At 36.0% G+C, this 72,089-nt stretch overlaps 1 protein-coding gene and 1 long non-coding RNA gene across 5 annotated transcripts; one reads left to right on the top strand and one right to left on the bottom strand.

Annotated features, from left to right (window-relative positions):
• Positions 1 to 54,076: 54,076 nt before the first annotated feature.
• LOC132605976 (uncharacterized) lies at positions 54,077 to 55,211 on the bottom strand. Its single transcript, XR_009569524.1, has 2 exons — positions 54,991 to 55,211; positions 54,077 to 54,301 (listed from the first exon to the last, which is right to left on the bottom strand). It is a non-coding gene; the product is annotated as an uncharacterized LOC132605976 (long non-coding RNA).
• A 4,500-nt stretch (positions 55,212 to 59,711) lies between these two features.
• On the top strand, positions 59,712 to 66,673 carry LOC132605973 (protein CNGC15b-like). 4 transcript variants are annotated; one of them, XM_060319272.1, is made up of 10 exons: positions 59,712 to 59,860; positions 60,411 to 60,514; positions 60,714 to 60,800; positions 61,499 to 62,024; positions 62,594 to 62,668; positions 63,367 to 63,659; positions 63,864 to 63,975; positions 64,820 to 65,056; positions 65,595 to 65,799; positions 65,984 to 66,673. In XM_060319272.1, the coding sequence occupies exons 3-10, from the start codon at positions 60,772 to 60,774 to the stop codon at positions 66,469 to 66,471; spliced, it is 1,965 nt and encodes a 654-aa protein (XP_060175255.1). In that variant the 5' UTR covers positions 59,712 to 59,860; positions 60,411 to 60,514; positions 60,714 to 60,771; the 3' UTR covers positions 66,472 to 66,673. The 4 variants fall into 4 exon arrangements, with proteins under 4 accessions (XP_060175255.1, XP_060175252.1, XP_060175254.1 ...); XM_060319269.1 differs by having other exon boundaries at positions 59,713 to 59,860; positions 62,456 to 62,668; XM_060319270.1 differs by lacking the exon at positions 59,712 to 59,860 and adding an exon at positions 60,145 to 60,166 and having other exon boundaries at positions 62,456 to 62,668.
• Positions 66,674 to 72,089: the final 5,416 nt, after the last annotated feature.

Below are 72,089 nucleotides of genomic sequence, written 5' to 3'. Positions count from 1 at the left end.
TCAAACCCTCAAATGCCTTCAAACAAGCATCATCAAACACAAACTTCGACTCCTTCTCCAACAATTTGCATAGAGGGTTGGCTATTTTCGAGAAATCCTTGATGAATCTTCTATAAAACCCAGCATGCCCGAGGAAGATACGAACGCCTTTAACGGAGATTGGGGGAGGAAGCTTAACAATAACCTCAATTTTAGCTTGATCAACCTCAAGCCCCTTTTTCGAAATCTTGTGTCCTAAGACAATGCCTTATCTAACCATGAAGAGACACTTCTCCCAATTTAGAACCAAATTTGTCTCTTCACATCGTTTCAATACTTGGGCAAGATTCTCCAAGCATTCATCAAAGGAATCCCCAACCACGAAAAAGTCATCCATGAAGATTTTAATGGACTCTTCAACCATGTCGGAGAAAATAGACATCATGCAATGTTGAAATGTTGCGGGTGCATTACATAACCCAAAGGGCATTCTTTTGAAAGCAAAGGTCCCATAAGGACAAGTGAAAGTGGTTTTCTCTTGATCCTCAGGGGTAATGGTGATTTGGTTGTACCCGGAATACCCATCAAGGAAACAATAATAATCCCTTCCCGCAAGCCTATCAAGCATTTGATCCATAAATGGCATTGGGAAGTGTTCCTTTTTGGTCCATTTATTCAACTTCTGATAATCCATGCAGACTCGCCATTTGGTGACCTTGCGAGTGGGGATCAACTCATTTTTAGCATTTGTGAAAACGGTGATTCCACCCCTTTTTGGGCACGCATTGAACCGGACTCACCCAAGAGCTATCCGATATCGGGTACACTACACCGGCGTCTAACCACTTGATGATCTCAATCTTCACAACTTCTGGCATAAGAGGATTTAACCTCCTTTGATGTTTAACGCTTGGCCCACATTTTTCATCAAGTTGAATTTTATGAGTACACACACCGGGCGGAATCCCTTGGATATCCGTAATACACCACCCAATAGCTTTTTTGTATCTTCTCAAGATCACCATCAACCACTCTCTTTGCTCATCCGTCAACTGGGCGGATATAACCACGGGAAATGTGTTGTTGGGTCCAAGAAACCCATACCTCAAATGTGAAGGAAGAGGTTTGAGTTCCAAAGTAGGAGGCTCAATAATTGAAGGCTTTGCAGGAAGAGTGTCTCGATTTTCCAAGTCAAGATGGAGCAACTGTACCTGACTGGGAATCATATGAAAAGTAATGCATGCTGACTTACTTTTATGCTTATCATCATCTCATGTATGCATATCATATGTATATATATATCTAAACTGCCCGACCATATAGGTGCGGTGTGATAATCAGTAACATTAGCCCGCGTCCGGGGTACCATCTCATGCCGCCCACTAGTGGTCTCTGCCCATGCCAACTGGCCATGGTGTATCGTATAGCTGCCCGCTTTCGCGGTGACTGCCCAGCCAACTAGGCCCGGTGTGATGCAATCATGACATGCTCATCATAAAATATTTATAATGATATGATTATCAAAATATACTTATCATCATACATGCATAAGGACTCTAGAACAACTGCATTCTATCGAGGTGACGTAAGGTCGTGAACCCTCGATTCCATTATGAGCATTTATGAACATTCTTCCTCACCTTGACGGGATTAGGATATAAGGTGAGTGTATACAAGTAACAACATCATTTACTTTATAAGAACGTCACATCATATATCTTGACTCATGTAGCTATGCATGATCTTAGGCTCTTGGCTTTCCGGGATATAGGAGAATCATGAAAAGGGAGAAGAATCATGTCATGGGATTCATGCCATCGAAAGGAAAGGACTAGCCTCACACACCTTTGTCGTTTAGCTAAGCTATCGTTCACTTGTTCTCCTTCAATATCACGTTGTTACCTTCACGAGAGAATACGTATTACAGTTAGTCAATCGACCATAAGAACGCATCGTTATTTCTAGAGAAAATTGGGCAGCGTTTCCTTTGTTTCTACTACTTTTCTCATGTTCTATTTCAACTCCCAACATTTACAACAACACTCACAATATCGTATCAACATTCATCACTTATCTATATTTAGCAAAATCCACCATTTTTCTCCAATTTCTCCACATTTAATGGTTTTAGCTCATCATCATAATTTTGCTTACTTCACACCTATTCCATGGTCTATACGCCATTTATAATGTATTCATCATCAGAACATATCAACGTTCATGATTCCATTCAACTATCATTGAATTGTGACACTATTCCCTCAGTAATGGCCCATTTTCTATGTTCTTCTACATTTCAAGCATCTTAGCTTTCCAATACCTTAAATAACATGATAAAGTCATGAAACATACCTTAGATGATGGTGGAACAAGCCTAGAGTGGAATCACTTCTTTAGCACCAAAACCCTTCTTCACCTCTTTTGGAATTTCTTGAAGAAGATGACTTCCAAATAGGTTTCATACACTTTGTTTCATAGATTTGGTGTTGATGATCATTGATTTCTTTGGTATTCTTGTGGTTGAAGTGTTTGGAGTGTTCTAGAGATTTCTTGAAGGTTATAGATGAAGTATGAATGAAATGAATGAGAAAGTCACTTATAATAATCACAAAATCTGATTTTTAATGAACAGTCGTCGGGGTGTACAGTGGTCGTAAACCACAGTTTATGGACCGTATACTAGTTTACGGGCCGTATAAGGTGGTGGTATTTAAGCATATCAAAACAGAAAGGTTTGCTGGAGGTCATGATGGTTTACGGCCACAGTTTACGGGCCGTATTTCAGTTTACGGTCCATAAACTGGGTCGTATTTTACCATTTAAACTTTGGACAGAAAGTTGAAATTTTGGAACATTGGAGGACGATGGAAGTATACGGTCCGTAAATCAATTTACGGGTCGTATCCTGTTTTATGACCACTGGCTGAATTGAAATTCTACAACTTTCTTATTTCCAAAAAAAAATCATGAATCGCCATTCCCTACTTAGTAAAATGTCGCACACTCATACCCTTCGTTGGTCTATTCATTGTACATGTACAGGGACTTTTCCGAGGTGTAACATTCCTCCCCCCTTTTTGGAACATTCGTCCTCGAATGTTAAACACTCGGAATTCTACGAAAATTTTGCCAGAGTTTCCCCTGTAATTTGACACTACCAGCCTGTCATAACAACCTATAATATCATCGCCTCACTGGGCTACATCACAATATCAACATATCCATGGCCACACACGACCAAAAGCATAAAAATGAAGCGTACATACCTCATATCGTCGGTGTTTCGTCTTGGATCTCTCCCGGGGGTTGGAATAAGTGTGGGTACTTGGACTTCATGCTCTCTTCTTCTTCCCAAGTCATTTCTTCCCGATTGCTACTCCGCCATAAGACTTTAACCGAAGATACCTCTTTATTTCGAAGTCTCCGCACCTGTCTATCTAAAATAGCAATAGGTACTTCTTCATAGGTCAACTTCTCTGTCACCTGCACATCATCAATCGTAACTATTCTTCTTGGGTCTCCAATACATTTGCAGAGCATCGAAACATGAAAGACTGGGTGAACTGCTTCAAGCTCCGAAGGAAAATCCAATTCATAGGCTACCTGACCCACCTTGCGGATGATTTTGTAGGGTCCAATGTATCGGGGACTCAATTTCCCTTTCTTACCAAATCTCATCACCCCTTTCATGGGCGACACTTTTAAAAATACCCAATCATCAACCTGAAATTCCAAGTTTCGTCGGCGATTGTCCGCATAAGACTTTTGGCGACTTTGGGCTGTCAACAACCGATCTTGGATCACCTTGACTTTTTCTATTGCTTGTTGGATCAATTCAGGGCCCATTAGTTGTGCTTCTCCTATTTCGAACCATCCGATTGGAGATCTACATTTCCTTCCATATAAAGCTTCATATGGAGCCATTTGTATACTGGAATGATAGTTGTTGTTATATGCAAATTCAATTAGCGGCAAATGATCGTCCCAACTTCCACCAAAATCCAGCACAGATGCTCGTAACATATCCTCCAAGGTCTGAATAGTACGCTCGGCTTGTCCGTCAGTCTGTGGATGAAATGTCGTGCTGAGCTTAACTTGAGTACCCAAACCTTCTTGGAAGGACTTCCAAAACTTGGCTATAAATTGTTCCCCTCTGTCTGTAATAATGGCCAAAGGAATTCCATGAAGTCGCACAATTTCTTTTAGATACAACCTTGCATAGTCTTCTGCTGAGTACGTGGTCTTGACTGGAATAAAATGGGCTGCTTTCGTCAGCCTATCCACGATCACCCATATAGAGTCATACCTGCCACGGGAACGGGGTAATCCCACGATGAAATCCATGTTAATTACTTCTCATTTCCACGTAGGAATTTCCATTGCTTGCAACAAGCCCCCTGGCTTCTGATGTTCGGCTTTTACCCATTGGCAATTCGGACATTGTGCTACAAAATCTGCGATGTCCCTCTTCATGCCATCCCACCAGTATATCAATTTAAGGTCATGATACATTTTAGTTGCACCGGGATGAATAGAATACCGAGAATAGTGTGCTTCCTCTAAAATTCGTTGGCGCAATTCTGCCACATCTGGTACACATAGCCTGCCTCGATATCTAAGGATCCCGTCTATGGAAACTTCAAATGGAGACTTTTCCTTTTCACGAGATAGGTCTCGGTATCGGCTTAATTGAGGATCTTCATATTGTCGTTCCTTCACTTCTAGATTCACGGATGAAACTATGGGGTCATTAATGCCAGTGCCTGTACTACCTGAATCAATTGCACGTATTCCAAGACTTGTTAATCGATGGAGCTCCCGAACCATCTCCTTCTTTTCTAAAGGAACTTCACGTAAGCCACCCATTGATCGACGGCTAAGCGCATCGGCTACTACGTTAGCTTTTCCGGGGTGGTACAAAATGTCCACATCATAGTCTTTCAACAATTCTAACCACCGCCTCTGCCGCAGGTTCAACTCCTTCTGTTTGAAGATATGCTGGAGACTCTTATGATCTGTATAGATATCAACATGCACACCATACAAATAATGTCTCTATATCTTTAAGGCATGAATAACCGCGGCCAATTCGAGATTATGAGTTGGATAATTCTTCTCATGTTTCCGTAACTGTCTTGAAGCGTATGCAATCACCTTCCCATGCTGCATCAATACACATCCTAGTCCCACACCAGAAGCATCACAATACACAACATAGCCATCTGGCCCTTCTGGAAGTGTTAGTACTGGAGCTGAGGTTAACCTGTCTTTCAACTCTTGGAAACTACGCTCGCATGCATCGTTCCACTGAAATTTCACCGACTTCTGGGTTAGCTTCGTCACTGGAGCTGAAATAGATGAAAAGCCCTCTACAAACCTTCTATAATAACCTGCCAAACCCAGAAAACTACGAACTTCCGTAGGCGTTGTAGGCCTTGGCCAAGTCTTCACAGCTTCTATTTTCTGAGTGTCAACTCGGATGCCATCATCTGAAATAACATGACCTAGGAATGTCACAGAATTTAGCCAAAACTCGCACTTTGAGAATTTTGCATATAATTCGCGAGCTCGAAGAATGCCAAGAACAATTCTTAGATGATCTGCATGTTCCGTTTCTAGGTGAGAATACACTAGAATATCATCAATAAATACTATCACGAAGAGATCCAAAAATGGCCTGAACACATTATTCATTAGATTCATGAACATTGCCGGGGCATTTGTCAACCCAAACGACATCACTCGGAACTCATAGTGGCCATACCTCGTTCTGAAGGCTGTTTTGGGAATATCTTCTTCTCTAATTCTCACTTGTGATAACCAGATCTCAGATCTATCTTGGAGAACCACTTAGCACCCTGTAATTGGTCAAACAAATCGTCAATTGTGGGGAGGGGATACTTGTTCTTTATTGTTACCTTGTTCAGCTGTCTATAATCGATGCACATCCATAGATATCCATCCTTCTTTCTCACTAACAAGACCGATGCTCCCCACGGCGATGAACTCGGCCTTATAAACCCCTTTTCGAGCAAGTCCTTCAATTTTGCCTTCAGCTCTTTCAATTCTGTCGGAGCCATTCGATAAGGAGGGATAGAAATGGGCTCAGTGTCCGGCAATACATCAATAGTGAAGTCAATTTCCCTCTCAGGAGGAAGACCTGGTAGTTCGTCTGGAAATACATCTGGGAATTCATTCACTACCGGAACAGATTGGAAAGCTGCCGACTTTGCCTCGGTGTCATGAACCCGAACTAGATGGTAAATATAGCCTTTAGCTATCATCTTTCTTGCCTTAAGGTAGGAAATAAACCTACCCTTTGAGGATGCCGTATTACCCTTCCATTCAAGTACGGGCTCTCCCGGAAATTGAAATCGAACCATTTTCGTTCGGCAATCGACATTAGCATAACATGAGGCCAACCAATCCATACCCATAATTACATCGAAATTTATCATTTCAAGCTCAATCAAATCGGCTTTAGTCTGGCGATCACATATCACAATGACACAATTTTTGTATACTTTTCTCGCTATTACCGGATCACCAACCGGAGTGAATACCTCAAAAGGTTTAATGGGCTTGGATTTAACCCCAATACAATCCGCGACATACGGAGTAACGTAAGCGAAAGCAGAACCCGGATCGATCAAAGCATATACATCACGGGAAAATATAGTCAATATACCTGTGATAACATCTGGGGAAGACTCAAGATCCTGTCACCCAGCTAAAGCATATACGCGGGGCTGAACGGCACCTGAGGTAGATGCTCCCCCTCTGCCTCTGCCTCTACCTGTTGTAGTCTGAGGAGTCTGTGCTATCGGGCGTACTGAAGAAGACCCAGCTGCTGATCCCGTAGGCTGAGTCCCAACTGTACCCCTTGTTGAAGGGCAATCTCTCTTCATATGACCAACCTGCCCGCAGGCGTAGCAAGCATCCGAACCCTGACGGCACTGTCCGGAATGCAGTCTACCGCACTGGCTGCACCGCGGTACTGAGGGTCTCCTCTGACTAGAATCTCCCCTAAACTGAGAATCTGAGGCCCTCGAACTCTGGCTCCATCCTGTCTGAAAAGAACGATCAAACCTCCTATCTGAGAATCTGGGAGAAGCACTAGTCGCTGACTGACCCCCTCTATATTCACTGCTTGCTCCCATAGATCTAGCTCTCTTACCTTGCCTTCTGTCATTATCACGATCACTTCTCTGCAGCTGTTGTCATTCCTCAAGATTCTGAGCATGTTCCTGTATTCGGTAAATATCCATTCCGTCTTGCAAAGAGGCCGCCAGACAATCTCTAAACAAATGTGGCCCCAAACCACTCATAAATCTGTGTACATGATCGCCCATATCGGCCACCATAGTCGGGGCATACCTGGCTAGAGAATTAAATTGCATGCTATACTCCCGAGCACTCATGCTTCCTTGCTTCTGATTCAAGAACCTGTCCTCTCTAGCTCGGTGGACCTCAGGCGGCAAATAATAGCGAATGAAAGCATCAACAAACTCTTGCCAAACGGGGGGAGGTGCATTTTCTGTCCTCGATGCTATCCAGTTGTTGTACCACAATACCGCCACATCGCGGAGCCTATAAGAAGCCAACTCTACCGATTCGGTCTCAGAAGCATGCATAAGTTTCAACGTCCTCAACATCTCTTCAATGAAGCCTTGTAGGTCCTCATCTGGCTTCGACCCGAAAAATTTCGGAGGATTTAAAGTCAGAAAATCACGGGCTCTCGTACTGGCGGAACGGTCACTCGGGATCGCACTCTGCCGCTGTGCCTGGGCGGCAACCAATTGCGTCAATAGATGAATAGCTTCGTTCACTTGTTGACCCGATGCAACTAGTGGAGGAACTGGGACTGAGGCTCCTCCTTGCTCTACTACATTGGGCGAGGCCTCATTTTGTGATTCGCCCTCCTCTACATTCGTCAGAGGCTCTCTTTCTGCCTGTCTTTTCGTCTTAGTTTTGCCCTTCTGGGCGGCTGTGGCCTTTCCCTTTGGCGGCATTCTGAAATCATAACACACTTTTAGGAGGGATATAATCTTAGGCATGGCTCTATCGCACGATCTCATAAGAAGAAAGACGGTCGTTTTCCTAAATGCCCTGTAGCCTCTTGTTTATTAGCGTGGCGCGCAACACACCATAAACAAGACTCTACTACACACGGCTCGTAGACACTTCCTAGGACTGAACCGCTCTGAGACCATTTCTGTCACGACCCAGCTAGGGGCTGCGACGGGTACCCGAGGCTGACCACCGAGCACCCCTTATTTCCTCACTTGTCATAGTCATTTACGCTTCTTTATCGTTCATAATTGTATGAAAATCATTTCTCGGTGGAAAACACAATCAGTCTATATATATATATACAAATGCCTCATTAGGCCATCAAAATAATATATATAATATATACATGCATGCTGTAATAAACTTGTGAGACCATCTAACCCACACTACGCATCTACGAGCCTCTACTGACATACTATACATGTAGACGGAACAAGACTCCGTCATGCCCCAAAATATACATATGTACCAAAAGGATAATCATAAGCACCTCCGGACAATGGAGTGCCTTCAATCAGCTGACAGCTCCAAAGAATCCAGATCGAGCTCGCCTCCCTGTCTACCTGTGGGCATGAACACAGCGTCCAAAGAAAACGGACGTCAGTACGAATGTTGTACTGAGTATGAGAGGCATGAGCAAAAACAACACATCAAGAAAGTAAAGGAGGCATCAAGTATGGAGCAACTGTACCTGACTGGGAATCATATGAAAAGTAATGCATGCTGACTTACTTTTATGCTTATCATCATCTCATGTATGCATATCATATATATATATATATATATATATATATATATATATATATATATATATATATATATATATATATATATATCTAAACTGCCCGACCATATAGGTGCGGTGTGATAATCAGTAACATTAGCCCGCGTCCAGGCCTCCCGCGTCCGGGGTACCATCTCATGCCGCCCACTAGTGGTGTCTGCCCATGCCAACTGGCCATGGTGTATCGTATAGCTGCCCGCTTTCGCGGTGACTGCCCGGCCAACTAGGCCCGGTGTGATGCAATCATGACATGTTCATAATAAAATATGTATAATGATATGACTATCAAAATATACTTATCATCATACATGCACAAAGACTCTAGAACAACTGCATTCTATCGAGGTGACGTAAGGTCGTGAACCCTCGATTCCATTATGAGCATTTATGAACATTTTGCCTCACCTTGACGGGATTAGGATATAAGGTGAGTGTATACAAGGAACAACATCATTTACTTTATAAGAACGTCACATCATATATCTTGACTCATGTAGCTATGCATGATCTTAGGCTCTTGGCTTTCCGGGATATAGGAGAATCATGAAAAGGGAGAAGAATCATGTCATGGGATTTATGCCATCGAAAGGAAAGGACTAGCCTCACACACCTTAGTCGTTTAGCTAAGCTATCGTTCACTTGTTCTCCTTCAATATCACGTTGTTACCTTCACGAGAGAATACATATTACAGTTAGTCAATCGACCATAAGAATGCATCGTTATTTCTAGAGAAAATTGGGCAGCGTTTCCTTTGTTTCTACTACTTTTCTCATGTTCTATTTCAACTCCCAACATTTACAACAACACTCACAATATCGTATCAACATTCATCACTTATCTATATTTAGCAAAATCCACCATTTTTCTCCAATTTCTCCACATTTAATGGTTTTAGCTCATCATCATAATTTTGCTTACTTCACACCTATTCCATGGTCTATACGCCATTTATAATGTATTCATCATCACAACATATCAACGTTCATGATTCCATTCAACTATCATTGAATTGTGACACTATTCCCTCAGTAATGGCCCATTTTCTATGTTCTTCTACATTTCAAGCATCTTAGCTTTCCAATACCTTAAATAACATGATAAATCCATGAAACATACCTTAGATGATGGTGGAACAAGCCTAGAGTGGAATCACTTCTTTAGCACCAAAACCCCTCTTCACCTCTTTTGGAATTTCTTGAAGGAGATGACTTCCAATTAGGTTTCATAGATTTGGTGTTGATGATCATTGATTTCCTTGGTATACTTTTGGTTGAAGTGTTTGGAGTGTTCTAGAGATTTCTTGAAGGTTATAGATGAAGTATGAATGAAATGAATGAGAAAGTCACTTATAATAATCACAAAATTTGATTTTTAATGAACAATCGTCGGGGTGTACAGTGGTCGTAAACCACAGTTTACGGACCGTATACTAGTTTACGGGCCGTATAACGTGGTCGTATTTAAGCATATCAAAACAGAAAGGTTTGTTGGAGGTCATGATGGTTTACGGCCACAGTTTACGGGCCGTATTTCAGTTTACGGTCCGTAAACTGGGTCGTATTTTACCATTTAAACTTTGGACAGAAAGTTGAAATTTTGGAACATTGGAGGACGATGGCAGTATACAGTACGTAAATCAATTTATGGGCCGTATCCTGTTTTACGACCACTGGCTGAATTGAAATTCTACAACTTTCTTATTTCCAAAAAAAAATCATGAATCGCCATTCCCTACTTAGTAAAACGTCGCACACTCATACCCTTCGTTGGTCTATTCATTGTACATGTACGGGGACTTTTCCGAGGTGTAACATTCTTTTTCATTGTCCCCTTCATAGTTCATTATCACCGCCACCAACATATCACCTATATGCTCATGTTCTATGGTTGTCTCCATTGCTTCATCAATTGTATCAATAACCGACACAACACTCATATCCGCCGGTTGTTTCATTGACTTGCAAATATGGAAAATGATCTCTTCATCATTCATCCTAAATTTTAGATCACCTCCCTCCACATCTACGAGGGCACGCCCCGTAGCTAAGAATGGTCTTCCAAAGATTATGGCAACTTCGAAGTCAACTTCACAATCCAAGATCACAAAATCGGCCGGAAAAATAAATCGATCCACTCTCACAAGCACATCATAAAGAATACCAATAGTCCTCTTTACGGTCCTATCTGCGATAAGTAATCTCATCGTGGTGGGACGAGGAGTGCCCAATCCCAACTTGTTGAATATAGATAGCGGCATCAAATTGATGCTTGCTCCAAGATCACATAAAGCTTTTGCAAACTTGTATTTACCGATGGTGCATGGAATTGTGAACGCTCCGGGGTCTTCTTTTTTGTGCACCAAAGCTTTGGTAACGATTGCACTACAATGATGAGTGCCCCCCCAATGTTTCAATGCCAGGACTCCTTCTTTTGGTCACAAGATCTTTCATGAACTTCGCATAACCGGGAATTTTCTCAAGTGCCTCAACCAATGGAATATTTATTGAGAGCCCCTTTAATCGTTCGATGAACTTGAGGAATTTTCCATCGTCCGTTTTCTTTGCCAATCATTGGGGAAAAGGAGGGGGAGGCCTCATAACGGGAGGTGAAGCCCTTGGTACCTCCTCCGCCGCTTCCTTGCTTTTCGAAGCATCATTAATTTCTGGAAGTTCCTCAATAACAATGGGCTTTTCAATACTGGCCCGCATATTCTTTGGGTTCACTTCTTCCTCAACAACCATGGGTTCTTCAACCATTTTCTTATCGTCACCCAACACATCCTCTTTCACCAACGCCTCTTCCCTAATTGTTAGTAGTAATTGCATTGCATTTATGATCACCATCATTCCTTGGATTTGCAACTATATCACTAGGGAGTGAGCCTTTTTGCCTTTGGCTTAGGATAGCCGAGATTTGGCCAAGTTGGGACTCCAATTGTTTAATGGAGTGGAGTGTGAACTCACAACATGACCCATGGATTTAACCTTATCTCTAGTCTCCTTGCAAAAGGTGTCGGTGGATTCCACTTTCCTCAATACCCTTGACAACATATCTTCAATATTTGAACTAGCGGGATCACTAGTGGGCGGTTGACTAGAGCTTGGTTGATTTCCCTTTGGAGGGACATACGGATTTACGCTCCGATGATTGTTGTAATTGTTGTTGTAACCCCCTTGATTGTTGCCACGATTATCTCTCCAATTAGAGTGACCTTGTTCTTTGTTCCAACCTTGATTCCCTTGACCTTGCCGCCAAGATCCTTGACTCGAACCTTGGTAGTTCGGACAGGAACCCTCCCTTAGATTGTTGACATAACTTGCCTCCTCATCATACATTTGGCAACATTGCTCATTTGGAGGACCCCCTTCACAGGATTCTACCGCATTCACCTTTTTGCTTCCGCCACCCATGACATGTTTTGTAAGAAGATCTATTTGGGTGACAAATTTGGCCAGGGACTCATCTCTCTCTTCCTCCTTCTTAATCATCTCACGAGTGAGCACAATTTTGGAGGAACTTCTTCCACCTACTTTCGAATCCCTAGTGTGTCATACTTCATTAGTCTCGGTCAATTTATCCAACAGGTCACAAACAGTGGCATAAGAATTATCCATAGTAGACCCCTCTGTAATGTTGTTCACCACAGATTTGTTGACCGAATCTAAAGACCTATAAAATGTTTGTAGAAGCATACTATCGAGCAACCCATGCTTAGGACAGCTTTTCACTTTCTTTTTAAAACGAATCCAAGTTTCATGGAGATCCTCATCAGGAAGTTGACGAAAGTTATTGATTTCGTCACGGAGTTGTAACATCCATGATGGAGGGAAGAACTTCTTGAGGAATACTTCGGTCAATTCCTCCCAAGTAGTGATGGATCCAGACGGGAGATCATCTAACCAAGCTGTGGCTTCCCCAGTTAGGGAGTACGGGAAAAGTCATAGCTTGACTGCTTCAATTGAGACGCCCGGATGCACATTGGTAGAACAGACCCCAAGAAAGTTCCTAAGGTGCCTATTCGGGTCATCTTTGGGTAGACCACTAAACAGGCCCTTAGTGTTGAGCAGGTGCAGCATTGTGTTGGTCACGTGGAAACTCGAGTTTCCAATTAGAGGCGGGGGCTGAATTGAGGCTGCATAGCCTGCCCCCACAGCTTCTTCACCGACCACTACTGGTGGATTTTGGATAGGATCACCAGCCTCGTCCATATTGCCTGCACAACACACAACAACAAAATGGAAATAAGAAAAGAAATAAAGACTAAAATTAAAGTTTTACACTAGTTAGTAAATTTCTAGATCGTATTCCCCGGCAATGGCGCCAAACTTTGATACGCCCAAATTACACCTTTAATATCAGGAGTAAACGGTCGTTGTCAAATATATAACCCACCGAGGTTGGAGTCGAATCTCACAGAGAATACAATGAAGAAATATACTTGTCAAGTGTAACGCCCGACTATTAGTCTATATTTCAAGGGATAAGGGAATATAATAATAGTTTGGTTGTTGTTTGTTCATTAAAGACTAAGAGTGGTTATAAGATGTAAACTATTGGTAAATGGGACCAAGGTTGTGGTTCTAATGGAAAGTAATGCGCTTGGGTATCAATTCAACTTATTTATATGCCTAGATGCATTAAACCAAGGGTCACGTGAATCTTGCTAAAAGTTTTCCAACCAAATTAGCAAATTTCATCCTAGGCTTTTCCAAACCCTAGAATGTTTTATTAGAGAATACCCATGTAGCCTCAACTAGCTTTTCTATTCCTAGCTCAAGCTATTAGATGGATTTAATGACCTAAATTGTTGCTATTAACTCTTTTCCTAACCTCTACTTTCTTTTCCAAGCAAAGTAATGGTATTAAGGCACAAGTAATGTTGTACACCATTGCAAAACATTAATGCTTGAAGAGTTAATAGAAAACACCATTAGCATATAAATGAAGTATGAGTATGAAACTCAATCACATAACTAACACATTTGGTCCCACAACCTTAGCTAAAAAGATTAGCTACTAATATTCATTAAAGGTAAAGTAATAAAGTAAAGTGTATTCATAAAGCTTACAAAAGTATTGAATGGAGAAGATGACAAAAGCAAAAGGAATCTCTTAAAAACTTCACCAACCACTAATAAATGAGCTCCACAAAAATATCAACTAAAAATCTGTAGAATAATGAGTCCAAAACCCTAGAAAATCTATTTATAGAATGTCCAAAACGGGAACAGTTTCCAGACAAAAATACCCCTGCGCATCTGGTGCGAATCGCACTTGGTGTCGCATGTCGTAGGTTGCACCAAATCTTCACAGGTACTGCATTTTTAATCAGCTGTGGTGCAGCATCTGCCGCATCAGATGCGACTCGCATGTGGTGCTCGCATGTGTTGCACCACTGTCTTCTTTTTTAGCCATCTCTGTCAATAGATGCTACAACACCTGCGACTCGCATGCAGTACATGCGATTCGCAGGTGATGTTCTGGTTCATTTCAGCTGGTTTTTGCTTCATTTTGCCTCAAGTCGCTTCCAGCACACGACACATCACTGTGATGAAAAGCTAATATGATCTTCTCGACGATATTGTGACATGAAATAATGATTCGAGTATTGATAATGAGAAGGTAAGAAACACTGTCCTGTAAAGAGATATGGGAAGGTACTCATGTGACCTAGATTATGGGCTCGTGGTCTGAGGTTAGTTCCGAAAACGAGAGGTACGTTGAGAAGTCCCGCGTCCGAGGTTCATTTCGGAGCGGAGGTTTGTGCTCGGGTCCGAGGAGTGAATTCGGAACGAGTGGTACATGGACCCCATGGGTCCCCTGCAAGTCATGACTACTGTGCAATGACATCGGTTAGCATGTGTGTACAGTGAGTATGGTTATTGTGGAAAACCTATTTCCGTTGTGGCTTCCGTTGACTTCGATACTTGATATCTTGGTGATTTGATTGTGATTATCCTTGGTGGACTTGTTATGGTTTATTGATAATAATGTATGTTGGCTGGCTTGTTTATTCTATTGACTTTATGAGATATGCATGATACTAACCTTAGTCGGTCTAAGATATCTACCGGTACATAGTGTTTGTACTAATACTACCCTCACATCTAGCGTTGAGGACGTTTGCTGATAGATCTAGGGTGAGCTTCTTCCCATGCTTGGCCGCCCAAAGATCTTCTTCTTATGATTTCTTTTCTTATTTTGGACATTATGGATATTTATTAGCCAGATTTCATTCCTTAGACCTGTTTTAGATTAGGGTCCTGTACGATGACTTTCGGATTATGGGATTTTCTAATAGTTAGAACTTCCGCACTTACTTCAGTATTTATGGCATTACTTATTTTGTTTTATTTGTTGCTTGAATGAGTAATAACTGGTTGACTTGGTTTGTATAAAATCGGACTTGAATGAATAGATGACTCGTGTGTTAGTTCGCCCACTAGGATTTAGTTGGGTGCCAGTCATGGCGGGTTGGGTCGTGACAAAAAGAATCAATCTTAAAGGAGTGAGAACAAGTTCAACATAGATAAGACAAACAAACCAAAGACTTAAATACCTTCTAGTTCAATATATGTGAACAATACAAGAACAAGCATCATATTTTATGGTTTCAAAGTCATTTTTTAAACCTAAGTAATCCTAGAGGGGAATTTCAAGATTTTAATAAGGCAGATGCAAGACATAACCTCAGAGATGTACACAAACAGGTCACTATTAAAACGAAATAAAGACTTAAGTTCATTTTAAGGCCAGTTCCTATTTAAGGATCACTTAACCATTTTTACAGTCATTTCAAGACATCATTTAGACTAGGTTTCAACTATTAACAATGAACATGAGAACATAAGCTTATTTTTTTAAGATTTTACACAGTTTTATACATAAAACATTGACAACTATCCATAAACCCAATCAAATAGTCCATAACTTATTCAAAACCATTTAACAAACTAAAAAATGAACTAAAGCAGTCAAAATGGGACTAAGGATACTCAGAACCCCCTAGAACCATAACCAAACAGTCCCAAAGTAGGGGGATAAAACCCCAACTTCTTGACATTAACCAATGAAACGGTAAACAAGAACCAAAACTAACACCTACTTCATTTTTACTTGTTTTAGCCTTAATACCTTAGCTAATAACACTTAACAACTCTTAAACTCCATTACAACTTTTATTATAACATGGTAGACTAAACAATTTCAATGAAACAGTAAACAACAACGAAAACCAACATCTGCTTCTTCTTAACTTGTTTTAACCTTATTACCTAATAATTAACACTTAAAATCCCTTTAAGCCACATTATACTATCATTATAACTTAGTATCCTTAAAGTTTCAATAAAACAGTAACCAAACAACTCTTACATTAACATAAATAGTACAATTTTAGGTATACAAGCTATATTATAAAAACAGCAACTTGAAGCAACTTTAAAATCAAATATGAACAAGATAATGCATCAAATAGATTGAAAAACAGGAAGAAGATGAACTAGTATAGGGCATTACCTTTTGGTAGGGCAACGAAAAGATCAAATAGAGGGATTGAATCAACACTTCAACAATTCCAACACTTAACCCTTGAAAATAGCCCTTTGTTTTTTATTTTTCTAATATATTGTAGTATTTTTGAATAGTATAGGTGTAGTATATTGATATATTGTAGTAGTTTGTAGTATAATGGTAATGTATTTGATATAGTGATAGGATTTTAGTGAATGTAGAGTTTTAATTCTCAGAATAGAACCTCTAAAATCTCCAAAAAATTCTCAGAAAAAATGCCCCCTAAAATGACACTAAGTCCTTCTATTTATAGCACAAAAATGATGCTAGGGATAGAAATGGAAAGAAATTAAATCAATAACCGAATTTCCCCCTAATTCCACAAACCCAAATTCAAACAAATTCGAATTTCAGTAAAGGACAAACAAATTTTCAGCCAAATTATACTAATTCATACCCCCATTAAACAGCATTTCACATAAATCACATAATACAACTACGAATCTAACCAATTGTACCCGAAAATACAAATAAAATTAGAAAATACTAGGATAGTATGCCTCGTCATCAATAAAACAAAATTACCACCTTATAATGGTACAATAGTACAAAACAAGATAAAATCCCCTCAAATCGTACCCAACCACGAATCCATTTAGGAAGTTTCCCCTTAGGTTCCTTCATTGAGTGTTTATGGTGCACAAGACGGCAAAGGGCTCAAGGCCCTGCCCATGGCAACCATAAGTACGAAGAAACCTAGAGTAACAACCTTAACACGATTCGATTTGGTATAAAAAATAAAATTTGAACGGAATTGAACCTGGAGCTTACGAGAACTCACAACAGGGAACAAAAGTCCTCAAAAATCCGGCCAAAAATGGCCATAAATCACCGTGGGTTGACCGCCATGGGCAGAGCCCTAAATTCGCCTGAAATCGCCTCTCAAAGAGGTGAGGGGGTGCGGGGTGGTGAAATCAGAATGAGGGGATGGAAGTTTATTTTTGATAAACTTCCATCCCTTCTTTTTTTTTTTATAAATCCCCACCCTTTAGGTTTTTAAAAAGTATAAAATGACCCTTCCTTTTAATGAAAACCCCTTTTTCAAAACATTGTACTCATTTTTTAAAAATGTATTCGTCTAAAAACCTCCTTGTAAAATAACTTTTAACGAAAACAAGATTTATAATACGTAGTCTTAAAATAGGAGCTTTAATATGAGCCTAATATTGATATAGTTCCGAGCAATATTTAAAAATGTGAAAATGCGGTCAAAATGAGCCGTAATTCATACGTCGTCTTAATTAACAATTTTTCCGAGCTAGACGGAGCGGGATACATATCTTTTTTTCAAATCATATTTGTGAAAGTAAATAACTCATAATTTTCTTGTAATTGTCAATTTTTATGAAATAATAATTAAATGTCAATTTTTTTACAATTTTCCCGGGAATTTTGAAATTTTAATTTTTAAGGGTGTATCCTTACTCCATTTTGGACTTGGGAATTTTGAAAATTAAAATACGTGTCTTATGAGGTGAAAATTAGGTGTCAACAACTGCCCCTTCAGAGTTTGAGGATGGCAAGGCCATCCTTGAGCTACGAATTTTTACAAACCTAATTTTTACCGAATAATAGAAATTACAGCCCTCTTTGCGCAAAATTTCAAAAGTATGGCCTGACCCCGGTTTCTGAGCTTCCTACATATCTCAGGTCACGTGAGAATTCAGGTCGTTTGTAGTTCTGACTCTATGAGGACTATAAAGTAAGGAATTTTCGTTAAACTATCTCGAGGTGTCCCGAGATAATTATAGGAATATGGCTGATCCCCGAAACTTGAGTAGCCTACATATCCTTGGCTTTAGGAATCAGGCCAATTGTAGTTCGACTCGATAGCCCGAAAAGGAATATCCCTTTATGTGGGAATCCCTTTGGCTATTTCCGGTTGTAAATCCGAACCGAAGGCGATTTTTAGAAAGGATTTATTAGTGTTGGTACTTGAAGCGATTTTCCAATCCCTGGTGTAGAAAGCTTGACTCTTGTACACGGTTTCTTCTGAATCCGATTTTTTTCTTCCGTCCTCGATAGCTTCTATCTCGTCTCCAAATGTTGAGTCCTGCGTGTTAGTTAATCGAAAATTTGATCTTAACGTAGTCATACCTAAGCGTTTTGCCATTTTTTTGACATGGACTTGTCATCCTCCGATATTATGTCCGTCTTTTCGCAAATGTTTGTCCGTTTTCTTTCTTCTTCTCTTCTAAGTGTGTGCTTTCATGTATTTTTAAAAAACAAACTTTTGACTACTTCGGATAATGATCACAACACTTTGGCCGACTCTTTTGTCGTCATTTTCAGATGTTTTAATGGTTCAATGATAACTTCTGTTGGGATCTGGGTCGGGCTATACCGCATTGTTTGCGAAACCTACACACCCCAGTCCGATTTTCATTTTTGTAAGCAGGATACTATCTATGAAGACCATGTTTTCAAGTGCGGGGTCATTTTTGTTTCTCATGACATCCGCTACCCTTGAAAATTTGGGATCACATCATTTTCACATACTGCGGTGACTGTAGAAAATCTGGTGTCAACTGCATCGTTATGCTTATACGAAGTATGCGGTATACCATTTCGGGACTACATCACTTATAGTCAAAAATACCCAAATGAAGACTGCACATCAGAGTGCATTATCATATTCCTTTCTTGAAACCACTAACCTCTGTGTCCAGAATTACAACATTAAGTCAGAATATTCAAGTTAACAACTGCATAATCAAGTGCGGGGCCTTTTCTCATGACAACCGCTATCCCTGAACCAGAATTACATTAACTTGAGATAAACTGCAGTAGCAACCGCAAATCTTGATGTAGGAATCACATTCGTATTTTGACGATTGTGGACATCAACCTCGGAATTATGCTACCTATTTTTGGCTATTTATGGACGGCGACTACAACCTCTTTGGCACGAAGTCGTATCGCCCAAATCGTCATTTTGAGGAATGAAGCTTACCTTAGTGGCAAGACTGACATGCTCCTTTTTTTACTCCGGGGAAGAATACCCGCCCGTCAACAAGGTTCACATCTTCCAAAAGGACTAGACTCTTTTGTAGTGAATATGGCACTGCAATGCCGATATCAACTCTTTGTCTTCAAATCATAGATTGTCAAGATGAAAACTGTAACCGCCCTTCGAGTCAAAATTAATTCATGCTAACATTCCGTGTCGACGATCTTAAATTTGATGTCAGAATTATGTAACCTAATTCAGGCGAGAACTGTGCTTATCAAATTAAAGACGTCTAATCAGTCAATGTATCAAGGCAAGCCATGCGACGTCTAGGCCAGGGTCTCAATACCTTGATACAATACTGTTTAGTGAAGACCAGGTTTTGGTAAGCCGTGATTATATCTTTCACTAGTCTTAAAACTGTAATAATTTTTCTCTTTCTAAAAGTTTTTTGTGCTCTGCAAAATGAAAAAACTTGTCAGTGTAAAATAACTTTACTTAAGGAAAATTTTGTTACCCTTTTTATGGATGCCCCTTTTGCCATTTCTTCTTGAGATTTCTTCTTCTTTTTGCTTTGTCATTGTTATCCCTATTTCAGACATTTCTAGCAAACAAGTTAGTGTAAATATCCTTGCTTATTTGTTCCTGCATTCACAGAAAAATTTGTGAGTTTCCTATACGGTCGACCGCTCTTCCTGCATGTGGATTTCTACCGTTCACACTTTGGCAGAAAAGAATGCTCATTTTCCTTGAAAATCTTTTGTTTTCGCAAAGCGCAAATTCTTGGGCGATGATTTTTTTTTAAAACATATATATTTTTTGTAGTAATAAATCTGTAGTAGTGGTATATATATAAATATATATATATATATATATATATATATATATATATATATATATATATATATAAATGATATAATTTATATGCAGCCTTTTAACGTCATGACATTGGTTACTCGAACAAAGTCCTCTACCACTTCTTCTTCGTCTTGATCTTGTCTTGTACTAAAATTTTTTTGCCCCAGTTTATATACATCTCTGTACAAAATCGGATTTCCCCATGTCGAAGGAATTTTTGAGATCTTCTCAAAACAATTGCTCCAGTGTAAGGGTGTACTTGTTAATTTTGGATTTTATTGCGTCGAAGGAATTTTTGGGATCCCTCTCAAAAATTCCACCCCTGTTTCCATATGGGGTTATCTTTGTCTTTCTTTTGCCAAGGCATCTCTGAGGGTTCTTAGGGTTTATTGGGAATTTTATTTGGAACGACCGAGATCTGGAGAGCGCCTACGTATTCCAAAGGGGAATCAGGTCACAACGTAGTTCGGGATAAATATATTAGATTTTTATTGGTGAGATCGAACTAAAAAGAGCGCCTACGTATCCCAAATGGGAATCAGGTCATAACGTAGTTCAAAATACATGATTTTGGATTTTTGGGTTAAAACGACCAAGCTTTGCAAAAGCGCCTACGTATCCCCTTATAAGTATAGGGAATCAGGTCCTCACGTAGTTCGTACATAAGATTTGGTTTTTGGTTTTCTACTTAAAAAATGCAAAATTACATGGAATGGAAATGCGATTACAAGCAAATGAAATAAAAGCTACGAATCTTTGAAGTCATTTTCTTCCTCAAAACTACTATCTCTTGATGGCGTCTGAATTTATTGCTTTCAACCACTCTTGACCATCCATTTTAGCCAGGACAACTGCTCCTCCTGATAATACCTTTCGCACCATATAGGGTTCTTGCCAGTTTAGTGCAAACTTTCCTTTGTATTCTTCTTGAATCTGATGTTGACATCACGCTTAGGCTGTCTATTTTTTTTCTTTGATCGGGGAGAATCCCTCTAGGATTGGCAATCTATGAGCAACAATGTTTGTACTCAAGCTCGGCATATCAGCATATGACCAAGCGAAAACATCTTCATACTCTTTCAACAAACTCTGATACCCTTCTTTCTCAACCTCTGTCAAATGCACACTTATCCTGGTCTCCCGAACCAATTCCTCATTCCCTAGATTAACTGCCTCTGTTTCCTCTAGGTTTGGTGTCGGTCTATTTTCATATTCCTCTTCGACGTCTATCAATCCTTCCGGTTCGGTTATCTCTTCTTCTTGATCGTTGTTTTGTTTTTCGTCGTTTTTACTTGTTTCATAACATGTCATGACATTATTTGTGGCTTCTGTGTTATTACTGTAAAGCAAAGTAACACGATTATTAATCATATAAAAGTAATCTCAATTATGTATATATATAGGTAAAGTAAAATAATTTTGTCTTATTGCAAACTTTGAGGCGTTTTTATTGAAATTTTAAAAGAGTTATACAAACTATATTCCTGACTCGGAATGGAACATCGATCCATTTCCATTATTAAACAACACGTAATAATAAACATGAAAAGGCGACAAGCCAGGCCTCAAAGCCAACTTTCGCCATTTTTTCTTAAAGTGAGCATCTTTTTTACCGCAGAGTGAACAACGGGGTAGAATTCCATCCACTTGTCGTTTCTCCTAGATCAGCACGACGAATCTCCAATGCTTCAAAGCATTTTCAATGATGGTTGTGCATTCCTCTTCCCAAAACAACGTCCTTAAACCCTCTTCTGGATTTTCGCCGTTGTGACTCAATGGGAATGTTGTGAAGGACTGGTGTAGATGAGGAAATGGATTTCTCATTTCAACAGGACCTCTTGGTCCATGTTCTGCTTCTTCTTCTTCCGTCTCACACGGCTTATATCCAACCCCAAATCGATATTTGCCATTTTTTATAGTCACTGGTTCTTTTATTCCTTGCAAGTTCCTTCCCAAACCTTTCTCGGGCTCAAACCCACTTCTTATCATAGTCGTAGCAACCATTTTGTAGACCGGTGGCATAGGGATATCTTCATCATCTCCCTTGCGATCTATCATGGCTAATTCAATGGTGTGAAAATCAGTACCAACTGGTGACTTCTCTATGATCAGTACCGAAATGTCCGAATAGTTGTGGATACTTCTTTTACCTTGAATCATGACTTCTTGGTCATCCCATATAAATTTAAGAGACTGGTGCAACGAAGATGCCATGACTCCAGCGGCGTGCAACCATGGTCGTCCCAATAATAAGTTGTAGCTCATTTTGATATCCATGATGACAAACTCCACCACGAAATCTGTGGGACCCATTTGTATGTGTAGATCTATTTCTCCAATTGGGTTGCTGGTTGCGCCATCATAAGTTTTTACATTTTTTCGACTCTGGCGGATTTTGCCAACATCATATCCAAGCTGTTTCAAAGTCGTCACGGGGCATACATTCAACCCGACCCCTGCATCAATCAGCACTTGAGAGATAATCTTATCGCGGTGTTTGACTGTTATGTGTAAGGCCTTGTCATGGGTCTTACCCTCTCTTGGTAATTCGTCATCAGAAAATGATAGCCTATGCACTCGTATAACATACCCTACAATCTCGGCTAATGTTTCACTTGTAGTGCTGGCAGGTACTTGGACTTCATCAAAAACTTTCATTAAGGCTAAGCGATGTTGAGACGAACTGAGTAATAATGACATTACTGATATCCTGGAAGGAGTCTTATGCAGGGGCTCAACAATTGAATAATACTTTATTGGCATTTGCCTCCAAAAGTTTTCAGCTTTGCCTTCAGTGATTGGTCTTTTCTGAGGATTTTCGCTACGTGGCGCTTCGAGTACAGGCTCTTTTGGAGCATAACACCTTCCAGACCTGGTCATACCCTGAATACAGTGGCTATCTCTTTTCCATTATTGACCATTGTCAGGTGCGGTGGTTTGATCACAGAAGGTCCATTCTCAACTGGCCCTGATGTTTTGAGTACAAACGGCTCGTTCTGAATTTGAGTGACTGTTGAGGCATATTTGGGCACGAAGGGCTCTTTCTTGGCTACAACAGATGACTGGAACATCTCAGATTTCCTTGTCATGGGGCCTAACACTTCTTTTTTCTCTTGTAAGGACAACGAGGATACGGTGGTTTCCAATCCTTCAATATCTGGACAAATGATCGCAGGGCTCTCTTCCCATTCATCACCTCTTTCTATCATGTGAATTTGATTCCCTCTATGCTTCGGGAGAGGATTTGTGTCCACATTTGGAGGTGTTGGCTCCAGGATAAGCTCATGATCTTTAATCATATCGTGTAGCTTGTGCCTTAAGTTTATGCAATATTCGGTAGTATGGCTAACTTGGTTAGAATGATAGGCGCAAGTGGAATCTGGCCTGTACCATCGATCCTTGGGGTTAGCAGGCTTTGGTGGAACAATACTGATTCGACCGGTGTCTCTTAGCTTGGCAAACAAACTAGCCCTTGATTCTGGTAAAAGAGTCAACACTCTCGGAGGTTTCTTTTGAGGTGCCTCATAGTTTGCTGGTGGAGGCTGGTTTCGGAAAGTCTGGTTTTGTGGAGCTTGGTTATTGGGTGCCGGCATTCGATAATTTGGTCGTGGAGCTTGGTTGCTAGGTTGTGGTATTTGTTAATTTGGTTATGGAGCTTGGTAGCCAGGTTGTGCGTAGCACACAGACATCGGGCTATATTGGGGTGAAGTGGTTACATAGCTAGTTGGTGAAGGCGATTGGTAGTTGTCTTGATTTTTGTGGGTTATCTCGTTTTCTCGGCTTTTTGGGCTAGTAGCTCTAGAAACATAAGCTACATCTTCTTTCTTCTTTTTGCCGCTCGTGGCACTAAATGCACCTGCTCTATTTAATACACTGACAATCCTGCCGGTCTTGAGGCCAACTTTGATGTCTTCCCCAACGGCGACTAAATCTGCAAAGGAGCTCCCTCTCATAGTTATCATTTTGTCAAAATAATCAGCTTCTTGGTACCGTATAAATGTAGCTACCAGCTCAGCTTCAATTATAGGTGGCAGCACATGCGGTACCACGTCTCTCCAGCGACTGGCATATTCTCTATAGGTTTCGATTGATTTCTGATGGATTTTCTCCAATGAGAAGCGATCAGGCACATTTTCCACATTGAAGCAGAATCTCTCCATGAATGAACTTGCCATCTCCTCCCATGTCTTCCATCGACGGATGTCTTGTGAGATGAACCACTCCACAGCTGTTCCTGATAGACTTCGACTGAATAATCTCATGAGCAAAGCTTCGTTTCCACCACTCCCGACCAACTGGTCGCAATAAGCTCTCAATTGGGCCCTGGGATTGCCTAACCCATTGAAATGGTAAAATTTGGGAATTTTGAAACCTTCTGATAAACCCAAGTCTGGGTGTATGCACAAATCAGAGTATCTTAGCCCCTCTTTCTTTTTAGAGCCATATTCTAGTTCAGCAATTTTCTTCCCCATCTTCTTCTCGATTTTGTTTATTCTAGCCTCAAAGAACATTTCCATGTTCTCCAGTTCTGGCGTGTAGTCAATATGGATGATATGGTCTTTAAAAGTAATATTTGGTTGCACGGGGCGGGTCGTAGGAGTTCTAGCTGCCCGAGGGGCTTGATAAGTGTTTGTGTTATGAGATGTTGTAGCGTGGGCAGGTATTTTGAAAGCTGGTGTTTGGTGGGAGGAAACCCCCACACGGGTGGTGTTTCGACACAGTGGAGTTTGAAAAGTAGCCCCAGTCTGAGTTTGTGGGAAATGGCCAGGGATTGGTAAGTCCAAATTTGGGAACACAAGTGCAGGCCTTCTAGCCTCAGTATTAGTAGAATTTTCCTTTTCAGCCCTTAGGCGGGCTGCTTCTTCTCTAGCCTCAGCTAATTACCTTATTAGCAGGTTAACGGCCTCTTCCAAAGGCATTCCAGCTATGTCAGTTGTTGGGGTACCCTCGACTAAACCAGTTCTGTTTTGGTTATTGCTTGGTGGCGGAGTCTCAGGCATGTTTTCTTCTTGTGGAGGGTTTAAGGACGCTGCAGCAGCTTTTGATCGAGTAACTGGTGCCAGCGAATCGACCCTTATCTATAAGAGAAAACAACTCAAAGGCTCCCAAGTTAGTGTTAGTTTAGGCACAAAATACAAAATATCACATTGTTCGCAGTTTATAGCACATAGATTCGTATATCTTATTTCAACTATTGATTGATTTACATTCCGAGGGTATTTTGGTATTTTTGTGTTCTTAGGAATATTAATTTTTGGTAAGTAGTCTTCATGGTTGATTTGCTTCTACCCATCCTGTACTAAGGGGGATTTTTAATTTTTATTATAAAAGGACCGAGTCTTAAATAGACTGCCTACGTATCCCACCAAAAGGAAATTAGGTCCATTCGTAGTTCAGGAATACACAGAAAAGGTTTTTTCCTATGCCACCCGAAACTTAGTTTTCTACCCTGACCAGGCCTTATGTAGGCTTCCCATGTATCCCCAACGGGACATCAGGTCGGCGTGGTTCTGTTAACATAAAAAAGGAAAGGGATATTATATCTTATTGAAAGCAGTAAAGGGATACTTATGTTTTTCTACCCAACCATGCTAAGGAGGTCTTCATTGTCCGCTTCATCTTCATCTTCTAACCTTGTCTTCCTGTGACAATCCAAACGTGGCCTTCATTCACAAGGTGTTCCAATTCAAGCTTGAAATCCACACATTCCTCAATGTCGTGGCCAGGGCGACCATGATGAAATATGCCATATGTAGAACAAATTTATTGTTTCCAAAAAATAAAAATCCCAATGCTTTTCATTAATAATGTCTTTCCCAAGTGGGATTACAAGGCTTTAGAATAACAAAATGCAAAAATATCAAAAGAAGTCCACTCCTCGGATCGAAATCTGCTCTCTCTCAGCCTGTGCCTTCTTAGTCCTTTGAAGGATGGTCTGAATGGCTACGTGGGCTGGCATCAATGATGTCCCGACCCATTAGCCCCTCTGAACATCTATCAATGACGTCCCTGTATTTATGGCTCCTCTAATAAAGGTGGCAGTACCTGCTAACTCAGCCCTAAGCCGCTCATAGTAATCTTCGTCATGACTGGGATTATTTGGATCTTCATCCAACTTATCTTCTCTCATTACGTTCTTCCAATCTTTTCTAGCATCCTGAATACCCTCGATACGTTCTTCTTCGTAATATCTCACAAACTCTCCCACATTTGGGATAACCTGTCTCATACCAAACTATCTGAGTACTCTCAATGGTGCGTAGGGTCTGATTCCCCTAATGCCCATAAGCGATAAATAGGGACACCTACAGCACTTAACACAAACAGTCTTGGAATGAAAATCAGGTACTCTCCACCTGGTATTTTCTTCTCTTAGTCTGGAAAAGATGTGAGCCCATCCTCTTTTATCTTGAACCCCACAAGGCACAGCGGTGACTTTCAAATCATCCTCTCTCAGGGCCGGATCTCAGCGGGAAGAGAAACCACTCCTATCTAAATGTCTAAGTATCCACCATTGGACTAAGAGGTTGCAACCCTGGAAGTAGTAATAATAGTTGCGGCACTTTCCCAAAGCTCGGTACATATCTGATAAGATGATATGGATGATGTCCAAATATTTGGTAAGCCCATTTGTTGTAACCTCTCTAAGAACAGCATGGGCAACAAAGGCGACCTGAGTGTCGATGGCTAGGGAGGCATTTAGTGGAAATACCATGGGTCCCAATAGGCAGGGGATAAAGGCTAGTGTTCGATTAGCTTCCCAGGACTGGAGTGAAGAAAACTCAAGAATGTGGTTTTAGTATTTCTGTTTGGATGAATACCTCCCATATAACTCTCTAAAGGCTATAGTGGGTCCCTTTGCCCAATGAGCTTTGTTGACAGCAAACATGTCTTTGATTTCTTTTGGGGTAGGTTTGCGAGGGATAAGGATATTTTGGGCTAACTTGTTAGCGCTTCCCACGCTTTAAGACATCTCTAATTTCTTCTAGAGTAGGAGCCATCTCTATTTCTCCAAATCTGAACACCATTTTGTCATTATCCCAATAATAATCTCCAGCAAACCTGGATCCCCAGTCATACTCATCAATGAAGGTAGATGCCCTACACAACCTTTTATCTCTGTTTTCTAATCATTAATCAGACCTTCCCACCACATCACTAATCCTGGTGGTGGACCCACAGTTATATCAAACTGTACTTTATGAGACATCTGCAAGACAGAACACTGTTAGCTCCCCTCCCCCGGGAACAACAATTTATTTCACATAAAGCACAGTAATGCTTCCAAATAGCAAGTAGAGGGATGCAGTGCCTTCAGGTTTTTACACCGTCTGAACACAGTAAAGTGTCTACCCTGTCCGATTCAGGTAGGTCTGAGATATCAAATCGGTCTATGGTCAGTATGCGCTATATCAGTAAGGATTTGGCTTCGCTCTATACTAGTTATTCTAGAGTGGTCTTTCAAGCAAATGACATAGGCTACCTAAGCGGACAAGCCGGGGGTGGGCTCTCTAAGGCTGTGGGATGACCGCATGCCCACTCGACCTTAAAGACCTCCAAAGAATATAGCAAAGGGATTTTTAGTGAAGGTATGACCGCAGCTCATCCCGCGTCGTCACCCTTGGAAAAGGTGTAAAATAAATGCCAGGAATGGCGGAGTATGCATGCATGAATGACGGTCATTTTGCGGGAATTTAAACACATAAACAATTTATATCACTTAAACAATTTATATCATACAAAGCAAACAAATTATTGGAACGCTTATGGTTAGCACCTTAAATTGTCCCCAGCGGAGTCGTCATCTGTAGCGGGTCATATTTTTTCCGATTCGTATTTACACTTACCTCATTTAAGAAGGAAAGTGTCCGAGGGAAGTACAGTTGTCAATCGTACTACAAAAAAGGAAAAAATATACTTCTACGTGGATGATGCTCTAAATGGACATCGTTTTAGAGTCGTCACCTAACTTATAGGTAAGCTAGGGAAACCAGTTCAAAAGGGTTCTTTTAAAACGGTTAAATTTTAAAAGAAACCAATCTATACCAAAGTATGGGTAAGGGTTCTAGTGATTCCCCGGGGAAGGTGTTAGGCACCCCGGTATTAAGGATCTGTAAAATACGATTGACCTACGGGTTCTAATAGTATGCCTTGTAGATATAAATTGTTTTTGATAAAAACTGCTTTTGTTTTATATTTTGGCAAATAAAGGTTAGTCATTTATGCAAAAACTACTCATTTTCAAGAAATAAAAATAGTAAAGTTTTGCCCAAAATTGGGCGTTTTGGGTTTCGGACTAGAACACCTAGGTTAAAACCCGAAAGCGTTAACCTAAGAAGAACACTACATAAGCCTACCCGAGTTTAGAAAAAGGTTTTTAGTTTAAGTTTTATAAAATCATTTTTTGGCATACTATTATTATCCATATTTTAACCATATTTTACATTTTTAGATTTTTAGTCTTTTTAGTTCAAATTAGTCCAAAAATATTTTAAGTCCATTTTGCCCAAAGTGTCCATAGGTACGGTCTCAATTTGTCTCAATGTCCATAAATTTTCCAAGTCCTTTTTATCCAAAAATTATATTTTTAAGTTTGAGAAAATGTCCATTTTTTGTCCCCAAGTCTGTTTCTGTCTTCAAAAATCAATTTTACACGCCAATTATTATCAAAAATCAGTTTTGTTACTTGGAAATGATTTTTAGCAACTCTAAATTCGTGACAATTATTAAAGGGTTCCAATACACACATTTCATCAAATAAATAATATAAAGTGAGGAAATTGGGCCTACCAAGCCCAACAGAATAAATGCATATAAAATTTATTCGCTGCAAATTATGCTCCAAATGCTCAGTCCATCCATGGTTGAGGTCGACCCGATCTAGGAAAGTTAGTGGGCGTCGTTGGGGCCCATCAACGGGTTTGGGTGGACAAGGATGCAAACGGGTATACAAGACATTAGAATGCATTCACAAATTAAGCTAAGTAACGAAATTAAAACCTACAATAGTTATTACATAGCCAAAAAATGAATTACAACATTATTGGGCCAAGCCCATGAATAACAAAAAAAAAAAAAAGGAAAGCTGAATTTTAACAAATAAAGAGGGCCCAGCATTGTGGCCCAAAAACTATATTCTTCTTTAAAAAATTTCTAAGTGTCAAAGCTATGGGATACATGATATACCGCTAGTATACTACTTAAATTCCTTCTCAAATTTTCTAAGTGTCAAGCTGTGATATACATAATATACCACCAATATACCTACCCAGACAAAGAGCAAAACCCCATGAAGGGCATACCCTTATCCACCTAATGGAAAGGTAAGTCAACATTTTTTGTATACCCACAAATATATCCAATATATATACTTATTCTCAATTAATCCTCACTTCAAGAAGAACCAAAACTGTAACTGAAATCCCTCAACATCTCGTTTTTAGCTAATCTTTGATTTCTAACTGGTTTTAACATACTCAACTTTAGAGAAAACTAACATAAACAACCAGTGATTCTATAGATTTCAAGAAAAGTGGTACAAAGCACAACTATAGCACAATAAAAAAGAACATAGCAGGTCTGAAATGGCTAAACAAACACCAACCACAATGAGAGAATAAGGAAAACAAAGCAATGCAAAATCAAGCGTAAAGCAGAGAAAGACAAAGGCAAAGTCACAGTCAACATATCCAAGAATTTAGTTTCTAGTTGTTTTAAGAGAGCTAGTAACTATAGAAAGCAGAGTGATGCATTATCTAGTCAAAAATTCATTTTGAGGACTAAGAGGAGACTGAAACCAGTGCTAGAAAACCATTTTTTCTAACCCATCCCCCTTACCAGAAGTCACAGAGGCAAGTTTTTATGGTTCAAAGTCATTTTTATGTCAGTTTTAGCTTAAACAAATCTAAGTATTAATCAGATTCAAAGCACAGGTCCCTCAATATTCCCCAGGTCCCTAAATTCAGTTTAAATTCTATCATTTGATCACAGAGGTCTCAATTAATATTCAAGGATCACTTTAATCTATAAATAGTCTCATATGAACATCTACAGAATTTTAAAATGATGGTTTAACCTAGATTCAATCCCAGAATTAAACAGATAGGTCCAAACACAAATACAGGATCAAGCAGGGTCTTTATAGGCCATAAAGGGTAGTCAAGACAGGATCAGTAAATTCACAAAAGAAAGGAGCATGAAACTATCTTTAGACTTATATCATTATTTTCAAACATAACAAGACTGCAAACAAACAAGTGAGGGTGGAAATCATGTGTTTAAGCCACAAAAGGGCTTAAGCAGAGTTACAAAGTCTAATACAGATACTACATTTATTCTTCTTAAGGCAGGTTTGATTTTTAACATTACATTGGGCATGATAAATTCCAACTTTAACAGGTTTATAGTAGGTATGCAACTAAAGATAATGTACAGAAATGGCCAAATGCCCGCCCATATGGTAATCAAAGAAGATACAGGCTAAGCTTTAGATTCAGTTTTAGACCATCCAAAACACATAAAGTTCAAAAGATAAGCAGGCAATGGAATATGTAAGTTTTAGGATCAACCACATAGAAAGCAAGTTTGGATGAAAGGATAAGTTACAATAGAATCACCAACAGCACACTACAAACTCAAAAGAACTAGCCTAGCCTTTTATCTATCAATTCTTCTACTTTCCATGATTTATTTCCTTATTATAGTTCTCAGAACAAATGATCAGCACACACAAAAGACCAAACAGGACTCAGACTTTCCCAGAATCAGCATAAGCTTTTCAAGTCTTGATTTCTTTTTCAACAAGACTCTCAGTTTTTAGAAGACTTCAAACCATGCTTAGCAGTTTCAGGATTCACAGAGCAAACAAGTGAATGATTTTTACTTTTTCAAGTGCTTAGCAAGATCTAAAAATGACAAAATGTATACAAGTGATGTCAAACAATCACAAAAACTTGCAAATCCTCTTCTTATTGTCTTGACATTCATTTAGTGAAGAATAGAAGAATCAGAGGTTTAAAATTTTTAAAGGTGCATAAGATTTTACAGACAGATCAGTTGGTTTAGGGATTTGAAAACTATTTTTTTATTTTTTGCAAATCTTTTTTAAAAGAATCAATCTTAAAGGAGTGAGAACAAGTTCAACATAGATAAGACAAGCAAACCAAAGAGTTAAATACCTTCTAGTTCAATATATGTAAACAATGCAGGAACAAGCACCATATTTTATGGTTTCAAAGTCATTTTTTAAACCTAAGTAATCCTAGAGGGTCATTCAAGATTAATAAGGCAGATCCAAGACAAAACCTCATGGATGTACACAAACAGGTCACTTTTAAAAGGAAATAAAGATTTAAGTTCATTTTAAGGCCAATTCCTATTTAAGGATCACTTAACCATTTTTAGGGTCATTTCAAGACATCATTTAGACTAGGTTTCAACTATTAACAATGAACATGAGAACATAAACTTATTTTTTAAGATTTTACACAGTTTTAGACATAAAACATTGACAACCATCCATAAATCTAATCAAATAGTCCATAACTTATTCAAAACCATTTAACAAACTAAAAATGAATTAAAGCAGTCAAAATGGGACTAAGGACAGTCAGAACCCCCTAGAACCATAACCAAACAGTCCCAAAGAAGGGGGATAACACCCCACCATCTTAACATTAACCAATGAAACAGTAAACAAGAACCAAAACTACATTTTACTTGTTTTAGCCTTAATACCTTAGCAACTAACACTTAACAACTCTTAAACTCCATTAAAACTGTTATTATAACATGGTAGACTAAAAAATATCAATGAAACAGTAAACAACAACTAAAACCAACATTTTCTTCTTCTTAACTTGTTTGAACCTTATTACCTAATAATTAACACTTAAAATCCTTTTAAGCCACATTATACTATCATTATAACATAGCAGCCTTAAAGTTTCAATAAAACAGTAACCAAACAGCTCTTACATTAACATAAACAGTACTATTTCAGGTATACAAGCTATATTCTAAAAACAACAACTTGAAACAACTTTAAAATCAAATATGAACAAGATAATGCATCAAATAGATTGAAAAACAGGAAGAAGATGAACTAGTATAGGGTATTACCTTTTGGTAGGACAACGAAAAGATCAAATAGAGGGATTGGATCAACACTTCAACAATTCCAACACTTAACCCTTGAAAATAGCCCTTTGTTTTTTATTTTTCTAATATATTGTAGTATTTTTGAATAGTATAGGTGTAGTATATTGATATATTGTAGTAGTTTGTAGTATAATGGTAATGTATTTGATATAGTGATAGGATTTTAGTGAATGGAGAGTTTTAACTCTCAAAATAGAACCTCTAAAATCTCCAAAAAATTCTCTGAAAAAAGGCCCCCTAAAATGACACTAAGTCCTTCTATTTATAGCACAAAAATGAGGCTAGGGATAGAAATAGAAAGAAATTAAATCAATAACCAAATTTCCCCCTAATTCCACAAACCCTAATTCAAACAAATTCGAATTTCAGTAAAGGACAAACAAATTAGCCAAATTGTACTAATTCGTACCCCATTCAACAGAATTTCACATAAATCACATAATACAACTAAGAATCTAACTAATTGTACTCGAAAAAATACAAATAAAATCAGAAAATACTAGGATAGTACGTCTCGTCATCAATAAAACAAAATTACCACCTTATAACGGTTCAATAGTACGAAACAAGATAAAATCCCCTAAAATCATACTCAACCACGAATCCATTTAGGAAGTTTCTCCTTAGGTTCCTTCATTGAGTGTTTATGGTGCACAAGATGGAAAAGGGATCAAGGCCCTGCCCATGGCAACCATAAGCACGAAGAAACCTAGAGTAACAACCTTAACATGATTCGATTTGGTATAAAAATAAAATTTGAACGAAATTGAACCTGGAGATTATGAGAACTCACAACAGAGAACAAAAGTCCTCAAAAATCTGGCCAAAAATGACCATAAATCATCGTGGGTTGACCGCCATGGGCAGAACCCTAAATTCGCCTGAAATCACCTCTCAAAGAGGTGAGGGGGTGCGGGGTGGTGAAATGAGAATGAGGGGATGGAAGTTTATTTAATAAACTTCCATCCCCTTTTTTTTATAAATCCCCACCCTTTAGGTTTTTAAAAAGTTTAAAATGACCCCTCCTTTTAATGAAAACCCCTTTTTCGAAACATTGTACTCATTTTTTAAAAACGTATTCGTCTAAAAACCTCCTTGTAAAATAACTTTTAACGAAAACAAGATTGTACTCATTTTTTAAAAACGTATTCGTCTAAAAACCTCCTTGTAAAATAACTTTTAACGAAAACAAGATTTATAATACGTAGTCTTAAAATACGAGCCCAGTATTGACATAGTTCCGAGCAATATTTAAAAATGTGAAAATGTGGTCAAAATGAGCCGTAATTCATACGTCGTCTTAATTAACAATTTTCATGAGTTAGACGGGGCGGGATACATATCTTTTTTTCAAATCATATTTGTGAAAGTAAATAACTCGTAATTATCTTGTAATTGTCAATTTTTATGAAATAATAATTAAATGTCAATTTTTACAATTTACTCAGGATTTTTGAAATTTTAATTTTTAAGGGTGTATCCTTACTCCATTTTGGACTTGGAAATTTTGAAAATTAAAATACATGTCTTATGAGGTGAAAATTAGGTGTCAACATCCATCCCCGTTTCACACAGTTCCTTCAATTCAGCAATTAGTGGTTGTAGGTACACGTCAATATCCTATCCTGGAGATGAAGGACCTGGAATGATCATAGACAACATTATATACTCTGGCTTCATGCAAATCCAGGTGATAAATTATAGTTCATTAACATAACAGGCCATGTGCTATGGGAAATGCTCATGGTTCAAAACGGATTGAAACCATCACTTGAATGACCCAATCTAACATTACGAGGATCTCTAGCGAAGTCTTCGTGCAAAGAATCAAAATTCTTCCAAGCTTCCCCATCAGCAGCATGCCTTATATTTCCATCATTGGGTTGTTCAGTAGCATGCCATCTCATAGTTGCAGTTGTTTCAGGACACATGAATATCCTGTGAAACCTAGGCTTTAAGGGAAAGTACCTTAAAATCTTTGCAGGAATTTTGGAGCTTACATTAGTAAAGCGATCACTAACAATCTTCCATCTAGAAGAGCCGCAACAGAACAATTATTTGCCTCTGCATTGTCATTCCAAAATAGCATGCAGTCATTAGGGCATGCATGTATTTTTTTTCATAATGAAGACCCAAATCTTTTTATCACTTTTTTCTCCTTGTGGAAAGACTCGGGCAGTTGAGAAAATGGAAATGCCTCTTTTAACAAGTCTCCAAAGGAAACATTGCTCAACCCATGAATGCACTTGAACAAGTACAATCGAATGGTGAAACTCAGTTTAGAGAAATTCTCACACCCCGAACATAAGTCTTTTTTCCATCCTCCACTAATTTAAAAAATCTCTCTGCATCTTCAGATGGTCGCTCTCTAACTCCTTCATGCCTCAAGTCACCCTCAACATCTCTAAAAGTATCATGAAGTAGTCCATCAATATCGTCATGCAATCATTGCTTGGATGTGGATTATTTCTCGAGGAAAAGCTTTCCCCATGAAAAATCCATTGGTGTATCCTTTGATAAACCCATATGCAACCAAGTGATTCTCCACCACATTTCGATAATGCCAATTACAATTAGCACACATTTTGCAAGGACATAATATTTCATTTGTTTGGGAAGCTCTTTCAAACGCCTTATCAAGAAAATAATCCACTCCGTGCATATACTCATTGATGGATCCCCGGAGACCCATCCAACTTTTATCTCCATTATCCACTTAATATTGAATATCCTATGTGACACCAAAATCAAATAAACAAGATAAGAAACAAAAGTAAAGATTATGAACAACAAACCGATAGATTTGGTTTTTCTGTAAAACTTACATTAAGTAAATTTAGTTTTCACCAATAAAATATCTTCAACAGATTTGGTTTTCTGAAATATACCACACTAGCTATCATGAAATCTATCTTCTAGAAAACTCTTAATAAGAAAATCAAGGTCTTCAAGATATCTTAATTAAGTACCCTACTTTAAGACATCTATAATTAACTTTAAGCTAGATAATTTAATCAATTTATGAAAATTTAGACTAATGAAAGGTTGTTCTGGGAGATAATTTTCCAGTGGTATAGGCTGAATAGCTATTACTACTACTAGGTGAATAACATAGATTCTTTAAAAGCATTATATTAAGGAAGAAAGCCCAGTTAGGAGAGCTTCAACTTCTTTCCAACTTTTCTTTTTGCACCAGAAAAAGAAGTATAATGAACAACAATTGATGCAGACCCAATTTCATAATCCCGAGGCTACCAAAAACAATTTGTTTGAAAGAAAAGTTCCAACTAATATACTTACTTTAAAATTGCATAGGTCAGGGATCAAAATTGCTAATTTGTTTTTGAATTAAAAAAGTTATAACTGAAGTATAAGACGTACTTAAGTTCTTGAGTATTGATATTCTAGCACCTGAGGATTAGCAAAGCAATCAACCCACAAAACAAGAAATTGAAACAAAATAAAAAGAGTTGTGAAGAGCATCAAGCACAATAACTAAGGGAGAATATATATATATATATATATATATATATATATATATATATATATATTACTCAAGTGATTGAGCATTGATATATTTCCTTCCTAAAATCAATCCAAAACAAGAAATTAGCCAAGAAAAAAAAGCATCAAATACTATAATTGAACAGAAAAGATATATACACTTAAATTCTGGAATGTTCATATATGTTAGCTTTAAGAATATTTATTCTATATGTTTTAATGATGACAATTTTACGTGTTATGTGGGAAATTCAAAAAGGAAGATAATAAAAGCGAATAGAGATCCTCGACATCAAAGGAGGCGAGCCAACTATAAAAGGAAACTATTTGACCGCTGGCCCTACATCTTAATGAAAGACAGCCAGGATCTTCTCTACAAGGAAGGAAGACCAATCAAGCAATCACGAAGTAAGTCAAGCATGTTGTCACCCTGTATTCAAAATATAATCTAAAACAGAATCTGAAAAGAGAGGAAAATAAATTCGAGCCCACTGAATTCACAGTGTTTCCTTAAGGAAATTATTCCCCTCAAGTACCCGAGGTTATGGAATATATCCTCCCAGGATAGAATGAATTAACTCACCAGCGTAGCGGTACCTCAAACCCCGGTGAATGGCGAACTCACTCGACAATAGTATATCACACAAGAATTTTAATGATGTGCAAGAAGAAGAAGAGAGGAGAAATCAGAAAATTCGTAAGGAATATCTAAAGGACTGAATAGATTTATATAGCCATTGGTCTGGTTTAGTGAAAAGGTGCAACTCAAAAGTTGCAACTTTTCAGTTTAGTTGCATCTTTTCAGAAATATTTCCCATTCAACTTAACTAAAACCCAACAATCCCCCACATGAATGGGGAATGGCTATAAGAAAAAGAAATGCACGAACGAGTGTGTGATTTACAAGCAAGGATTAATTGCATCTGGATAAGTAGGTTTCCCTTTGAACTTTCCGTAGTGAACATATGTCGGATATACTCGGTCAATCAGTAGATTTGATATCTTTGAACGGTCGAGCTTTGGTGTATACCTAGACAACCACATGTCACACAATCAACCTTTTACCGCCTATGGCTCTCACGGTTGTGTTTGTTGCAGCCATGAACACCGCCTGGTTTCATGAGTGTATGGAGAATGGGCTTTTTCTATCATTTTCTTTGAAGCAGCTTACACTTCACACTCACATAGGTGATTCCTAAAACGTGTCATCACGTATATACACTATTTGGTCATACCTGCCAAACTTAGAAATCATTAAACAACTTAAGCTTTATTAACTCGTTAAAAGGTCTTAATGTTGTATCCTTGTTCCTAAACATTGTCTTCATCACGAGAATGGATTGAGTTATTTGACAATGTCGAACCGTCATTCATAACTTTGTTTGATCTCTTTAAACCTAGCTCTTGGGATCTCCAGTCTGCTAGGTAGAGTTACCGCCATGATGACTTGTCCTAAGCCTTAAACCCATTCCCTTCGATGATCTTTCAACTACCTCTCTAGTTAAGCCTTTTGTAAGCGGATCTGCAACGTTATCTCTAGACTTTACATAGTCAATAGTGATAACTCCATTAGAGAGTAGTTTTCAAACGGTATTGTGTCTCCGTCATATGTGACGAGATTTTCCGTTATACATAATGCTCCCCGCCCTTCCTATTGCTGCTTGACTATCGCAATGTATGCATATTGGTGCCAACAATTTGAGCCAGAATGGAATATCTTTCAAGAAATTCCGGAGCCATTCAGCTTCTTCACTGATCATGTCTAAAGTTATGAACTTAGACTCCACTGTGGAGTGGGCGATACAAGTTTGTTTGGACGATTTTCAAGACACTGCTCCTCCACCAATGGTAACAACATATCCACTTGTGGATTTTATTTCAGTTGATCCGATAATCCAATTCGCATCATTATACCCCTCAATAACCGCGGCATATTTATTATAATGCAAAACAAAAATTATAAAATAGGATATATATAGTAGACTGTTGACTCCACTTAAAGTGACATCATGATACCCGTGGATGGTTGACATCAGTTGTGACCACAACCTTTTAACAATATATATATTTCTCAACCATTTCATTTCTTGTAAGTCTACTTCTTCAAATATCCAACTAATAGCATATTCACTAATGCAAAAACTCAAGCTATCGTCGATCTTTATCTTTAACATTAATTGGTTCAATAAACTCATATGTTTAATAAACCGTCTTGTCTTTTCAAAGGGCTATCTTCTGTCTTTCAACAAACACATCTTATCATGAAAAGTCACAACCTTTCAAGTGAAAGCCGATCATGAACGAACATACCATTATATCTGTAGTGATATTCATTTACGAAATTAAAGAACACGACCTTCAATGAAAGACATATATGATCAACCATCACATGAGTAGTTCGATCAACTAGTCCTCACCAAACCATCACGAGTTAAGTGAATACTTCACTGACTACCATATCAATATCCACCGAGGACACATATCGTTGGGGCGACATAATACAATAATATTGATAAATCAACATTGTCTGATTCTATCACTGTATTAATATCAGAATTTTCTGATTTGTACAACAGAATTCGATATTGGTGGCATATCCAACGAAAACACGATCAATTGTTTTCGGTCCTATCTTTACCCTTTTGATTTTAGGAACTTGCATACTTGCTAAACACCCCCACAGTTTGAAGTATTTCAAATTGGACTTTCTTCCTTTACATTTTTTTATCGAATAGATAATATTTTCCTACGGGGCACTCAATTGAGTCTTTGGCTAATCATAAGGATAGCTTCCCCCCACAAGTTCTACGGGTAAGCAAGAACTTATCAACAAGATATTTATCATTATTACTGATTAGTTGATCGTCATATTTATAGAGCAACAAAAGGGAGTAGCGTTCCACCAACATCCATGTCTATACAATTAGTCATATTTTAATAGACATTTTTTCTTTTTCTCACGAGAGTCACGACATTTCAAGTAACACTCTTTATGAAAGGACATAATTTTTTTGAACAAGTATATGATCAATTATCAATTTTGTATCAACCAAGATATTATAACTGTTTGAAACGGGCAACAAGCTAGATCGAAAGTCCCATTTTGGACGAGCCATATTTCGGACATTTCCAAATTCTTATCTGCATTTGCTCCCGTCGAACAGCACTTCTCTCCACAACTTTGATTTGATTACCCATCAAAATAAAAGGAGATATTGCTCACATGCTACTCAAATAAAAGAATTCAAATGCGATTCTCGATGCACTTCCTAATTTCTAAAAGCAATGAAGTGGTTTTAATATGATGCACTTTTCTCATTTATTCATGCACCCTTGATAATAAGGATTCTTATTTTGTCTTCAGTTTCTCAAAACGAAAAAGGGTACAACTCTATACCAAACCATCTTTTCAGAAATGACCACAGTTAAAAAATTCAGTGGCCTCATCACAAGACTTTGCTACATTGTCCATTTTGCAACTTCTACATATTGAATAGTATTTCGTAAAATGTGCATGGATATTACTGGACAAAACATTCGTCCATGAAAAGAAAAAAAACTTTTAAAGATTATTTGTTGTTCGGAGCAGTAGGTTGGTAATGTGACTAATGTTATTAAATTCTTGGAGTCTGCCCATCAATTTAGTGCCGTTCCGCAAAGGCCCAAACTAAAACTAGCTTGCCACGGCATCTAGTGACCTCACCCCACCAGTGGTTAACTTCCTTAACCATTTTGTAGTCGCAATGAAAGGTACCATCAGCAATAAAATTACCGAATGCCAACAACACATTATTACATCATCGCTCTCTTCAATTGAGAGAACAATATCAATTACTCTTCGGAGCAAGAATAAGATCGACGAGAAGGCGTAATGGGGTGTTCTGCTTCGCCTTCGTTTCTTTTTTTTTTTTCCTTAACCAAATTTAATAAACAGCGAAGTTTTTATATCTTCAAACCGAATACAAAACAAATAGATTTAATGAATCGGTGAAGTTTTTATATCTTCAAACCGAATTACCAATCGGACAATTTACTCAGTGAAGTTTTGATGTCTTCAAACCGAGTACAAAATGAGTAGAAAGTTACGAAGACTTTTATCTCAATAAAGAAGGGGAAAAAAAAAACCAAACATTTGGTTCATGGTTCTCACATTATTTTCTTTGAAAAGAAAATACTCACTTTTCAATGTTCAACACCATTTACCACATTCTTTCTGGGCAAGCATCAGACTCCAATTCTCAAGGAGAACCTAAGTCCTTTATATGGCATTGTATAGCCAAGAACCGTACCAGAGTGTCATCTCCATTGAGGCTACTGGTTGTCATTTTGGAAGGCCTGGGGTACTAATCACTTTTCCCTGCCCCAACCAGTCTTGCCACCAACATCTTACGAATGTGAATATATAGGAATGAATTTTCCAACAAGACAATAAAAGACAACTGGAACATGTTCCATGAGAATATTGGCCTTTCCTATTTGTGCAGCAAATACACGTGAGAATGGAGTTACCCATTCAAGGCCATTTATGGCATTCATGCTTTGTCTTGACTCTTGAGTCACGGTTTTTAATTAATTTATTCATCCAAGAAGTGTATTCAATTAAGAATACAATTGTCTCCACTTTTGAAGCGTTCTTCTGGTCCGCAATTCATACAACTTGGATTTTGAGTGCCAGAACATGATGAATCTTTCAATTAACAGAAAAATCAAACTTTGTTTACCACATCGATTGAGTTAGGACATGCCTGATCTATTTCAGTTTTGCATCTATGCTCTGAATTCTCCACAACAATCAGTACATCCTTTGTAATATAATATCTCTTTAAGATTACTATAACAACTTGCAAGTATATATATGATCTATCTAAGTATTTCATATATATCATCTCATTATTTGAAAATAAATCTACTTGATCTTTATGCAACATAATTATGCCAACTCATGATCGTTTTGATTTGGCATGAAATAACACATCACAAAACATGTCAAATATGTTATTCCTAAATTTAACATGCATTTTTAGATCATCATAAAATGAATCATCTACCCTAACATTTATGGAACCAAATTTCAACCAGAGTAGAAATTCATAAATAAATACTAAGTGAAGTTAAGAAAGCAGAACCCGATATTTGTCACTTTCTTCTTGGTTCACCACTTTGATTGATCACTTTTATCGTAGAAATGTCCTTTAACGTCCTTGCCCTTTTGTATGAAACTCATACTATGGTGCAAATTTGAAGAATGCAAGCTTTAGATCCCAACATTGTATACACGTAACAACACATCCATGCAGATAGACTTGATATGGACGTCTTTCTCGTTACTTGGTACAGAGACAATTTTAATTCTAGAAAAGATTGGCTTTGTATTCTCAATTTAATGTTTATGTGAGAAGGAAAATAGCCAACTTTGAATTCTGCGGTTCCTACCATGAATTCAAATCCCATGCTAAATCATCTTCTCCCAAATCTTGCAGCAGTTTTTTTTTTTTTTCTTTTCCCCCTTCCATTCAAGAATCGTATTTTTTAGTTAGGAAGGCATCTACAATTTGTCTCATGAATCATGTATCTCAAATGTGATAGATATACTAATGCCCACCATGTGATGCCATCTATATATCATCCAAAGAACCCAATACACGGCTTTGCCAAAACATCCATTTCAGCGTATTTAAAAAAAAAAAACAATTCTTAACGCAGATGTCGCCAAAGAGCATCTCATGTTTTTTTTCCCTCCTTTCTGTTGTGATTGCTCGTGGATCATTGTCTGAATACAGAGACTAGTAAAGTAATAATAATTTCCTTAAGATTGTTGTCACTCTGTATTCAAAAAAATAATCCGAAAAGAGAGGAAAATAAATTCGAGCCCACTGAATTCACAGTGTTTCCTTAAGGAAATTATTCCCCTCAAGTACCTGAGGTTATGGAATATATCCTCCCAGGATAGAACAAATTAATTCACCAGCATAACGGTACCTCAAACCCCGGTGAACGGCGAACTCACTCGACGACAGTATATCACACAAGAATTTTAATGATGTGCAAGAAGAAGAAGAGAGGAGAAATCAGAAAATTCGTAACGAATATCTGAAGGACTGAACAGATTTATATAGTCATTGGTCTGGTTTAGTGAAAAGGTGCAACTCAAAAGTTGCAACTTTTCAATTTAGTTGCATCTTTTCAGAAATATTTCCCATTCAACTTAACTAAAACCCAACAAAGCAATCTACACAAGGAAAGCATACAAATCAATCTCAATACCAGTACATGGCAACTCATCAGAGTCTTCTGATGTTCTGCCAAAAATGCATATATTTCCTCATTGTTTGCCTCACATTTTAATATTTTTAATTATTTTTTTAGTATTAATTATAATGAGTTGTGCTAATATTATATTTTTACTCTATAGGAATAAAGTGGTGAGAAATAAAAAGATTTTGAGCAAAACCGAATGAAAAGTGGGAAGTTGTAAATTTTGGAGGAAGTGCGTGGAATTGAAATTACAAAACCAAAAAAAGCATAGGAGACAAGGAAAGGGGACATAATGATTACCTAATGATTGTTTTTTTTTTTTATTACAAGCATAACTGATGATTCTATAATCAAACTTGTAATCACCAACTATAATTTTAGCAAGCTGATAATTGTTCCTCAGATCCAAGCACAAAAACCAAAGGATTAAAACCCACAATTAATTCCTCAATTAGCAGGTTGGTGAGATGGTTTTATACCCCATAGTTCATCAAGGTTAACACCAAACACCAGAAAACAGAATAAAAAAACAGCTATAGAAAAGAAAAGTGACAAAGGCAGCAACTTTAGCCTTTATTTGTAGTCAGTAAATCAAAGAATTAGTATCATAAATGAGAGGGGGGAAAATAAGAAGGGGAATAAAGGGGTACCAAATGATCAAGGTTGATCTACTGATAATGACTAGGAACCAATGTGAAAAAAGTTGATATTCAAACACTTGCTAGAACAAACAAAATCAATTTCATTGAAACCCATTTATGTATTTTCTAAGCTTTTTCAAAAGCCCTTCACTAGAAATAAATGGAAAATGTAGATATAGAGGAGAAGAAGATCGACCTTGCCTGGTCGGAGAAGAAGATCGACCTTGCCTGGTCGGAGAAGAAGCCCTTCCCCGTTGAAGAAGCCTTCACTGGAGAAGAAGCTGAATAAACCCTTTGTCGGTTCAGAAAAGTTAGAAGCCATTGTGTTTATACATATGTTTTATACCTAGACACATTTTAGGATTTACTTTTTAATTAAAGAAGAAAAACTTTGGCGGGTCTAATGAAATTAGTGGAGGAAAAATATTTGGGGAAAAAGAACCGTTGCCGTAGCTATTTTTTTCGAAGCAACAGTTGCCACAGGGAATTTATTGTAACGCTTTCTACAACCGTTGCCATATATAGCTATAACGCAACGATTTTGTGACGAATGCAACGGTTTAATTTTAGAATTGTGTTATTAGGTCCACGGGACTATTGCAACGGCTCCAACCGTTGCGACAGACTATATATTGCAACGGTTACATATCTGTTGCCAAAACAACCGTTGCTACAGGCACGTTTTCTAGTAGTGATCCTCCCCTAATTAAATTACATAAATATAAAACTACTCAATGTGTTATTATCCTACAGACGCTCATATGTACAGAACGAGAATTATTTAAGGAATTTTTTTCGAGATTCAAATGTTTTTTAAGTTCCTTTATTATTAGATTCATTTCTCTATAATCACTAAAAGTGGTAATATCCTCAGAGGATCGCTATAACTATTGATGGAGTCATGCTAGAGAATATATTTTCTATATATTTCTCTCCTCAAATTTGCTCTGGAATATTTTGAAAGAGGATAAAGAACTATAATTTATTGATTTCATGACTTCTTGCGGCTAAGTAAAATAATTAATGAAGGATCATAATGGCTGTCCCATTAAATATGCTCCATTTCTTAAAATGAATGCTAAAGCATGTGAAAAATTAAAAGAAATATAGTAATAATTGTGGTCATTACCATTACGGTGGAAGTGGACGTGACAAGAGGACGGAATAATTATCGTCATTATGATAGATATAAACAAGAGAATATATAGGGTTCTCAAAATATTATCCTTGAAATAGTAAAGATAATAAATTCATCAATATGGTTTGTAGCACGTCTAGATGATGATAAGCTTTGCGAATATACAAGCGGCCTTTAGCTTTCACTGAGAAGAAGAGATTACTTCCAGCTAGCTTTTTTCCCTAACCCTAACCATCCTGAAAGCTAATGTGGCAATACAATAAAAATGTTATCAATAAGGACGTCTCATGCAAGGTTGGATAAATATCATAACTCACCTCCAGCGAAGGTGTGAGGATGTACAATGATATATACTATATGGATATCATGGAGGACTGAGGAGTGTTTTTCTTTTGAATGAATGAACATGTTCTCTATGGACTATGATATTCTGTCAGTAAATGATATATACCAAGTCGATATCATAGAGGACTGAGCTCATTTTTAAAGGAATAAATCAGTTATCTATGATAGTCTGTCAGTATATGATATATCATATGGATATTATAAAGGATTGATGAGTGTATTTTTAAGAAATGAACCAGTCCTTTAAGATTCCCTTTAAGTATATGATATATACCATGTAAATACCATAGAGGACCGAGGAGTATTCTTTTGAAGAAATGAATCAGTCCTCTACAATACCCTATCAGTATATGATATATATCTTATGGTTATCGTAGTATACTACAATGATATATAAACTTTACAATATATACTTCAAATGCTACTGGAGCTATATTCATCGATGATGCAATAAGGACACAACTTAAGTTTTTCTTAGTTCCGAATAGAAGCAACTGTTGAGTAAAAATTCTAAGTACTTTTTTCTTTAAATAATTAATATATTATTGTTAAATAGCTTAGATATATTCATTATTATAAATATATAATGCAACAAAATGTGCAATAGTAATGTACTGCAATAATCTACAACACTGCAAATATATACTACAACAACATACAATTTTCCAATAGTATATTGTGACAGTATATAACTTTGCAATAATATACCACAACACATAATTTTACAATAGTATACTGTAACGGTATATTACTTTGCAATAGTATACTGCAACAGTATACTTCAACTGCTACTGATATATTATTTTGATATACTATATGCTAAAATAAGTTATTTTCTGACAATTGATATAGAATAAGTAAAAATAAATAAAAAGATTATATTTTCTTAATCAAACAAGACTACATAAATTGAAACCGAGAAAATATCAATAATTTTTATTTTAAGTGTTTTCAACTGATTCGAAGTTTCAAAACATCTTATTCTCAAATAAATAGACATTTTTGTACATATCTGATCAGTTTGTCCTCCTCTTATACTAACCCATTGCAATTAATGAAAAATGTAATATCCAGCTAAACCTCAATAACAATAATGATAATAATCACGCCTCAATCCTAAACTAGTTGGAATTAGTTATACGAATTTTCAATTTTATAAAGGGCAAGTTACATGTTTGACCGATCGGTCCAAAATGATCATATCGCTAGCCAACTATAAAAAATTGTATTATTATATATTAAAAATGTATATTTTTTGTATAAAATACTTTAATATACAAAAAGTATACATTTACGGGCTATTATTTTAATGGACGACTATTTATATCAATTTCTCGCTTATTATAAATATCTTGTTCGGGTCCATAATATACTTTATACTTAAAGATTATCCTACATAGGTTATAACTTATCCTACATAGGTTATAACGCAACTGAACCTAAGCCTGTCAATTGGGTCGGGTCAGCCCGAGCCCAGCCCACCTAACCCGGCTCATAATCGGCCCGACCCCGAAACCGGTAAGAGGGTGGTGGGCTGGGCTAGTGGGAAAAATTAAGGGGTTGGGCCGGACATGCCACGTAGCCCGGTAGCCCAGCCCACCAACAGGCCCAGGTTCTGGCCCACCGGGGCACCGGCCCGGCCCACTTCGAATTATTTTAAAAAAACAAACATAAATAGGCAGCTTTTGAAAAATGATCACATATATATGACAGCGTTAATTAATGCATATCAAATATTTACTTCCATAACATATTCTAGTATACGAGAATCAATCCTATAGATTCATGCTTTCCATTTTCTTGCCTATTTTTAGGGATAGTTCTAAAATTTTGGAAGTTAATTAAATAAGTTACTCAAATTAGTTATTTTATGGGGAGATGATTCCAACTTTAACTGTTAAACTCCGTTTATTCTCTTAATTACTATGCAACTAAAACTTAATAGTATTCAATTAAACATTCTATATACCTGACAATTTTTTAGAGGTATTCTATTTACTAATGTATAACAATATACGTGGTATAATTTAATTATATTATATTTTATTGAGGTATAACATTATGCATACATAGTATAATTCATTTTTAGAGGCACACTGATGTACTTATACATAGTATAATTTAACAATACAATGATATAATGATATATATAGCTGGTATAATATTATTTTTTAGAAATACTATATATATTGATTTAACCTTTTCTGACCTTTTGATTAGAAAAATATTTTTTTTCAGTTGAAAAAATACCATGTATATATGTGATTGAGATATTATCAAAAAAGACTTGTATATCTTGTTTGGATATTTATGACTTTGTGTATGTCTTGTATATGTTGTTTGTATATTTGTGTATATCTTGTATATGTTGATTGTGTATTCCTGTATATCTTGTATATGTTGCTGGAATAAAGATTCCCAACAGCTATCTAAGCAAGAATAGGCATTGGGCAAATGGCCAACCCCCAAAAATGACTTCTTCTTTTTTAAAATTTTAATTCATTTAATTATAAGTGTCAAATATTATAAGAAGTTGAGAGTGTGATGCAAGACTACATCGATAATTTAAAATAAAATTTCAAACTTAAATTGATAACATTGCAAATTCCAAACATACAAACTTGAATGACTTACATTGCAAAATCAAATCAAAACAAACAAACTAACATTGCAAAATGAAAACATACAAACTTCAAATTTGAAACTTCAAATTTGAAACTTGAAAGTTGAAAGTTGAGTCTTGAAACTTGAACCTTGAAAGCTCAAAATTCAAATTCTAACGAAGAGTTGCATATGCATTTGGGTGTTTCTAACCCAAGTGATGGGCAAAAGTATTGACCGGTCCATATCCCGGTTTGGACCTATGGTTCATATTTCATAGACAAATTCTACATCGAATCGTATCTTCTTCTAATTTATCATAATAATACCTCCACACCGATGCACTCCAAGAGCTATAGGAGGAGGATTGTCATTATCCATTAAATTTAAATTTTGAAATTTGAACTTGGAAGTTGGAAGAGAGAGAGAGAGAGAGATTTAGATGAGTAGGAAATTTAGGGATAGAGGAGAGTAGGGAATTGTGAGATAATATGGAGAAGAATGAATGGTATTTGTAGATTGAAAATAGGGCCAAAGAATAATTTAAGGAACTTGATGGTTAAAATAAAGTTGGCAACAACTAGATTTTAAAGTATCAAACTTAATAAATTTTAGTATTAGAATTTTTTTTTAAAATAATTAAAACCCGACCCGGCTCACTTAGCCCACTATGTACTCCTACCCGGGTAAGGGGCTGGGCCGGACACCCTTTTTCCTCTTCAAACCCGGCCGCAACCCGGCCCATTAACATATGGCCCGGCACATTAACATATGTTAAAAAAAAGTGCTTAGAAAATCAAACAATTAAATCAATAATGATGGATTTATTGCCACATGCGTATCAACCCATTAGAGGGAGCAAATGAAATTATTGTACAGCAACATACTTAAAATACAAAAATGCTTAGAAAATCAAACAATTAAATCAATAATGATGGATTTATTGTCACATGCGTATCAACCCATTAGTGGGAGTAAATGAAATTATTGTACAACAACATACTTAAAATACTTATATATATATATATATATATATATATATATATATATATATATATATCCGTTTTCCAATTTTTGAAAAAACAAATTGTGGGCCCATATAGTTTGATGGATTCATTGCCACATGCGTATCAACCCATTAGAGGGAGCAAATGGAATTATTGTACAACAACATACTTAAAATACAAAAGTGCTTAGAAAATCAAACAATTAAATCAATAATAATGGATTTATTGCCACATGCGTATCAACCCATTAGTGGGAGCAAATGAAATTATTGTACAACAACATACTTAAAATACTTTTTTTTTTAAAAAGTGTGGTCCCCATATTAAACACCAACCAATATTAAAAAATTCAAAAAAAACACCAACCAATTAAGCATTTTAAAAAAAAAAAAGTGTAGTCCCCATATTAAACACCAACCAATATTAAAAAAAAAAAAAAAAACACCAACCAATATTTTTTTTTTAAAAAAAGAAGTAAATAAAGTGGAACCCACCATCTCCAAACTCACGGGAAAAAAAAAAAGGTGGACTACATATTAACAAAATCAAGCAATATAAAACAAAAAAGTGAATCCCATATTAAAAAAACAAACAATGTCAAAAAAAAGAGTGCAGACTTTGTATTCGTAGCAAACACTAATATAATAAAGTTTTAGATACGGAGCACAAACTACAATGTTATATTAATCGTGTTTTGAACATAGTATCCCATATTGACAAAATCAAGCAATATAAAAAAAAAAGTGAATCCCATATTAAAAAAATAAACAATGTCAAAAAAAAGTGCAGACTTTGTATTCATAGCAAACACTAATATAATAAAGTTTTAGATACGGAGCACAAACTATAATGTTATATTAATCGTGTTTTGAACATAGTATATATATATTATGCATAAAAATAGTGCAAACTAATAATGTCCAAAAGGGTGGGCCCCATACTAAACAACACCAAGCAATATAAAAAAATAAAAAAAACTATATAAAGCATGGGTTTAGACCCATGCTTCGTCGTCCGTTGTCTCTTAAAAAAAAAAAGGGGGGGGGGGGAAGAAAAAAAATGGAACTCACCATCTCCAAACTCATGGAAAAGAAAGTGGACCTCATATTATCAAAATCAAGCAATATAAAAAAATAAAAAAAAAAGTGAACCCCATATTAAAAAAATATAATGTTAAAAAAAGTGCAGATTTTATATTCGTAGCAAACACTAATATAATAAAGTTTTAGATACGGAGCACAAACTACAATGTTACAGTAATCGTGTTTTGAACATAGTATATGTATATATATTATATGCATAAAAATACTACAAACTAATAATGTCCAAAAAAAAAAAGTGCACCCCATAAAAGATGGACCCCATACTAAACGACATCAAGCAATATAAAAAAAAAAAAAAAGTGGATCCCACCATCTCCAAACTCACGGTAAAAAAAAGTGGACCCCATATTAACAAAATCAAGTAATATAAAAAAAAAAAAAAAAAAAAGTGCAGACTTTGTATTCGTAGTAAACACTAATATAATAAAGTTTTAGATACGGAGTATAAACTACAATGTTATATTAATCGTATTTTGAACATAGTATATATATATATATATATATATATATATATATATATATATATATATATATATATATATGTATGTATGTATGTATGTATAAAAATAGTGCAAATTAATAATGTCCAAAAAAAAAAAGTGCACCCCCTATTAAAAAATCAAACAATATTCATGTAATTTCCAACGTATCTCATTAAGTCAATAATGATGAATTCATTACCACGTGCGTGTCAATCCATGAAATTGCTTTTCTTCAAAAGGTTAAGTAGTCAAACCATACAATTTTTTTATATATTAGCCTGAGATCTAATCTAGATATTAAACTGATGTATTTGCTATTCCGCCATGTCATTTATTTGTTATGTTTACTAAAATAAATATACTTAAAATATTTATATTTTAAAATAAGATAGAATTTAATTATTTTTTTATTTTTATTCTTACTCTAATAAATGTGAAAATAAATTAATGTCGTAAAAAAAATATATCAAATGCAGATCAAATAAGAATAAGGTTAATTAGTCAAATTATAATTCTAATCGACGTTTTCTTAAAAAACCATGCAAAAGACAACATGACAAGTAAAATGAGCTAAACCGAGAATATTTACTAAAAATTAAAAAATAGTATTTCTTTGTTTGAATAAAAAATCAATTTCTACTTTGTTTCGTTTTAAACATGTAAAATTAATTTAATAATTTGAATTAGAATTGTCCAAATCAAAATTTGATAAAAAAATAATAAGTATTTTACACCTTTAAATTAATCGAATTAAAATTGAAAGTATCAACTGATGCTTAAATATTGCTATTGTTTTATCTCAAAAAGAAGAAAATGGTTTCCTTTTAAACAAGTCTTCTCTTTTAAAAAATATTAATAAATTTGCCGATTTTGTGTTCATAGCAAACATTAATATAATAAAATTTTAGATACGGAGCACAAACTACAATGTTATATTAATCGTGTTTTGAACATAATATATATATATATATATTATCACTATTCAAAAACAACTACATACACATAAATGCACTATAATCTAAAGTGTTTGGCCCGTGCGCAGCACGGGCATAGACCGTCTAGTATGCTTTATAGTTTAGAGAGATGTTTCCATTTATGCATGGATAAATTGGGATATGATTATATAAAGGGTCGACGTGGGTTTATATCATTGGATGACGATCACATGGTCAATGTGTTAGAGCGTGACAGTATTTACTCATGTTGTACTTAGGGGTGTAGCCACTTTAGCGAAGGGATTCATTTGAATCCGTTTCATCAAAAAATTATATTCAAGCGTGTAGCTATTTTAGGAATCCGCGACTTAAGTAGTATAAAAAAAGAAAAGTTGAACCAAAGTAGTACAGAAAAAAAAAAAAAAAAAAAAAGCACATAAATAGGATTTACGCACGAATTTCGTGCGTGAAAGGACCAAACTGTAAAAAATAACAGTTGGGCCTTTCACGCACTAAATTAGTGCGTGAATGAGCAAACAAAAAGTCTTCCTCTTTTCACCTTTTCAGCCAATGACATTTGTTGTCATTAGCTGCCCACTTGCCTTCTCCTCTTCTTCTTAAGTTCTCATTGCACTGCATCGCATGGAGTCCGGAATCAAAATGCTCCCAAAAAAATCACTTTGAATCAAAATATCCCAACAAAAAAAAAGTTACAAAACTACCTTTAGCGCAGTAAAATACTGCGTTATAGAAACAGTACCAAAAAGCAAAAAAATTGGAGCCGTAAACTGCTTTAGCGCAGTATTTTACTGCGTTATAGAAGCAAAAAAAAAATCTCCCTAAGTTATGACCATCTAAAGTTTGACGACTTTACAACTAGTTTTTCTCCCTATATTTTTTAGAATTATATTTATATTCAAAATAAAGTTATGTCTTGATTAAAAAATAACACACTTAAATCAAAATCTTAAAAAATAAAACACCCTAAAGTTTTCAAACAAAACTTACTTCTGGTACCTTTTCAATCCCTAAAATGACTATCCGAACGTCTACGTATCCTTGATGTATTGGGCCTACATTATTGTACGCAGAAAAAAATATCAGGTTCTATATAAAATATTGACGTTTCGGAGTCTTGACCCACGACTAATCGTTGGTCAAAGTATGGAAAAAATACTAAGTTTTTTCAAACAAAACTTACTTCGGGCACCTTTTCAACCCCTAAAATGACGATCCAAATGTTTACGTATCCTTGATGTATTGGGCTACATTATTGTACGCAGAAAAAAATATCAGGTTCTATATAAAATATTGACGTTTCGGAGTCTTGACACACGACTAATCGTTGGTCAAAGTATGGAAAAAAACACTAAGTGTTGCAAAAAATAAAGTTTGGCCAATTTTTTTTGCTTTTTGGTACTGTTTCTATAACGCAGTATTTTACTGCGCTAAAGGTAGTTTTGTAACTTTTTTTTTTGTTGGAATATTTTGATTCAAAGTGATTTTTTTTGGGGCATTTTGATTCCGGACTCCATGGGATGCAATGCAATGAGAACTTAAGAAGAAGAGGAGAAGGCAAGTGGGCAGCTAATGACAACAAATGTCATTGGCTGAAAAGGTGAAAAGAGGAAGACTTTTTGTTTACTCATTCACGCACTAATTTAGTGCGTGAAAGGCCCAACTGTTATTTTTTGCAGTTTGGTCCTTTCACGCACGAAATTCGTGCGTGAATCCTATTTATGTGTTTTTTTTTTCTGTACTACTTTGGTTTAACTTTTTTTTTTTTGTACTACTTAAGTCGCGGATCCCTACTTTAGTGAAGGAATTGAATTTAATTTTTTGTTAGAAAATTATGCTGAACAAATGAGTAAAACTAAAATATTTTGTTCATATATAAATTGTTGAATTTCCTTTATGTAATTCATATTTTAAGTGTGACATTTTCTTCATTTTTCTGATTTTTTTTATTTAATTAATTGTACTGTTATACTTTATTTCTTGTTGACTAAAAACAAATCCAACATTGAAACTTCTAGCAGAAAAAGAGAGAAGTTTACTCCCTAAATTAAGCCTGGCAACCGATCCGGTTTTACCGGTTCAAATCGGTAACCGGACTGGTAAAACCGGAACCGATGGAACCAGTTTACCGATTACGGTTAATCGTTTATAACCTACCGGTCCGGGTTGGGACCGGAACCGGTCAAAATATATATATATTTTTTTTAAATGTAGCCGTTGCAGAAATGGGATGGACTGTTGGCCAACGGTCCATTTGCAAAAATGGCCGTTGGCAACGGTTCCAAACTCCCCTTTTGGCCCCCCAACCCCCCAAACTTTTTTTTAATACTTTAACCCATCCCCCACCCCTATATAAACCCCTCTCCATTTTCATTTTAATCCACACTAATTCACTCTTCTCTTTCTCTCAATTATAGTTACTTTGTAACAATTAGTCACTTTAAATTTCTCTCAATTAACTATTATAAAGTTTTATTCTAGTTTCAATTATTAATTTTGCAATTATAATATTGTTGGTGGAGTTGGTGATTTTGCAACAATCCGAAGTAGCTTTGGTGGATTTGCAATTCTAACTGCCTTCACTTTGTTGGAAATTAGTCCGGCAATTTGGTACCTTCGTTCCAACTCTATCTCTATTTTTCGCTATTTAATTTACGCAATTTAATTATAGCAATTTAATTTGTTGCAATTTATTTTCTTGTGATTTATTTGAGTGTGATTTAAATTAATTCTATTTAATAATGGCGAAGAGATTTAGACGTGGTGCCAGTAGTAGTGGTATTGTTAGGGGTGGGTTTAATGAGGAAACATTTGTGAACGAAACACCTAATTTAGGTATTGATGTTGGTGGAAATAATCCACTTTTAGATCATGAGGCAATGCAACAACATTATACCGACACTTTTAATGAAATTGATGATGATGATGATGATGATGAAACACAAGCCCCCGAAAATCCCATAAGAGATATAGGTCCTACACAATCACATACACAAGACAAACCGCCAAGAACTCGTAAGTCAATCGCTAAAATTTGGAAATTTATGACTAAGAATAAGGAAAGCCAAACAGCTAAATGTACCATATGTGGACAAGTATTTGCTTTTAGGCAACAAACTAATAAGGATGGTGGAACGGGTACACTAAATAATCATATGAAAGTTAAACATATGGATGTTTGGGGAGAGCAAACAGGTTCAAATGTGGGGGGTATCACTACAAGAAAAGGCTCAATTTGTGGGGGGTATTTCTTCGATTAGTGGCGGTTTTTTACTCCCACTAATTGAATTGCGGCGGTTTTAAAAAACGCCACAATTACCCTCGCCACGAGCATATTTGTGTCGGTTTCTTACAACCTCCACGACGACCGCCGCAAAATCAAATTTTAATTTGTGGCAGTTTTCAACATCAATATGTGGCAATTTAGAACCTCTACAATATGATCTCAATATTTTAAAATATTACACTAGCGTTGGTTTCAAACCGTCACAATATGATATTAATATCTATTACGATTTAATTTGTGCAAACTTTAAACCGCCACAAATTGATATTTTATCTTTTAAAAAAATTGAATTTGAATTACATCAAGCCTATATAATCTTATATACAAACAACTAACTAACTTAACACATAATGTAAATAAAATTTCACCAACTAAATTCATAGTATAAGAAGTAACATGAATTTAAATTATATTCATGTCAAACTCAAGTAATACAAACTCGTATATTATAAGTTAATTGTTACAACTTTAAATCCAAAAAGAACAAAAATAGTTCTATATCAATAAAACATAAAAAAGCACTAAACATTTGCTCGGTGATTAGAGCTGTTGCACCCCATCATCTTCTTTCATCTCAGGGTAAAGTAAGCTTACTCTCCGCATCACTAAGCTGAAATGATAAAGCAAAAGTATATGTAATTAGACAAATAAACATATCTTAGTACGAATAAACCAGTCACATGCATACATATAAAAGAGATTTTAAAATCCAATTCATCTCAAAAGTAAGTTCATATGAAGTTTTCATCTTGAAAAAGGTCTATTGGAACATGGATGTGAGGATAAAACTTTGATAAAGGTCAAACATGATATTGCGCTTGAAGAATTTTGCAATCAGAAAGTAAAAAGTAGAAAGACAAAGTAAAAGAAGACTTAAACCACAAATATAATGTACTAAAAACATGATCTTCATCAATATCAGGTGGCTTAACTAGAAACTTTATAGATAATTAGAAATTAAAGTATGACTAAAAGCAATTATTGTTATTGAACTATCAAAAAGAATAAAAATCACAATAGGTAGTAAGTGTCAATAACAAGTAATTGTAGATACATCATATATATCATAATAAAATTTTGGTTCCTATGTCTCTAACGTCCTCCAATGCATACTGATGCTAATAATAACAACAACATGAATTATTTCTACTCTAAGTAAGCATCGAAAATACAACCTAAGCCTATGTCGACCGACTACCAAAATCAGATCATGGTGTTTAGTGAATTGTAAATACATAAAAGTATTGCTACATTGTAAAAATCCAGTGTGAATCTAAAACCCGTACGACGGAGTATTACCTTCACATCCACAGAAGTATGATCCAATGTAACGTCTCTTTTAGACCTCCACTTTGTAAAACCTACAAAAGAAAAAGTAAATCAAAAGAGTTACTTGACCCACAAATTTCAACCAGAAAAAGATAAGAAAATGTAGGAGCAAAGGGAGAAAGGAGAAGGTAGGCCGCCAGTGAAAATGTAGGAGCAAAGAAAATGTGGGTTTCCAGTTTTTATTTTGTGGGAAGGAATTGCCGGTTGGGTTTTAAATTTTTGGGAAAGATTTGGTCTTTGGGACTTTCAATTTTTGGGGGGAAAGTTTGGCTCCAAATGAAAAATAAAAGAAACTATAAAAAAACTGATCGTATTGCCACTATTTTTTTATTTTTTTTTGGTTATTAGTATTTAGTACTCCGTCCGTCCAAATTTATGTGATATAGTTTGACTAGGCACTGAATTTAAGAAAGAAAAAAACACTTTTGAAATTTATGGTCTAAAAGAAGCCGTAAATATTTGTGTGACTCTAAATCATTTCATCAAGGATAAAGGAGGAAGTTTTAAGTTAAATTATTTCTAAATATAGAAATGTATCGTTCTTTTGGGGACAAACTAAACGAAAAGTGTATCACATAAATTGGGACAGAGAAAGTAGTAGTACTTAATTAGTACTCTAATTATAATGTTGTCCTTGCAAAATTAATTACTCCTACTTTAATAAAAGCTTAAATAAAGATAAAATGCATATAGAAATAAATAGAATAAAGGGAGAAGGGTAAAAAATATCTGTGAACTTTTCGAAATTGATCAATTTTATACTTTGTAACGTTTTTTAATATTCAGATCTTCATTAAATTTCAAACGTCTTACTCTTAATGAAAATTCAAAACAAATGAGGTCTAAAGCAAATTCATTAATATTATTAATGTAGAAAAATAATTTTTTGAATAGTTATATAAGCAAAGGATATATGATTTCATGTCCAGAAATAATAATTCATACCTAATGCATAAGGAACCAGAAGAAAAATAAATTATATGTCTTTGTTTTTATTTGTGAAAATGGAAAGTCTTTATACTACTAGCGTTGTCTCATATGTGACACTTTTCTCTTCTCGAGATTCACATGACTAAAAATTGCATTAGTTAGTAATCGCAAATTTGTATCAGATTGCCATAATTTCTCAAAAAACTAAAATTTTATGTATTTGAGGATGTTATAAAAAACATACACAAAAAAACCGTCACAACAAAAATAATTTTGGGGAGGTTGAAACAAACGCTACAAATTGAATTTATAGTGGATTTTTTTACAACACCCACAAATAAACCGCCACAAAAAGAAGTATTTTGTGGGGATTGACACAAATGCCACAAATTGAATGTATAGTGGGGGTTTGTTATGACCTCCATAAATAAACCGCCACAATTTAGTAATTTTTTTGTAGTGTATTCAAATGACGATAGATCTACGAACCGGTAAAATTTTTAAGTATGACAATAAAAAAGAGCGTGTAGAAATAGCTAAAATGGTTGCTTTTGATGCTCTACCATTTTTCTTTCCTTCGGGTTTGTGGTTTGTTACTTATATTCAACGTTGTTATAATCCGTTATTTGAGGGTATTCCTAGAAGTACTTGTAGAGCGGATGTTATAGATATGTATAAAAAAATATAGATTTTATTTGCGTCATGTATTTAATTCTTTAAATTGTAGTGTTTCTCTTACCGCCGATTTGAGTCTTAATCTTAACAAGTTAGATTTTTTTGCTATTACATGTCACTGGGTTGATGATAATTGGGTGATGCAAAAAAGAATTATAGCTTTTTTATATGATGAAGGGAAAAGTCGTCATGATGAAATTTTTTTAGCGGATTCAATGTCTACTATTATGAGATTTTTTAACATTTATAGAAAAACACTTTGTATTGCTTTAGATAATGCTTCTAATAATACAAAGGCGATTGGTCTTTTAAAAAGGGAATTAAACCCTCCGCTAAAAAATATTTTTCATGTGAAATGTAGTTGTCACATTTTAAACTTGATTGTTAAAGATGGTCTTGGGTGTTTTGAAGATTCTATTCAAAAAGTTAGAAATGCGATTGCGTTTCTTTTTTGTAATGCTAATAGGGCAAAACTGAGAGATTTTAAGAATTCTTGTGTGGAAAATGGCCTTAGACCTAGGAAAATTCAAGTAGAAGTTGACACTAGGTGGAACTACACTTACATTATGTTACAACAAGCATATGATTATAGGATTCCCATACAACAAGTTCACAACCATTTTAATATGAATAGTGATGATTGGTTAAATATTACCGATTGGGAAGATGTTAAGGAATGTGTTGAACTCTTACAAAAATTTTATAATGCAACTCTTGCTTTTTCTAGACAATTCTATCCCACGGTAACCAAAATTTTAGCATACTTAGCGGAAATAGCTAGAGTTTACAAGAGTATAAAAATAAATCCGGTTATCAAGCGGCTATTTTTAATATGACAACAAAATTTAAGAAGTATTTTTTTTCTCATTCTAACTTTATTTATATTGGGTTCTCTTTTAAATCCTTGTTTAAAAATGTCTTATACTAGAGCATTGGTTAATCAAATTTATACCTTTTTAGAAGTTGAAGAGAAAGTTGAACCATCTTTAGCTGACGCCGAGCTCGCGATTGATGCCGAGTTTAGAAAATTTTTTAGTCATTATTCTAGTTTGGAAGAAAATGCTACACCTGTTGTTCCACGCCCTACTACTTCTCAAAGTAGCAAAAAGGGCTTGTCGGGTTTGTCGCATTTAAAAGTTTTACATTCACATCCAACTCCTTCTTATAATACTAACTTTGATGAATATCACCTTTATTTGATGTAGAAAAATGTGGATATCAAGGAACTAGATGATTTGGATGTCTTAGCATGGTGGAAGAGATACAAGGCAAGTCATCCGATACTTTCAAGAATGGCTCGAGATATCCTTACGGTTCAAATATGAACCGTGGCTTCGGAGAGTGCATTTAGCCAAGGAAGACAACAAATTGGAGACCATAGACACTCATTATCCAGATTTAGCTTGCAAGTACTAGTGTGCATTCGCGATTGGATTAGATCGGAGCGACGCAACCAAAACTCAAAAGCGGTGGAAGGCGAAGAAGAAGAGATTGAAGATTTGATAGCAAGTGGATTGGACCAAATGGAAGACTTTGAAGATATCTCCATGACCGAATATGATATGGCGGATATTAGCCAAATGATTCACACTTTTTGATTTTATTATTCTACTATTTCTATGCAACTCATGTATTATTTGCAAGTTAAAAAAAAATAACAACTTGCAAATAAATGTTATCCATGAATGAATAAAATATATGGCTCATTGAGCTTTCTTCTATTTACTTGTGTTCATATTTTTACTTATATTAAGTTAGGAATATACCTAAAATATACTAAGAATATACTTATATTATACATCTACTTAAATTTAAAACTAGAAAGTTAAATACTTGAAAAATAACTAAAATATACTGAGAGTATACTTATAATATAAATATACTTAATTTATAAAATAGGAATTTATAAACTTAGAAAAAACTTAAGCTATAAATAACTTAAGTTATAATACATATAACTTAAACATATATAAGTATATATAGTATACATATAACTTAAACACACACACACACACATATATATAAGTTATAAGTATATATAGTATAGATATAACTTAAACATATATATATATATATATATATATATATATATGTATATTTTAGGTATATGTAGTATAACTTAAGCATATAACTTAATATATATATATATATACGTATATGCTGTTAGTCAGTAAATATATAAACTTTACTTATAAATTTATATAACATATGTAAATATACCTACAATATACTAATAAATACTATATATATATATATATACTATACAAAAAAAAAAAAAAAGGATTTTCTAACGTTTTGGACCGGTCCGGTTCCGATTTCCAGTTTGAAACCGATAAACCGGAATCGGTAGCCGGTCCCGATTTTTATACCGAAAACCGACCGATTTTATAACTGGTTACCGATCAAACCGGTTGACAGGCTTACCTTAAATACGCAAAATAGTGCATGACTAGATTCCCTTTGTTGCCAATAAAGGAGCAGCGTGTTCAATGAATATATTTTTCACGTATCAAGTTAACCAACTTAGGATAACAAGTTATTATATTCACAATAAATGTGATAGAGTAGACTGAAATCTAAAGTATTACTCTCTCCGTCTCATAATAAGTGTCACCTTTGTCAAAAAAAATTATCTCATAATAAGTGTCACTTTAGGAAACCAAGACATAAATTGATTAGTTTTTTCCGACTCTACCCTTATACAAAAAGTGATAAGTTTATGTAATCAAGACAAAAGACACATATTAACTTGGTATTGTTGGATTCCCAATATCAAAAGGACTACTCATGCATGCTCTAATCAAAAAGGCAAAAGTAATTTATTTTTATTATATAAGGATAGTTTAGTAAACTTCATATTACATTATTGATTTCTTAATATGTGTGTTTTTTACTAAGATGACACTTAATATGAGACGGAGGGAGTAAATTGTATCAGTATTATGAATTATTTTATATTGTGTGTGTTTTAACATATAAATCCAAATACTCAAATAACTCAAAAGATCTCTTCTTTTCTTTCAAAAAAAAAAAAAAAGTAAAGGAGGAACCACGTGTCTATCAGGCCACAGCTGACATTGTCCAAGTTAGTCAAACTCCTTGGATCTTTACAAAATTTAACAAAAGGATAAAACAAAGAAACAACAGATGAAATTAACCAATGTTTTTTCATGACAATCTGTTTGTTTTTTTTTTCCCAAACATACTGGCGAGCTTATCTCTCACAGTTGCAGAGGTAGCTTTTTCTTTTCCAATTAAGTTTTGGTGTAAATGATTTCTATCATTATATTCACCTGTCTAATGTTATATTTATGCGCCATTTGGTGGCAAGGGAGGAGCTAGAGTATTTCGTAGCTTGGCAAAAAATTTATATTTGTGTAAAAAACCTATTTATGATTTATATATAATATATTCAGAACTTAGTAAGCTGTCTATCTAGAATTTGAAACTCATACACTCAAAATTCTAAATTTGCCTATGTCTGAGAGGGTATAATTGAATTACTTCATCATTCTTCGGGAAGTTATACCGTACAAATTGGGTAAATCTATATAAGTTATCGAATTCTCTTGACACAAGGGAAGCTTCTCAATAGCGGCAAATTTAGTTTGATTTTTCATCTTGCTCTGTTCTATTTATATCAACTTAAATTTTATATTGCAGGATTGTCATTGTGTCACTGATATCTCCTATGTTCTTGCTGCATCTTTCTATTAACTTGTACGCTCTAAAAGTTGAGTTCATTTATATTTGTTCATTCATTTTTTTCTTCTTGAATTTGATAGGTTTAAGGCTGATTCCTGGTGATGCATGGTTCTAAGTCAACTGAATTTTGAAATCCAAGATTACTTTTAAAGAATCAGTCACATGTTTGACCTGAAATTTTGGTGTAAGAGATATATTGTGGAGTCTTTATTACTTTATATCTGCAATTTGTATAGTATTACTTTTTCTTCACATGATTTCTGGTGAAGGAAAACCAGCTAGTTTTCTTTTCTTTCACTTGGTGGCTTACAATTCATTACAAGTCATTTTCAGGTGATTATTTCGTGATAGTCACAGGCTTATCTTTTCTTCTGTTTCTACAGATGATATATCACCCGTAACTGAAGCCTACATGAGATTGTTTTTTTTAGAGTCAGTGTTATGGCTTATGGTAAATCAAGATCTGTAAGGTTCGTCTCCTTTTGAGTTCTTTCAGTATTTTACTTACAATGAAACTTAATACTATTTGTCTTTTCATTTGTAGCTTTTATGTCCATTTTCTATAAGCAAATTGATTTGAGAGATTAGTCCTATCAGAGATTTATATGAGAGTAGAAAATACAGAGAACTACTCCCTCTGTCCCAATGTGTCACTTTTCGCTTTCTCGAGAGTCAATTTTACTTAAAATGAAACTTACTACTCCACTATTCATCTTTTCATTTCTAGCTCCTATGTTCATTTGTATCAGTAAGATTGTTCAGAGAGATTAGTCCTGTTAGAGATTTGAGAATTGGCACTTTTCGCTTCTCAGGGAATAGCTCTTAAACTATATGTATTATAAGTTGCAACTTTTCTCATGTCTATATGATGAAAAAATAAATATTTTAAAATGCTGGACAAAATTCACATAGTTTTGAGTCTAAGAAGCAAAAAGTGAACATAAATTTGACTTGAGGGAGTACTAATACTTTTTATTTGAATTTTCTATTTTATTTTATTTAGTATGAAAATGAAATGTGCTTCGACATAGATAATGAGGATTCATATAGCAGGGCTGAACTTGCATCAGATACATAGTTGTTGCTATTGTTGTAAATTGATCAAACGGTTTATGACATTGACGTAAGTTATTTTACTGAATTTCCTTTTTCACATAACGAACATCAGATTCCAAGATGATCTTGAAGCAACAAAGTATGCAACAACTAATGGAGATAATAATGTGATCAAAGTGAAGCATAAGCTTGATGGAATACGACAATCAGAGCCAGCCAGCAGAAAATCCCTGAAAGCGAAAGTACTATCACGAGTATTTTCAGAAGACTATGAAAGAGCAAACAGAAAGATTCTGGATCCTCGAGGACCTATAATTCATAGATGGAACAAGATTTTCTTAGTTTCTTGTTTAATTTCATTGTTCGTCGACCCTCTATTGTTTTACTTGCCGGTGGTTCAGGACGATATCTGCATAGATATAGGAGTTAATCTGGAAATTGCTCTCACATTTATTAGATCAATAGCTGATATCTTTTACATGATTCAGATTTTTGTTCGATTTAGAACTGCGTATGTTGCTCCATCTTCTCGTGTATTTGGCAGAGGAGAGCTTGTTTTAGATACTTCAAAGATAGCAAAAAGATACTTCAGAAAAGAATTTTTGATTGATGTCATTGCAGCCCTGCCTTTACCACAGGTTAGTCACTACAAACTTTGTAAGGAATATTACAGTCGAATGCCTTTCGGTAATCTAATTTACAAAATAGCCAGCAAATGTATAGGTTTTGTACATTAAGTATACATATACATATAATATACATATTATATACATATAATATGAATAATCAGCGTATATATTTCTTATATTTTAGCTAGCGCCCATAATTAAGTTTGGCCAACAGTCCAAAATGAAAAAAGCCCTTTTTGTTATCCTTAAGCAAAATGAAATTGATCCCGTTTTGCTTAACTGAGTAAAAGTAGCTGATAAGCATTAAGTACGAAGAGCACATTTAAGTGGTGAATCTGATTTTATAAGTATGCATTTATGTGTTTGAGTAGAAGTGTTGAAAGTGATAATAAGTAGTGAACTTGTTGAAAGAGGATTATATTGCTTCTTTCATGTTTCAGGTATTAATTTGGGTCGTTATCCCTAATTTAAAGGGCTCAACAATGGCGAACACAAAGAATGTCCTCAGATTCATTATCATTTTTCAGTATCTCCCTAGACTTTATCTCATATTTCCATTGTCGTCGCAAATTGTCAAGGCTACTGGTGTTTTGGCTGAAACAGCATGGGCAGGAGCTGCTTACAACTTGATGCTCTACATGCTAGCAAGCCATGTAAGTGTTTGAGCTCTGTGTTTGGTAGATGCTTCATTTATGCTACATTAATGCTATACTGCACTAGATATTTATAGATACATATGCCTACTGCAGTACACAAATGAGAACATCATGGTTTATCTTTGTCACGGTCCAAGCCCGTGACACATATCTTTTGTTTTGTGTCTAACAGACCTCACAAATTTGTTCCTTGGGGTATGCCATATCGAGCCCAAAAGTACGCATACCATGTGAACTTTTACTTTGTTTTATATAGTGCTTAACTTTCCTCTCCCATTTCGATGCGAGATATTGCTAAGGTGTTATATGCACCTATCTTTGGAAGCTCCCCCACCTATATGTCTGCTACACATTCTCCTTGACCCGCCCTCATCAGCCTGACTTGCATCATACTCTACAAAAATACTGAAATTAACTACGAACTTCATCGCTAATCTATGGCTAATTGCTTGTTGCTAACAAAATTGTTTGATAACCCATTGCTAAATAGGATTAGCGACAGATTTTGTTGTTTAGCTATAAAATTTGTTGTTTAGCTATAGAATTTGTCCGTCACCAATTCCTATTTTTTTAAGTAGTGATAGGTATCATAATCTTTTATGTCTTATGAAAATTGGTTTGGTTATGAAACTGAAATCCTCCCTTATAGAAGGAAATAATCATATAAGCAGCACTTTTCCTTTCTGCAAATATAGGTATTGGGAGCTTGTTGGTATCTTCTATCAATTGAGAGGCAAGAAGCTTGTTGGAGATACGCGTGCAGTCTTGAGAAGCCATTTTGTGATTATGAATATTTTGACTGCCAGAGAGTAAATGATCCACAAAGGAAGTCCTGGTTCAATTCCAGCAACATAACAAGACTATGTAACCCTAATAAAAGTGACTACCCGTTTGGTATTTATGATGACGCGGTGACAGTTAGCGTAACATCTGCTTTGTTTTTCAATAAGTACTTCTACTGCCTCTGGTGGGGCTTGAAGAACCTAAGGTATGTTAAAGAACTTGATGAGTAAGTTTCATATATTCAGTACTTAACAATTGTCTTAGGTGTAAAGCATATATATCTTGTGCTTTAGGAGGAGATTTCTTTTCTGAGCAAAGATTGGAAATTTTCCTCATTCATCCAAGAAATCAGCATTGTTGATTTTCAACGCGCGATCTCAACTTCAGTTTTGTTTTGATTGATATGCAGTGCTCTAGGACAAGATCTTTCTACAAGCACTCATGTTGGAGAAATAAGTTTTGCCATCATAGTTGCAACTTTCGGCCTAGTTCTTTTTGCGTTGCTCATCGGCAATATGCAAGTAAGTCAGCTCACTAACATTTACTCCGTTTCTGTATTATAGGCTATTTGGCCACCACTTATACATGCAATTGATTTTACGAAAGAAGTCCAACTATGCCCTTAAAGTATTCGAAATTTGAGTAGATATGCCCTTCGTTAATAGTTTAGCTCACATATTCCCTTGTCGTTCAATAGTTGGTCCAAATATGTTGGAGCCAGTGGCGAATTTATGTATCAAATTTGGGTTACGTGAACACATGGTTACTCGACTAAACTTGATATATTATGTGTATAATTCTGAAAAATATATCTAATATTAACTGAAGGAACACATGGTTAAACCAGGCTGAGTGGAGCACTTGTTAGGGGCTGTGTTTATTTCCTCAAGGTCTCAGGATCGAACTTGAGCTCCTGCATGTTTTTTATGCTTTTATTTTCTAAAGCACCCTTTTCACTTTCCTTTTTATATATATTATTCTAATCCTTTTTCTTCTATAATGCTAATTACCCAAAAGTAAAAAACGTGTTTTTTTTTTATATTACATCTAAGGAATTTTTTTCCCTTTATTTCTAATTACCTATGTCCCAAAAGGCAAAAGAAATCAAAAAATCTCATAGGCGCTAAACTGCAACGAACCAAAGACAAAAGAAATTTTAAAAAAGCATAGCTAATGGTGAATCCATCTTCTTAATATCCTGGATTCGCCTCTGGTTGGAGCCCCCAATTAACCTAATTAGCTGATTAATAAGTGAGAAAAGGCCAAATATGCCCTTAAAAGTGTGCGAAATTGTGCAGATATGCCCTTCGTTAATAAGGTACAATATCTTGTCAGTACAATGCACTAATTCACTTTGACTAGCAGACGTACCTCCAGTCGACAACAATTAGATTAGAGGAGTGGAGAATTAGGAGAATGGATTCAGAACGATGGATGCACCACAGGCAGTTACCTCAAGAATTAAGGCAGTCGGTAAGGAAATATGATCAATACAAATGGGTTGCTACAAGAGGAGTTGATGAGGAAGCTCTTCTCAAAGGACTTCCTCTAGATCTTCGCAGAGATATCAAGCGCCACCTCTGCTATGATTTAGTTAGAAGAGTAAGTTTTACAAGTCTTTACTCTTCTTTTTCTTATTACTCCGTCTGTTCCAATTTATATGATATTTTTTCCTTTTTAATCAGTTTAAAAAAGGATGACACATTTCTTTTTTAGTAATTATTTATGTTTTAAATACCCATTTTACCCTAAATGAGATGATTTATAGCTACACAAATATCTACGACTTATTTTAAACCACAAGTTTCAAAAGTATTTCTTTCTCTCTTAACTTTATGTCCAGTCAAATACTTTCACATAAATTGGGTCTGTGAGAGTGGATCAGATCCCTATGTTATTTCATTAAAAGGCAGAAGAGGACTCTGGAAACCGCAATTTCTTCCAGTTCTCATTGATTACCAACTCGTTGGGTATCTTGGATGAGACTTTTCATTGGATCCAATAGAAGTATAAAATTTTCTATTTTTTCGCATGAAACTGTTTGTACAATTCGTTCACATATGCTAAAGTTCCGCGGGATGGATAAAGATTATATGTAAATGATTGTATACTTTTATATCTATCTTTAAAAATTTGGTAGGTACCAGTGTTTGATCAAATGGATGAAAGAATGATAGATGCGATATGCGAGAGGCTAAAACCTGCATTATGCACTCAAGGAACTTGTGTTGTCCGCGAGGGTGATCCTGTCAATGAAATGCTCTTCATAATTCGAGGGAATCTTGATTCTTACACAACGAATGGTGGCCGTACTGGTTTCTTTAATTCTTGCCGTATTGGTCCAGGTCAGTGGCGGAGTCACAGTGCGAACTACGGGTCGCGCAAGACCCAGTAACTTTAGCTTAAAGCCGATATATCTGTTTAAAAATTCATTTAATGCATATAAATAATCTATTCAGAACCCAGTACTCAAAAAGAATTGTAATCTAGAACCCATAAACTAAAAGTTCTGGCTCGTCTCTGGTCCAGGTGATTTCTGTGGTGAGGAACTGCTGACATGGGCCCTCGATCCACGTCCAAGTGTGATTCTACCATCCTCCACTAGAACAGTGAAAGCAGTTTCTGAAGTAGAGTCGTTCGCACTTGTAGCAGAGGACTTGAAGTTCGTGGCAAAACAGTTTCGGAGGCTGCATAGCAAACAACTGAGGCACAAATTCAGGTTCTACTCACACCAGTGGCGTACTTGGGCTGCACGCTTCATTCAAGTTGCATACCGAATATATAGAAAACGAAAGGGTGCAGCTGAACTTAAGGCTCTAGAGAACTTTGTGAATGAAACAGAGTCGTTTAGCGGGCAATTGGACACGAATGTCGCACCATCACCTGGATCAGGCTTTGCAGCAAGATGGGCAGCAAATAGAAGGGGTCTTCACAAGCACACTGATTCAGATTCCACTGCAGTTAATTCATTACAAAAGCCAGAAGAACCTGATTTCTCTGTTGATGATGATGAGTAACTTTGAAAAGTGATACTGCTGTAAGATAAGGTGGATATTTACATTGGTTTGCATATTCTTTTACTAAAATTTTGATATACAGGAACTCTTACTGCAGCTGTTTTACTATTAACATTTATATTGTAAAGCTCAAGGAAAAGAACTATGGCCTGAAACTTAGAAGCCTACAGTTTACACATAAAGAGATTTCAATTTGTTTAAATAGGAGTCATCAAATCAATTTTCTAAGCATGTTTTCTTTATACATAGCATTTGCAAAGCATTCTAAATATGGAGCACAAGATGTGTAGTATTTAACGGAAAATACTAGTTTAGGAGACTTACGGTTTCTCCTTAGCGGAAGCAGATCTACAACAATCACGACTTATGTCACCGGTCATTGGGAATCCTCACAATGCGGAGATATCATCTATAAGATGCAGAACATTTTGTCTTTTGGATAGCTAACCCGAGCTGTCATATTAATATGGAAAAACCTAATTTTTCAACCCATAATGGTGTATTAATACCTTATAGGTAGGATTTAGAAGGAGGACAAGCTAATGCACTAACGGGCTAATTAGCACCCTTATAGGTGGGTCAGACCCAATAGCTATTTCCAACAGGATGTTTAACCCTTGAAGGACTCATTCAATCACAAACTACACTTGGTAAGGTAGTCTTCTAACTAAATGGAAGCCATCCAAATATGTAATAAAGAATCAGGTTCTCTATCTATTCCTTTGAGTACGACAGAAAGTAAATAACACAAGATATTTATGTAGAAAGCTCCTTGCTCAAGGGATTAAAAATCGCGACTCACTGCAGTAGGATTTGCTAAAACTTCATTGTAAACGAGCAACTTTAGATTACAACCTATTGCAACCTAGTAATTAAACTCTTAATCCTTCTCTCTTATAATAACTCTATTGCAAGACCTTTACAATAACTCTATTGCAAAGAACACACCTTTACTAACTCTAGCCAAGTGAACAAACTCAGAATGGTTGAAAATCTGTCCTACTATTATACTTCTTAAAAGCCGTGAAGGAATACAAGATAAAGAACAAATGACGAAGACTCAACAAACCTAAGGACTTAAGACATCTTCTGTGATTGGGAACTGGTCCTTCTGTTTGTTGCAGCTTTGTTCTTGAGAGCACTTTGAGATGCGGCGGCTGGCACTTGAGAAGAGAGTGATTTTCTGATTTGTAAGTATTAGGTTTTCACTTGTAGCATATTGTTTATATAGGTGGAGTAACTATTGATGTGAAAGAGACATTTCATTGTCCACCAGCAAACTACAGCTGTGCTGTTGCACAGTCGGTACAGTGCCAGCAGCCTTACAGCTGTAGAGTTGTGTCACGCCCCGAGCCATGGCCTGGGCGTAACATGACACTCGGTGCCTTGCTGCATGTGACCGAGCGAAACATATGGCTTGCTGAATCAAAATGGGGCATGTACTAATGCAGAATAATCTTTAAAACATGAATAGTCTGAATAACATGAGTCATCATAATACTAATGGAACTCTTGTTTAAACATAATGCGATAATAGTCTGAAAATATAATAAGTACTGAGCCAATACTGGCTATACGACTCTGAACATCTGACATGACATAACCGAACTAATCTAGTCTATGAAACCTCTGGCATGAGTCTGACTACTAAATATGACCCCGGCATACCTTAACTGCATAAGTGACATGAAGTAAACAAGGATAAAACCCCGAATGAGATGGGGCTCACCAATAGATTAAACATGCAAGGTCCTAACGAGATGATCCGTCGTCCTGTAAATCTACATCGTGAAATGCAGGCCTCCGAGCAAATAAAAGGGGACGACAGTACATTCGAATTGTACTGGTATGTAAAGCACTGAATGAAATAAGCATGGCACATGAAATAACAGAACTGAAACTGAAACTGTTCTATAAGCTGAACGTGAACTTGAATATCATCTGACATGAATATGTATAACATGAAAAAAATATTTTAAGTCTATAAAGATATTTGTGGGAGAGCATTAGTAGAGCCGACATGTAACCACCACATGAGCACGTGGCGTCTGATCTCTGCCCGATCAGTTAAGCCATCCCGTACCTTGCCAGGGTACAAGACATGAACATGATATGAATGGATCCAATAACCCGCAATGGGTAAACATGAAGGAATCGTCCTAACTGGGCGGAGCGATTCTTATCCTACGTTGTCATACATAGTTTTAGGTTGTCTGAGCCTTCTCGGTAATTTGTACGACTCCGAAAACATGAACATGGATATTATTGGCTTAGTAGCCCATGAATTATATAAACATGATTGTAAACATGATTCGTGATTGTATATAACATGAAGATAGATATATAATATAACTTGTATGAAAACATGGAAGCACGTAGAAGTTCATGAAAATAAACATAAAAGTTCATATGTTGCATTTAAGAACCCATGGAATGCAAAATATGGGTTTTTATGGATTACAGACAGATTCTCAATAACAAAAGTGGAATATCAAGAACACAAAAATGAAGTAATAATATAACATTGTATATCATGGTACATGCACTTAGGGTTATCATGAACATGGCTGGAAACCCTAGTTTTATTGAAATTTCGTATAATCATGGAAGAACGTGGCATGGGGAAGAACAATGATATTCCCACACGTAGATAGAAACCCTACATACCTTAATCGGTCCAAAAATTGTAAAAAGGTATGAACTTGAAAAGAATCCCAAAAGCCTTTGTCTTGAATCCTTGTGATGGGTTTTCTTAAAAACCCTAGGTTAGGAACAATGAATTCCTATTTAGTAATCATGGACATATGTTAGAATTCACTTGAAAGACTTGAAATAGGCTTACCTTAGTGTATCTTGATGGTAGGAGGAGAAAAACTTCGTTCAAGGGCTTGAGAATATTAAAAGTGGGATTAAAAACTGAACCCACGTATTTTTACTTGTTGCTGAGTCGGGAAATACGGGCACCATGTACGGCCCGTATAAAATTGTACGTCCTGTACCTGGTGGATGTATCTCATGTGTAAATTCCAGAACCTAAGATTTCTCGTTTGTGAGGTACGGCTTGAGAAGTGCGACCCGTACACAATTGTACGGTCCGTATAAATTATACGTGAAAAAGTACGGCCCGTACTTAAAAGTACAGCCCATATAATCTTTCTTGTACCTCAAATGTCAAATTCTAGTGACTTCAACTTTTTCCATATGAGGTATGTCTTAAAAGTGCGGCCTGTACAATTTGACGTAGGGCGTACTTTTACCTTTTGAGGCAAATCTTCTAATCCCAACACTTCCGTCTTGGTTTGTAAGTCTTGAATCATGAACATAGCTTAGTTAAAAGGTACGAGGTATTACAAGTTAACCCTGCAACGGCTAGTAGAACCTGATCCCATCTGGTTCGTCAAATAAGTTTGTTAAATCATCAAAACACAACATAGCATAACTTATCAATTTCTCCCTTTTTTATGACGACAACCCCATAATCGATATTCCCTCTGAGAACTAGATCCCCACTTGTTCCCCCTGATAATCGGATCTATCTTATAGCAACATCAACATATCAGCAACAACATATCAACATTCAACATCTTTAATTAACCCACCTGATTTACTTCCCCCTTTTGGCACCATTGAAAAGAGTAAAGATAGTAGCATGAGCAAACACAGTGATAGTAACATTAACTCATGACCACTGGTGCAACACTAACATGAGCAATAACAAAAACACATAAGGTAAATATCATTGCATAAAATAGAGAAAATGCCCAATTTAATTACAGCAAAAAACATAGCAGTTCCAAAAGTACAAATATACTAATCAAACAACCATTAGTACCACGGGAATTAAAAAGGATTCAAAAGGATTGTGAAAGCAGGGGATTTTAGGAGGAGGACATAGGAAGGAGGGAAATGAACGGCTAAGAGAATGGACTAGGTCAAGGGATCATTTTGAGAAGCTTATCAATCCTTTCATTGGCAGCTCGCTGGTCATGGACTAGTTGCCAGTTAGTTCCTCTACCTTTGCCTTAAGTTTTTCCACTTCAGCTTTTAGTTGAGCATTCTTTTCTTTCAGCGACCCAATGGCACTTGGTTCCTCTCCTCCCATTTCACACTTCTGAATCTCAGTCTTCATGATTGCATTTTTAGCCTTTAGCTTGTTAATCTCCTCAGTTGCCCTTTCCTGGGCTTCAATCAAACTTGAGATTGTTGAGCTGCTGCCAACTCCTCCCTTTTTGAGCACACATTCACACTCTTCAAGAGTACTTTGCATTGACACCTAATTTTTGACCTCCCATAATTTATTTTAATTACCCAGAGTCGTTGGATATCAAATAGAGTAAAATGTGTATTTTCTACAAGTCAGAATGATTTTATAAAGTTATTTAGATAATATTTTTCCATTTCATTTGGAAAAATAACTTCAATAATATTATAAATTATTTAGAAATAAATTTACATTTTTTATAATTAATACGGAGCATTTGTCAAATATTAATCAAAAGATAATTCAAAACAATTACTTATCTAATTGTTAAAATTGTCAGGAAAATCAATTAGCATGCATTCTACTCCGTTTAATTCAAAAAATCTGATTAATTAAATGAATTAATAATTTTACCCCTTAATTCTTAACTTTGCATTTGTAAATTTTTAATTAATTCATCTAAAAATTGTTTGCTATGTGGTTAATTGTGGCTGCAATTGAAATAATCAATTGTTAGTCAAATATCGCCATAATTGAAATAACCAATTTCATGGTTTAAAGTCAATTAAGGTAATAATTACAATTTACGTCTTTTACATACTGACCGTGTCTACTAGTTTGACTAATTGGTTAATTAGTTGTATTTGGCCATAATTGAGGGGGTTAAATTAATTGACTTTCTTAATTTATTAAAACAATGTTTAAGCCCTTTCTATATATATACACTTATATACACAGATATACATGTATATGCAGGTATATAGTGTATATAGGTGTATATACAAAAGGACCTCTTTTCCTCTCTTTAATTGCGGCCAGGCCCAGTCCATCAAGGACCAGACCCGACCCAAAATGGAAGTTAAAGGGGATAAACCCCTTTTCCCATTTCATTTCTGAAAACCAAACAAACCCTTAAGAGAGATGAGGGTTTCCTCTCCCAAACCCTAAGCGTCGCCCCATCTTTGTCTACTCTCTCTTCATCACCTGACCAAAAATGGAAATTGATCAGATGTGCATAGCTTGAAAATTGCAAGACTCCCACATCGTTTGAGAGCTAGGGTTTGATAATTTAGGGGTTCTATATAAAGAACCCCATTCTCCACTATTTCGAACAGCTTTGGGCATATTAATATACCACTATACTAAAAAAAGTCGAATTACCTAGGGTTTCTAATTATTGAGATCTTTAACTATTCGGCTAAGTTTAAAATTTTCTAAGTTTAATTGTTCTTGCTTGTTTGTGGTTGAGTGTTGGGGTTCAGGAAGCAAAGGAGCTTTCAAGTTCGATCTCTTCGAAGGCTGCACAAACAAAGGGTAATCTTCTTGCCTCTTTTTTTTTTTTTTTTTTTTTTTTTTTAGCTTTTTTACTATTTAAATGTTAGTTGTGTCTTTAGTTTAAATTAATTATGTGATTAGT

This window comes from Lycium barbarum, chromosome 8 (genome assembly GCF_019175385.1).
Source record: "Lycium barbarum isolate Lr01 chromosome 8, ASM1917538v2, whole genome shotgun sequence".
In the NCBI taxonomy this organism is placed as follows: Eukaryota; Viridiplantae; Streptophyta; class Magnoliopsida; order Solanales; family Solanaceae; genus Lycium; species Lycium barbarum.
Note: the sequence above shows the minus strand (reverse complement) of the source record. Positions and strands in the feature narration are given on the sequence as shown.

What these genes read in the sequence shown, in the direction of transcription:
- LOC132605973 (XM_060319269.1), top strand. Translation starts at nt 60,772, where the DNA reads ATGGCTTATGGTAAATCAAGATCTGTAAG. An exon ending in GGTAAATCAAGATCTGTAAG is followed by an intron (nt 60,801 to 61,498) that starts GTTCGTCTCCTT and finishes AACGAACATCAG; the next exon opens with ATTCCAAGATGATCTTGAAG. An exon ending in TGGGGCTTGAAGAACCTAAG is followed by an intron (nt 63,660 to 63,863) that starts GTATGTTAAAGA and finishes ATTGATATGCAG; the next exon opens with TGCTCTAGGACAAGATCTTT.